Source organism: Coffea arabica, chromosome 8e, assembly GCF_036785885.1.
Source record: "Coffea arabica cultivar ET-39 chromosome 8e, Coffea Arabica ET-39 HiFi, whole genome shotgun sequence".
NCBI lineage: Eukaryota > Viridiplantae > Streptophyta > Magnoliopsida > Gentianales > Rubiaceae > Coffea > Coffea arabica.
The window spans coordinates 3439916-3506788 of NC_092324.1; the positions used below are offsets into that span (position 1 = coordinate 3439916).

Below are 66873 nucleotides of genomic sequence, written 5' to 3' on the forward strand. Positions count from 1 at the left end.
TTTTCTTTGGGATGCTTTAATATGATTTTTGGACAGATTATTTATAAGTTTTAGGATGAAATTTGAGGTTTAATAATTTTGATAGATTTATAATTTTGATTTGGGTTTGATAGATTTCTCTTTAATTTTTGACCCCAAAAATTTTGTAATAATAATAGTTCGACCCCCAAAATTTCCTCAATAGTTAATTCAAGTTTTATCAATAAAATTTCAAATGAACTCGTCAAATGTAAATTTTGGATGCTTCATGAGTAGTGAATTAAGGTGATGGCTTTCAAATCATTAATTTGCATTTTGTTTGATAAAGTTGAATTGTTTGAGTACTTGCTTAGTTTAAATGGCGTTTAATTTGTAAACTTTAGGAACCTTGAGTTGATTTCAAGTAATTGGTTGTGTGTTTATTAAATAAATTGGTGCCTTGACCAATTTCTTTGTTTTGGAGGGTAAATAAGATCATTAGGTTACCAATTCAAGGGAGATACACTCTACTCCTTTATTTTTTATTTTACTTGATCCTATGTAAATTTATGTGTGTAATTGCATGCTTTTTTTTAATCTTTTTTACTTTATTTTGTTTTGTTTATTTATTCACTTTATTTTTTTTTAATTTTGTATATGTATTTTAATTTAATTTTTGATTATTTGAGAGGCATTTAAATGCCAAATTGTAATAGTTAGGGGGTTTAAAACATGTATTTAGATAGAATATGTAATAGTTAGATAGTTATTTTATTATTTTATTCTTTCCCCCCTTAGATTGTAGTTAGGGCCCCCAAATGTAATAGTTAGGTCTCTATTGGCTCTTATTTACTTTGTGTGCTTGCATGTTTGTATGTTTACGTGTTTACTCGCTTTCTTAGGGTCATTGTATCTAGATATCATGCTTATGTGCTATATACTCTATGTGATTTATGTGTTTACTTGCTTTTATTATGTTTTATATGATTTATTTGATTATAATAAATGTATGACGTCACCACACTAATCCAACACTAGTTGTGGCCTTTTTTCCCGTTTTTTCGCTAGTCCAATGCTAGTGAAAACTTATATACATTGGCTAGTCCAACACTAGATCCTTAGGGACTATCCACGCGCTAGATCATATTTATGTGACAAATCACTACATTTCATGTATATTTTCTACTTTCAGGATCCTTACCATTTTGCATGATATTTCCTCTATATGTATATCTCTTATCCCTATATATGAAACATGACATTTATATTTGCATTCCATTTAAGAAAAATTGGATTTAGATTAGATCATTTGCTTGATTAAATAGGATTACCCTTTAAATATGGGATATAGACGAGTATGGCTTCGTAACCTTAGCACGCTCGTATTCCCTCTATAAAAAGAAAAATTGAGTCACGAATCTTAGTACCCCTATACCCGTTATGTTGCATTCCTCTTTTTAGGTCACGTATACCTATATATTATAATTTTTCTATTTTTTCAAGTCTCATTGTTACATATTCGTGACCTCTTCAAAGAATCACTTTTGGGCATCGCAATTAATGCAATTTGCGCCAACTAAAATTCGAAGAAACATATTGACCATTTCGATAACCATTAGATCTAGGTTTGCATTCATATAATAACATCCAAGTGTGATAAATTTTTAGGTTAAATTAAGAAAATTTTTTGACTAAATCACACAACTAGCCTTGGTTAGGTTGAAAGGGTGCCTTGAATTTTATCCTTGCCTTCCCTTTCTTCAACCGTGACTCCCGAGTCCTTTTCTCTTGATTTTTCGAAGACTTGGAGTCGTTTAAAAAGGGTTTCCTCTACTTTTTATTTAAAATTCATTTTAGGTGACATGGTACATCTTAACTCAATACCAAGTGGCGATTCCTATTTTTCATTAAAATTAAACTATTATTTTGGGCCAAAATCGTCGCACTTTTTGAGTTCCATTTTAGGCCCCTTTTTCTTTATTTATTCTCTAAAAATGAAAAACTCATTTTCACTCAAAATAAATCAAAATTCATTTTATAAACCCGTAAATCTTATTTTTCATTAAAAATGGGGCGCGACAGATGGTGCTTGAACCAATAAGAGCATCTTGTGAGGCATCTTGTTCTAGGTTGTTATCCAAAGAGCAATTCCAAGTCCCATCTTACTTCATCTGTCCCATCTTTCAGCTACGAAGTAAGCATGCAGATTCAGTTTATGAGCATCGGTTTGCTTCTTGATTTGTAAATGTGTCTGTCAACCATTTTGTATATCAAAGGAAGATGCACCATACATCTGATTCCTCTACCATAGATAATTGCAAAGAACTTTTTATGTATCCTCCACATGACAGAAATGACAGACTTAGGAAGGATCAGATCCCTTTAGAGAAAATTAAGAAAATATATATTCCTCTCATTCTCGAATATGAGTCTAGATCGAAAGTTACCACAAAAAAAGATGTGACTTGGATGGATTTTGCTAGGCTATTAATCAATATAGAGGTTGAGAAGCACATTTGGATATTTGAAGAGATCCACAAAAGGAACTTGCATATCGTGAAAGGACCTTTCAGTAAATATCCACCGATTGCATGTACTTGGGATTTGCCCAAGGAAAGCCATACTATAGTTTTAGTTGACGCCGGTTTTGACTCTAGTTCGGGCACAATATTGTGTCCAATCGTGATACGAGATGAACATGGTGAAATATTGTTGATACAATGTTTGACTGCATGCATTCAATTTTGGAAAAGATTTGAACCACATGAGGCTGAGGCTGAACCTATTCGTAAAGACATTCAGTTGACAAATGAGAATAAGGCAAAGTTAGGATATGACAAGTTCCTAGTTGAGTCTGATAGCAAAGAAGGCATTCGACAGGTTTCAAACTGGGTAGAGAAAAATTATCCAATTTTGAATTGAGACATACACATTGGGAATTAATGGGATTAACACAACTCCTCATCAACTTTGTGAAAACTGCACCAGATGTTAAAAATCCTTATTTCGAGTATATTAAGGAGAAGTTAAAACCCATTGCAAAAAAATTCAAGACTGGCATGTTGTAACTTATTTTTCCAGAGTCCAGGAAAAGCAAGAAGACAAAGAAGGACCAGAAGAACAAGGGTCAATTTTGAATGATGTTTTCTGCTACAATTAATGAATCCTATATATTATTCCCTTTTGCATTTATATATCATTAAAATAGTGGGATGTGCTTTGATGCTGCAATTTGTAGAAGTCTTGAAAGGTAGTCTTTGATTTTTTATTTTGAGGCACAACATTATTTGACACGTGGTAGCCATCTAGGAGGTGAATGCAGTGACAAGTCTCCTTGGAAGACAGGAGCACTATCAGTCATCAATACTATTAGCAACTTTAGAAGTTTTTAATACAATTTAAAACTTTTAATACGATCATTGCAAGTCTTTTTGTGCAAAAAAATGTAGACATTGATTTTTTTTACTATTATTATTTTTCTTTAAAAATAAAGGGTAAGTTAGTATTTTTATTCATTGAATTGAAAATTGTTCTTTAATATTTTTTCAAAAATTTTGGACACTAAGTTTGGGGAAGTTTCAAGAAGCTTTCCTAGACTTATCCACTACCATCAACTCACACACTTACGCACTAGTACCACTACTCCACCGACCCAAAAAAGGAAGTTAGGGGAAGTTCCATCATTGGTCATCTTCATCTCATGATCAGAAGAAAAATAATCAGAAAAAAATTCTCCAAAGGTCTCAATGTTATGAAATAATAAGTAATTGTAAATGTTTATCACATTTATCTCATTTTCTAGATGATGACAAGTCTTTTATCATCTTTGAGATGATAAAGTTATCATGACTTTTGAGGTACTAGAATTACCATGATTTTTAATAAAAACTATCACGACTTTTAAGTTGATAAAACTAGCATGACTTACGAGAAGATCTTATCGTTATCTTGAAGTAATTAATTGATGTACTTTGTGTGAGAACCCTTACTTAAAAATATAAATTCTCCTAAATCAGTTGCATTGCCCTAAAACTAAATAAATTGTAACATTTCCTTGCATTGCATTGCCTTTCTACATGAATTGTAACATCTCCTTGAATTGGTATCATTTTATTTCACTATATACACTAGGACCAAATACCTTTTAATTGTGTTTGAGATTTTATGTGAAAGTTTAAGGGTGCCAATTAGACATTTGAAACACTTGGAGGGAAGAAACATTATTTGGCAAACTTTAAGGGAAGGATTGGCCAAGATAGGGCCAAGTGTCAATGTCCCAACTACTCAAACAAATTGACCAAAGAAATTAGCAAAATTTAAACCTTTTTGGCTCCACCTCTTGAGCTCTAAAGAGAGAAGGAAAAAAATTCCATTTTCTTACTTGAAACCCTAGATTGGACTTTGAGGAAAACCAAAAGAGAAGGAACCTTAGTTAGTTTGAGTAAACTATCTTCAAGGTTTGCTTGTGATTCAGCTTGGAACTCTTGCTTTGGTGGACTTTTGGGTGGTTCAAACGTCATTTAAGAGAGGTAATTGATCCTTAAACCCTAGCTTTATTGTTTAATATCAAGTGTTTAAGGTATTGATGACAAACTAGAAGTTGGGTTGATGTTGTTTGTGGTTAAATTCTTTGAGCTAAGTGGAAATAAGGTTGAATGTATGGCATGCCATGTGTATGATTCTTTGCCTAAAATTTGTTTGTCATTTTCCTTGATGTATTAGCATGTTGATGAACCCTCTTAAAGTTAGAAATAACTCTTGGAATGTTGGTTAAGTTAAAAATAATGAAAGGATGGAGTTTGGTGGTGAATGTGAACTTGGGACTGTTCTCTTTTCTCCTTGCTGGCCGGCCATGGATTGGAGGCTTTTCCTTGATCTTTGTGACTTATTGAACCTTAATTGAGCTTAAGAAACTTGGCTAAACATTGGTTTAAGCTTGTGTGTGAATTGAGGTGAAACGGAGCAAGTAAATTGGGTGATTTTGTCAAAGTCCTGAGCTGATCAGAACAGGAAAATTAGTCAATTTCCCCAGACTTCTGGTATTGATAGGAGAGGAACTAGAGTTTACATTTTATACCGTTGGAAAGCCCTTCGAGTCTAGTTTCCAACACCACCAACAGGCGCATGATTCCAACTTTTCTACAGTGAGATATGGCCATTTTCCCGAGACTACGCGCGCGCCTGTTATACCCGAGAAAACCCTTTTATCTTGAATGAGAATTTTCTTTTACTCAACTTTCTTGCACTTGTCAAACTCATTTTCTTTTGACCTTTTCCTATATTTTTGGTCTAACTTGCATGGTAAATTGAGTCGATTAACGACCCATTTGATCACTTAATGAACTTAAGTTTGGGTTGGAAAATAAATCTAGGATATTAACGATTTTTACTCGTTGCCCTAGGACTACGAAACGAAGGTGAGGGTAACCACGAGAATTGACGGACAAACTCTGCATTTCTTAACAGGTGAGTGTTCCACTGCCTGTTACCTGTCTATGTGAGATATTTGAATACTTGGTTTGTGATTGTTTGATCTAAACATTTGATTTGATAAACTTGAGGTGAGCATGTAATTTATCACACTCGAATTCCTTCGATTCTATTAAGGCTCTGTATACTGATAATTTAATATATGATTTCTCTATATTTGACAATACATCGTTTGGATGATATCCCATCGACTACTGTGACTGTTTGGGTACCCAACCTTGTAAGTGAGTTGGCTGTATTGAGCCAACAAGAGCTCGGTCGAGAAAGCCGATGAACCCTGGGGACTATTTACTGAAATCCGAAAATTGGTATACTCGAGTTTTACCTAATTATACTGTTTGAGGTGTTCGGGTCTGGTAAGGGGGTGACTGGTGGACGGAATTTGGAGAAAGTAGTGTTCTATGGACATTAAATTCTTTACATGCAAACGTTGACGGAGAGTCAACGGATTCTCAATACGATCAAGCTTAAGTGGATTTGCTTTTGGAAGCCACCTATATCCTTAAATTGAATTGTGATTAAATTGTTCCAGTATTATACTGTGTTTACTTGTGATAAGTGACTAATTTACGTAATAATTGTATGACATTTTATATTATTTTTAGTCACTTTGGTTATATTATTGGAAGAATATGAATCATTTTGGCTATAATTGGTGAAAAATGCTTTTAAGTGATTAAATGAGGTTTTTATCACTTTTTACTTGGATTTTGTGTATTTTGACAGTTTTGACACATTTTCGTATTTCGGCTATAACTTGAGTTACAATGATCGGATTGGGATGATTCTTGAACCCATTTGAAGATAAGAGATAGATCTACAACTTTGGTGAAGACATCTAAATCCAGTTTGAAGGTTTTCCAGGTCAAAATGCCGAATTACAATAGCAAATTTCTACTGGTCGAAACTGGAACAGGGCAATGAGCAGGCAAGGGTATTTCAGTCATATCTCAGCCTACACAGATCCAAATGAGGTGATTCTTGATGCATTAGAAAGATAACTCAAAAGGCTACAACTTTCGTGTTTTAGACATGAGCTGGTTCAGCCTCTAACATCAAGAAAAGATTGGTTGAAGTTGGGCCAAAAACAGAGCAAGTGATCCACACTCGGATCCACTATTCATCCGAACCCTCGGTTGTTTCTGGGTTAGTGGATCCGAGCTCGGATCCATACGGATCCGAGGTACTGTAGCAGCTCGGATCACTGGTCAGAAAAGGCTGCTCTGTACGCGTAAAACTCAATTTCACCTCCACCAACTCACATTGGATGCTAGACATGTGAGAAACATTCCCAGCTGTAAAAGGGAGATGTAATCCTCATTTCTTGACCACCTTTCATCATTAAATAGCCAAATGCATTGCAAAAATAGGGATGGGGAGTTCATAGCAGAAAAATAGAGAGACATACGGGAGAAGCTTGAAGTTGCAGAAATGTAGCTCTTTCATCTCCCTAGTGTTAGTTTAGCTTAGTATAGAGTAGTGTAGCTTTTCCATTCTTGTTTATTATCTAGATTAGGATGAAGATGGAGGATGAAGAAGACAAGGAAGAAAGCTCATGTGACAAGGGTTGTATTCCTTCCAAACTCTTTATCTTTTGTATTTGATTCCAAATTTAGTTAATATACAAGTTCTGGATTTTGTGTTCAATATGTGTTTCTAAAGTTTATACCTTGGGTTTGGTTGAACTTTCTATAATTGTTAGTGTTTATTATTTGGTTATTTGACTGCTATGATTTGAGCAAGTTATTTAGCACTTTAGCTCTTGAAATCATGATTAATCTGGTACCATTAATTGTGATTATCTAAGGTGTTGTTTCTGCAATGAAAATTGAGATTTAACACTAGTTCAAGAAGTGCTAAACATAGGGAGTACACTCACGAAAGTAGAGGTGAACTTATGTGATTTTTAGTGATTCATTTCATGTAATTTCATTGAAGAAATGAACTTGTAGCTAATTTCATAACCATGAAAATAGGTATGGATTAGTTATGAGTATAATTGATTCACTACGAAAGTAGGATTCAAATGCATAAGGAAATTACACCATAATTAGCCTAGATGTAGTATTCAATGATCCAAATATAACACTTGCATGAGTAGTTAGGGATACCACAACCCAAGGAGCTTTCATCTGTTATTTTGTATAATTTCAGTAGGTTTAATTTGTTATAATTCATTGATAGTCTAAATAATAGAGAAGCTTTAGTAGTACCGGTAATTGCAATCTTCCTTGTGGGATCGACCCTTAATACCCTATACTCGCTCACGATTCGTATACTTGCGATAAATCGCGTGTGGGGTATTTAGGAGTTTATAAATGTAAAACTTGATTAGAATGAGGCAAAATTGATATGTATACCCTGCGCCCGTCAAGTTTTTGGCGCCGTTGCCGGGGAAGATTTGGCAATATCGGTGTGAAGAGTAACTTTATTAGTTTAGACATTTTATTAGTTATTGTGTGAATGTTATTTTCTGTCATTTTAGAATTTTTTATGTGTATGTGTTTTATCACCTATTCTTCTTACTAATTTTGCTCTTAAGTTGTTTAAAAGCAATTTTAGGTGATGAGAAGGGTAGGACAATTTGGAGGACAATGCTTGAGAAGTGGAAGATTGGTAATGGATGGTTACCAAGTGCAAAGCTCCTTTAATAGAGGTAACCAAGAATTTACTGAATGTATGTCTTTTGAAGATGGTTTAAGGTGCTTAAAGGCTAAATTTGATGTATGATGTTACAAGTTCAAATGGACACCATGATGCATGAAATTGAGCAGAGGAGGAATGTTAATGTTTTTAATTCTTATCATGTGATTTGTGACTTGTGTAGAGGTTATCATGCTACTAATACATGTATGCAAGCACAAAATATGGATTATTATGATGAATTAGAGCATTACAATCCTTGTTTTGATCGATATAGTGCTAATTTGAGCAATTCTCCTGCTTATGGTTGGAATAATCAATGTACTTATAGTAATTCTTCATATTTTTATGATTACCAACCTGAATGTGTCCAATATGAATCAAAACCATCTTGGGAGTTGGCAATTGAAATGGTAGCTAATGATTCTAAGCCATCTTGGGAGTTAGCTTTAGAAAAATTAGCTAATGCAACTTCCAACCGTTTTGATAGGATTGAGGAAAGGTTAGATGAATTAGCTTCTCACTTTGGTAATATACATGAGCAATTGAATGTATTGTGTGAAGTTATTTCTTCTAATAATTTGCAAAATGATCCTAGCATGAATGGTAGGAATGTTGTATGTGAAAATGGATTGCATTTGGATGAAAATGATGAATTTCAATTGTGTTTTAATGAGCAAATATCCATTTCACATGATAATATCTTTGGAACTAACTTTGAGCCTCAAGAGGTGAGTTTTAATGACTCATTTTTCACCCCTCTTGAGGAGTGCAGTGAAAGTATAGGTTCTAAAGGTATTCCTGCTCAAGATACTCTCATGACATTTCTTTTGGTAAGTTCTCAAGTGATGCATATTCAAGATAATATCTATGAAACACTTGGAATAGGTAAGTCACTTCCATTTCTCACATCATTAGTTCATGTGGCTTTTTCTATTAAGTCACCTTACAATGATCCACCAAGGCCTAAAATGGTGGATTATTCGTTAACTAAGCCTCCTTGAAAAATGAGGTGATATAGTCAAGCTATTGACTTTAAAGAAGCGCTTATTGGGAGGCAACCCAATGCTTGTTTAAGTTGGTGTTACTTTGGAGTGATTTTATGTTTAAAGTATAAGTTTGAGTTATTTTGTTATTTTTCATTTGTAGGTTTTGGAAAAAGATGCAAAAGTGACCAAATGAGGTGAAAAAGGCGAAGTTTGATCAAAGATCTCAATACCTCAAATTCAGTAATTGTGAATTTTGATGCATTAAAGAGGTTTAGAATGCATGTTTAGATCATTTTACATGTGCGTGAATGATTTATTTTGACATAGAAATGATCTAGGGTGTATTTTGAAGAATTGAGGTCAAACTGAAAATTGCAAAAATTCTGCAATAAGTGCAGATTCAATGGATCCAAGGCCTCGGATCCATATGGATCCAAGGCCTCGGATCCACTTCTGCAATCAGAGAAAAACTTCGAGCTTCTTGATCCGAGCTCGGATCCATATGGATCCGAGGCCTCGGATCCACTTCTGCAATCAGAAAAAATTTGAGCTTCTTGATCCGAGCTCACTTATCATGATCCGACCTCGGATCCTTTCAAAAACGACCTCGGATCCTTTCCAAACGAAGCCTCGGACCACTTTTCTTCATTCTTCCCTCTTTTTCCTCCTTCAACTCCACTTTTCTTCTTGTTGGTTGCAAGCTTTTATTCTTAAGAATTGTATTTTTGTTTTTTTTTCAAGGTGCATTAATTGAAGTCTCCATTCTTTCAAGTAAAGTTGGAAATTCATCACTTGGACATGGATTCGGATTGCGCAAGTCATAAGGGGAGTATTTTCTTTTACTCTTTCTTTATTTTCCTTTTCTCACATTGAGGACAATGTGAAGTTTAAGTGTGGGGGAGGAAAGTATTGAACTTGCATTTACTTGCCATGTGATGATATTTTGTGGATTTAAATGCTTAGAAATGTTGGAATTATGTTTGAACTATTTGCCATGTGAATAATTTGCTTGAAATTGGATTTGTTGGCACAGAGTTTTCATCCATTTATAAGGAGAAACTCTGTAAAAAAATTTTTCTAAAATCTTTTCCAATATTTCACTATGGCCCAAAAGTTCTTCAAATTTTTGTATTTTCATTCAAAAAGGGCTAATTTGTTCCAACTTTAAATGTTTATATTCTTCCAAATGTTGAAACTTTATATGTATGTTGGAAGGTTTAGTCCTCATTTAACTTGGAAATAGTATTATGCAATTAGAATTTTTACATTTTAGAAAGTATATTTGGTAAAGTGAGGAAAATTATGCCTATAATTTTACATGTTTAATGAGATTTCTTCTCTTTACTTAATTTTGCAAGTAAGTGATTGATATAGTCGATAAAGGTTATATTCCTCCTTTGATTATTCTTATATATTTTCTAAGAGGGGTTATCTATTTATTGTCCTTTATTTCTGAAAAAGAAAAAAAAGAAAAAAAAAAGAAAAAAAAAGAAAAAAAAAAGAGAAAGTAAATAAAAATTGTTCTACTCCAATGATTCATGTACCGAGTAACCGGGGGTTGGCATCAACAAATGTCGACATTCGCGTAAAAAGGTACTTGAATTAAGAGTATGCATAGCAACTTGAATAAGTGAAATGTTGAGTAACCGGCGATCTTCACCTAAAAGTGTCGATTTTCGCGTAAAAAGGCATTCTCACTATTTAAGTAAAATTTGTGTGAATAAATCCCTCTTAGTTATAGAATTTTGAGAAAAAGATGATTATAGGAGGAGGAAAGCTATAAATTGACTATGTGATTTGCTTATTTGTAAAATTAAGTTAGGGTAAGAGATTAAGTTTAACTTGTTGAATTTAGGGTATAATTATCTTTCCTTTACTTGATATTATAAGTATTTAGTGTAAATTGAATAATTGTATAATGATTATTTTCCAAGTCTTGAGGAATTAAATTGGACAAAGTGCATATATTGTTTCACCTCTTGAATCATTGCATTTGATTATGTGTGAATTGCTTGAGGACAAGCAATGATTTAAGTGTGGAGGAGTTTGATAAGTGACTAATTTACGTAATAATTGTTTGACATTTTATATTATTTTTAGTCACTTTGGTTATATTATTGGAAGAATATGAATCATTTTGGCTATAATTGGTGAAAAATGCTTTTAAGTGATTAAATGAGGTTTTTATCACTTTTTACTTGGATTTTGTGTATTTTGACAGTTTTGACACATTTTCGTATTTCGGCTATAACTTGAGTTACAATGATCGGATTGGGATGATTCTTGAACCCATTTGAAGATAAGAGATAGATCTACAACTTTGGTGAAGACATCTAAATCCAGTTTGAAGGTTTTCCAGGTCAAAATGCCGAATTACAATAGCAAATTTCTACTGGTCGAAACTGGAACAGGGCAATGAGCAGGCAAGGGTATTTCAGTCATATCTCAGCCTACACAGATCCAAATGAGGTGATTCTTGATGCATTAGAAAGATAACTCAAAAGGCTACAACTTTCGTGTTTTAGACATGAGCTGGTTCAGCCTCTAACATCAAGAAAAGATTGGTTGAAGTTGGGCCAAAAACAGAGCAAGTGATCCACACTCGGATCCACTATTCATCCGAACCCTCGGTTGTTTCTGGGTTAGTGGATCCGAGCTCGGATCCATACGGATCCGAGGTACTGTAGCAGCTCGGATCACTGGTCAGAAAAGGCTGCTCTGTACGCGTAAAACTCAATTTCACCTCCACCAACTCACATTGGATGCTAGACATGTGAGAAACATTCCCAGCTGTAAAAGGGAGATGTAATCCTCATTTCTTGACCACCTTTCATCATTAAATAGCCAAATGCATTGCAAAAATAGGGATGGGGAGTTCATAGCAGAAAAATAGAGAGACATACGGGAGAAGCTTGAAGTTGCAGAAATGTAGCTCTTTCATCTCCCTAGTGTTAGTTTAGCTTAGTATAGAGTAGTGTAGCTTTTCCATTCTTGTTTATTATCTAGATTAGGATGAAGATGGAGGATGAAGAAGACAAGGAAGAAAGCTCATGTGACAAGGGTTGTATTCCTTCCAAACTCTTTATCTTTTGTATTTGATTCCAAATTTAGTTAATATACAAGTTCTGGATTTTGTGTTCAATATGTGTTTCTAAAGTTTATACCTTGGGTTTGGTTGAACTTTCTATAATTGTTAGTGTTTATTATTTGGTTATTTGACTGCTATGATTTGAGCAAGTTATTTAGCACTTTAGCTCTTGAAATCATGATTAATCTGGTACCATTAATTGTGATTATCTAAGGTGTTGTTTCTGCAATGAAAATTGAGATTTAACACTAGTTCAAGAAGTGCTAAACATAGGGAGTACACTCACGAAAGTAGAGGTGCACTTATGTGGTTTTTAGTGATTCATTTCATGTAATTTCATTGAAGAAATGAACTTGTAGCTAATTTCATAACCATGAAAATAGGTATGGATTAGTTATGAGTATAATTGATTCACTACGAAAGTAGGATTCAAATGCATAAGGAAATTACACCATAATTAGCCTAGATGTAGTATTCAATGATCCAAATATAGCACTTGCATGAGTAGTTAGGGATACCACAACCCAAGGAGCTTTCATTTGTTATTTTGTATAATTTCAGTAGGTTTAATTTGTTATAATTCATTGATAGTCTAAATAATAGAGAAGCTTTAGTAGTACCGGTAATTGCAATCTTCCTTGTGGGATTGACCCTTAATACCCTATACTCGCTCACGATTCGTATACTTGCGATAAATCGCGTGTGGGGTATTTAGGAGTTTATAAATGTAAAACTTGATTAGAATGAGGCAAAATTGATATGTATACCCTGCGCCCGTCAACTTGTTTAAATTACGCCTCTAATTGGGTATGTGCCTACATGTTTATTTGGAACCTTACTGAGTTTTACCTCACCCCACTCCCTTTTGTTTTCCCTAACAGATCTGTGTTGGGGCTGTTGTCAAACAATAAATTTTAAAATTATCTTCTAATGGATAAATCGCTACAACTCCCTTTTCTGCATATTGCAATTGTCAAATTTGTTGATCAATAGTTTTAAATTTCAATAATGATAATGAGATTCATCAAAATAGATCAAAGATCCAAAAGAATTTCAAATCTGACTACTAGAACTGAAATAAATTCAGATCTAACAATAAAATAAGGGAAAAACACAAAAAAAAATGTCTATAGGAATCCCTAAGAGAACAAAAAAAAAATTCACTAGGATCCCCAAGAGAAACAAAAAAACTCTCAATAAAAAAATTAGGAGAAACTTTATTAGAAAAATAAAATAAAATAAATTTCATGGGAGGGAGACCATGGTGTAGTCTCCTTCTGTAAGGAAAAGCTTTTGAAAAAAGAAGAAAAAATAGAGAAAATTTGGAGAAGAAGAGAGGTAGAGAGAAAATTTGAGGTACTGAAAATAGTTGGCTACTCACAGAAGTTTTAATAACTGCTACTAACTGCCGTTAACTTCCTATATTTTCTTAATTGTTTCTAATAACTAAACATGAATGGAAAACTCATTTTTATTTTCCTTTACTTCACTTTCCATCACAATACTTTCCTATATAGCATTCCTTCTGTACAAACGGAATGCTTGGGCTCACAAAGATTGCATGACTTCTTTTTAAGGATGCAAAACAAAGTTTAGAGACAACGTGTAAGGCAATGTTACTAATTTCAATCGAAACTAGCTGTAGATAAAGGGATAAAAACATCTTGGCACAATTTTGCATTCTGTACACTTGGATGCTAGCTTTATCTACGGACACTTTCGAAGAAATGATTAGATGCATTTGATCCATTTTTAAGCTTTTGCTATAAATTTTCAACTGGCTAAGAGTTGTGGTTGGGATATAGCCCAGAATAAGCTCACAATCCTGTGTCAGTGGTAGAAGCTTAATTACTTCATCCTTAGTTTGATGAACGACAGAGAGAAATGGAAATTGAAATGGAAATGACAATACCTACCAAAAAAAATATGGAAATTAGCTAACCGCTTACATGAAAAAAAAACTCCGAAAACCCTCCAGTGACTAATAGAGATACAAAAGTAAATGTATGAGAAATCTTCTTGTTTCATTAACCACAAAAAATATAATAAAATAAATAAATAAAAAGTCACAAGCCACCTAAGCTGCACGCCATCTAGTTGCATGTCGTGATGGGTTCCTGCAGAAAAGACCAAAAAACGACAATGCGTCATAGGCAAACATGGGAAACTATTGTGAGGACTTAGCCTATGATTTGTGAATTCTTGATCTGGAATTTGATGAATTGTCGACTAGAGATTCAAGAAAGTCTCCAAACACACTGAATTTCAAGTGGGACTTTGACGACTTCGCTGTCAATTTAAGAAACTCTAGTTCTTCATAATTGATATTAACTAATACAATGATGTAAAAGCATTCAATTAGAACATTAATCCAAATTCACTTGATTCCTCTCTTCAACTGTCACAATTGTTTGGAAGCATACAAATCTGGTTCATAAATTTGTCGATCACATTTTTTGCATCCCAACACCACTTCATTGACCTAAGAGAAAAACGTCTTTTGGTATATCCTACAAAACATGTACTATATCTTTATCATTCTCATTCAACAAAATGGACGTGAGGCCTAAGCCATAACCTTAGAAAGAAAAAATCTTTTTTTCGCGCTTCCCTCGAGGCGGTATGGAAATGGGGGGATCGGTGTTTAAAGCTCTGAAATTTTTGGTGATCGACACCGGGTGGGAACGTAAGGAATCTATTGCAGTCGTGGGATGGGAGAATGAAGGCCATTAAGGAGAATCCCATCCTTTCTTTCAATACAGCCTCTAACTACCCCATCGATTGTGTTGAGTTTGATGTTCAGACAGAGATTTATTATGAGAGGAATTCGTTGGTAGAGAGGCCGTGAAGCAATGCTTGGAAGGGAGATTGCAAGGTATATATTGTTTCCGAAGTGAAAGTCATTAACTAATACAGATTGCAAAAACTGTGTATTGAACACTGTGAATCTCTGAAATTTGCAAGATCCTTTTCTTAGATGCCAATGGACTTAATTATGAACTTTGACCATGTGCTTCAGAGGGTAAAGCAACTGAACATAAGAATAACAATGGAAAGATTAGAGCGGTTGGCTTTTGTAGACCAAATTAGGTTTAAATTGAAGAAAATGTCATAAATTGGCATTTGATTCTTTTGGAAGGAATGCTTATGTTCATTCCCAGTTTTTACCTTCAAAGTATGGGCATGTGAATAAGGAGCATACTTTTTAAGTGGAAAATTTTGCTAGAAATAGTTTTTGGGAACAAAATAATAAGGTTGATATATATGAGGAATCATTTTACATCGTTTTAAATGTAACAGATAAAAGATAGATTATTTCAAAATGTGAAGGCAATTTTGGTTATTTCGCCATAATACGTACAATCTGTACATTTTTAAATTGTCAGGTATTCCTAAAATTCTGTGGATATTTTTTGTCCAAGATATATGCCTAATTAGTTAGCTTTTCTTTAATTTGCAACATATGATTTTTTTTTTTTTACAGACTTTTGCATGAAAGATCCACAAAATAGATCAAAATATGACTAATCCTAGTGTCATTCTTAGGAGAAGATCATTCGCTGAAAGAGGAGCCACAAGAGGAGCGGTGGAAAGTTTCATAAAATCAAATCAAGAATGTCAGGTTTCTTTGGCTTTTTCTTGCGTGCAAAGAACGTGCAAATACAAAACTAAAAACAACAACTAAAATATGTTTTACTTTGGAAATTTTGATGACATTTTTTGAACTAGGAGTAAAAACGTAAACCTTTTGCTGTTTAATGTATGGAAGTGGTCATCTTTTTATCTAAGAAAAAATGGACGCAAGGCATAAGACAACCTTTTCTATGCTTCACGAATTAAGCGAATTATAAAGGGAAAAGAAATACAAAGAAATAAAAGATTGAAATTACACCATAATCTGGAATTAAAAAATTCATGCAAATGTACTAACAACTTAAATAATACTAACTGAATATCAAATTCAATATACTCCAAAAACAGAACCAATAATTTAATGATTGCAGCAGAATTTTTGAATAATTCTCAATCAATCCATCTAAACCACAATGCTTCAAATCATTGAAAAAGAATTAAAGAAACTAAAAAAACTATAATGCTTCTTTTATGCGTTTATAACGCATGATAAATGTTATACTAAACTCATACCCCTGCCATTCTTGAATTTGGGTCTCTCTATGCTTTTCCCTAAATGCCACCATCTGCCTCGTAAAAGAAATTAATTTTTCTTTAATCACCCAAAAGTGCTGCAGTCAAAAACAGAAAAGTGCAAAAATCTGTAGTGGGAGGGGAAAGCTCCAAAACAAGTTCCTCAATTTTTCTTTTCATAATTTCACTTATATCTGACCAAAATTTTGATTTAGAATAAATTTAATCCAGAGAACCCAATAGATAATCAAGATTATGACAACAATCCAAAATTTTCAGGGTATATTAAAGCAATGTGAAAGTGAAGGGGTGTACATTTTTTTTTCACCCTACCCCTTGCTATACCCTTCCTACCTTCAACTCCCAACTCTAGGATTTGAATCCCAAAACTTGACGGTGAAGAGAATTCTAAGAGCCATTCTCTGACCACTAGCCAATTCTAGTGATTGATGTATAGTTTATTAATTCCTTAGATGCATAATTGTAAATAGATTTTTAATAACATAATCTCTCTTTGCACTTGTGTTGCACATCAAAATTCACCCTTTGTATTACAACCTCTATTTTATAAGGTCAAGTTTTGCTAAAAGTCATTACACTTGCATCATGATAATCGAGATATATAGCTAGGAGTTTATAAGGTCAAATTCAAAATAGAAATCCATATGTTACAATCACATGTCTACATTAGCACAATAGATATGAGTGTGTAAATTTAGATAGTAATTAAAAGAGGACGTTGGGTAACAATTAGGAAGATGTTATAATATTCATACTCAAACATTAATCTCCTAGATTTAGGGGGCGCTTGGTTCAAAACTAGGAATCAGAATTGTAATTGGAATCACGTTCAAAAAATTCAATATAGGGTTTGATCAAAAGTATCATTACAATGACTAGTGTTTGATATATATTTATAAGGTTTTGGAATCAACTTATTTTTCATTTTCTTTTTTTTATTTTTTTCTTCTTTCCCTTTTCTTGCTTCCTTCTTCCAAGCCCTTAAGTACTCATACTTCACCAAATTCTCTTGAACCAAGACCTAACCATCACCAATCAACCTTGCAATCTGTGGAACATGGGAGAGCGACTGACAAGAGATAAGAGAAAGGCTTACACAAAAAGAAAAAAAAAGAGAGGAGAGAGAACTACATGGAGAGAAGCAGCTACCATGGAGTATTGAAGGAGAGAGAGAGAGAGAGTGAAAAGAGAAGAAGCGCAAAGTGAGAGAGTGATTGACAAGAAAGGAGAGAAAGAACTAGATGAGGTGGGGCTGCTGCCATGGAGTGTTGGAGGAGAGAGTGAAGAAAGAAGAAAGAGAGAAAAGGATGATAATAAAAGCCCGTTCTGAAAGATGGGATGAGAGAGAAAAGATGAAAGAAGAAATCTCATGATAAGCTGTTACCATGGAGGTTGGGTCGACGTGATATAGTGATGAAAACGATATGTTTTCTTTTCTTTTTTGAAGTTTTTGAGTCAAATTTGGGAATCCTCAAAACCCCCAATTTGTTAGGGATTAAGAATTCCTAAATTTTAATGTTTCACTCCAAGATTCTGAATCTAATACATGTAACCCCAACAGCAATAATTGGAATTATTTCAATTCTTGATTCTGATCCTTTTTACTAAACAGCACCTTAGTCATTCTAAGATATAGTATAGTATCCAAAACTTGCCAAAATAACACGACTACTAACAAATCGAAACAAATAAAAGAAGAATAGAACAAGGGTTTGTCTATCCTCCTCAATTAACATTTATTAAGAGAAGTCCAAAATTTTAGTACTATATCACATCAAGAAATCTTACAGCACTTTTAATTTAAATTCACTGTTAGATAGTGAAATCATATTGTTTTTTGATCATTAAATATAAGAATTTGAAAATTTTAAAGTTCAAAGTATTATCATAATTTAGATATACATATTGAAAGATTGGTACTCCACAGGGACTTGTATAATTGTCCTATCATATGAAAGGACATTCAGTGTGTTCATTTTTTATACAATAAAATCATGTATGCTAACCCAGCGTCATCGGTTTACAAAAAATTCCATAAACTAACTTAAGTCATGAAATCGAAGAATACAAGATTTTGTCATTTTTAAAAAGACCTATATCTAGCTTCACAAAAAAGAAGACATATATATATATATATCTAAATTCTAGATGCATTTTTTTATATATCTCTCATTCTGCCTAAACTAAATCATAGCCTTCTTTTTTTATTTATTTTTTCTTGAAAAGAAAATTATAACAAAACCTTAACTCAAGCCGCACCCTAATTATTCTGGTCAGCAAATGAACAGAAATTACAAAGATGGGTATCTTTTACCCTGTGACCTAGAAGGCTAGGACCAAAGCTACTCCTTCTATGTGACTATGTGAGTTCATAGTTAGCTAGGATATGTTTAAGAATAATACTTATGAAATTTCTTCTAATTTTTTGTCCAATTGCAATCGGCTTAAGAATAAAGGAGATAAATATCATTCAAAAATAACCCAAGTATATATTTTTTTTATCTTTTCTGAAATCAGTAGTTGATTTTCACGTGCAATTCACGTGGCTTCTCTTAAGTGTGTGTACAATGTAGGCATTAATTTTTGCCATTTCCCTTGAATGTTTACAATAATAATAATAATAATAATAATCATCATCATCATCATCATCCTAATTAATTAACCAAATTACTTCGGAAATTTGACTTCCGCAGTTCAATTACCTGCTGCTATTCTTTTTCTTACTGGAATTTACAATCATACTTTGCAGCTTGATTGCTTTTATCATATTGCACTGTAACGTTATCAATTTTTGTCACATTGCACCCCAAACTTTTCTTTTGGATAATTTGCACCCATAAATTATTGTGACATCCCAAATTATTAGAAGTTTGCACACTATTGATAAGATTATACATATAATATGTCGCTTTACACCATATTGTTTCTCCATAAGGTTTTCGAAAAATTTTGGGTGAAAACATATATGTTTTTTTATCTACTTTCTTGAACAATAAAAGCCTGTGGAGTGATCAATTCGAACTTTTCAATAGGTTTAAAATGTAACATGTGTGAAATTAACTGAGAATGCAAAATTAAGTGGGATTCACTGCAAATATTAGTGTGCAAAGTGTAATTAGTCTTCGTTTGCTCTTCGCGAAATCATACCGTTAAGTTTTCCCTATAATGAAGTGTTCGTTTTGGGTTAAAACCTAAGAAAACTTAATTAAACTGCACTGAATCTTAAAACGTCAAACAACTCTCATCTCTTCCATTTTCAACCTCAAAATCGATTCAAACATTAGAGAAGTTTCCTTTATCACTAATTTTTGACCAAATGCGTGAGTGGTTGGGAAAAAAACACCAACACATTGTAAAATGTTTTACGATTCTTGAAGCTGTAACATGCAAAGTATACATAGATAGATACCTTTGTTTTTTTTTTTTTTTACCTAGAAAATTAAGAAATTAGATGAGCTATTTCAATTTCATCATAAGCAGTACGGCCCAGAACTCAAGTTTGGGAAATTTTCAACAAGTTGTTCGAATGCTGAATTGGGTTTTTCCAACACAGGCGGGGGTAATACTAAGTTGATCCAGTCAGTCGTCTTTTGCAATCCAATTCGGCCCTTTTTAGGATCACGTGAGGCCACAATCCAGTTCAATTAATGAAGTTCAGGCCAGCCAAACCAAAATGTCATAATTTAGCACGGCCCATATATATACATAAACATTCATACATAGACACACACATATATATATAATTAATAATTATACATATTATGAAATAAAATTGATAATAATTGATATATAAATTTATAGTAATTCATAATCATAAAATACATATTATATATAATTATTATTTCATTATGAGTTTAGACTGAGTCCGATTTGAGTTTGAATCTCATATAATAGTATGAATTGAATTTGAGCATTTTAATTTGAGTCCAAAACCCGAAAGCCTAGAACTCGAAAACTCATATAGTTTGTGAGCCAAACTTGAACTTGTTAAAGTTGGGATCAGAAAATCCAATCGACACCCCTGTCCATTCGAAATTCCTCCTTAGTTTTAGAAACGAAAATGAAGATATGAATTTACCAGTTAACTCGTGGGCCTAATAATTGTGGAACCAATATTGGTTCACGCTTTATCCACATTACTTGAGCCTAATGTTAAAATCACTTAAAATTTGTGGGTACTTTGTCAAGGTCAGTCTTCGGCATGAGGTGCGGGATTTCAACTTGTTTAAAGTTGAGTCGGATGGTCAAGTAGGCTTTCAACTTGTCAGTCATGCAGATGTCAATCATTAGTTTTCAACTTGGGCGTGAAAAATTAGAAGACTTCTTAATCGAAACTGGCAATGTTCCCTATCTCACTTCTAGCGATGAAGGAAATTAAATCAAACTATTTTAGTATTAGTTTCTTAATACGTTTTGGTATCTTATTTATTTAGTTTCCATATTAGATTAGAAAATCTCAAGTTAGTTTCCAAATAAATTTTGGTTTACAGCCATGTTTATTTTAGAAAGTTTTAGAGTCTATAAATACTACTAGTCTAGCAAGTTATTAGGCGAAGAGAAGTGAAGTGAAGTGTGGAGAGTTGAGTTGAGTCTAAATATTAGATTTGAGAGAAAATCTCATAATTGATATTTGTGAGTTGTCGTGAGCAAAAAGTTACGACTTAGTATTTGTTTTGAGTTAAATAAATTATTAAGTATTTGTTCTCCTTCTCTTCCCACGTATTTTATATGTGTTAGAATTGCTTCCAGTGTGTGCACAGGGATTTTTCGTGTCAACAAGTGGTATCAAAGTTCTAGGTTTTAATCCTGGGGCTTGTTCGCAAAATTGGGGCTTGGAGCTTGTTTTTTTGAAATTAAAATATGGATCCGTATTATTTATCACGTTGTGGTGTTTTTATCTTTGATGATAAAAACGATTTTGAGATTTAGAGGTCGATGATGAAGAATTTTTTCAAAAATATTGGAGTTTTGAATATTATCCAAAAGGGGTTCACGGAACCTATAGCAGGCACAAAATTATCAAGGGATGCAGTTGAACAATTAGAGAGAAATAGACAGTTGAATTATAAGGCATTATACTATCTCCATACACAAGTCTAGTTACATGTAGTCAAAAATTCATACATGTAAAGACAGCAAAGGAGGCTTGGAAATTTTTAACAAATTCCTATGGTCATGGTGGAGAAGAAATTTGTGACGAGGAAGAAGAAAAAAAGTTTTTGATGAGGCAAAGAAAGAAGATGAAGCAATTGTGGATACATATAAAGATGAAGAAATTGTGATTGAAGAAGAAATTTCGCAAGTAGTTGAGAAAGAAAGTGAAATCATTGATCAAATTAAAGCTGTAGTTAAAGAGCATGATGATAGAGAAATTGTTGACTTTATCGAGGTTGATGAATTTTTCGAAGAGAAAATCAAGTGATGCACTTGATTGAAATCAATTGTGAGGTGGACAAATAAATTGAAGGTTGTGATATTGCTAAAGTTAATGCAGTTGTTAGTGTTGAAAAAATAAAGGAAAAACATGGCGATGTTAAAAACATTGGTAGAGTCAACTATGATTTTTTGGTTTTGGGAGATTTTCTTGGTGACATGGATGAATTAAATTATGAAGTATCTAATGGAGTATGGGTGAATATGTTTAAATTTTTTGACAAGAGTGATCAAGCCAAGAAACTGTTTGAGAAGTACAAGTTTCGTCCACCATCGCGCGTAAAGATGAAATTAGAGATCAATTACAAGTTGGAATTCCATATCATCTATACAACAACTGAATTTTTCATAGAGATTCAAGCTAGGGATGGCATTGGAGATAACAACATCAAGAGTTTGGTTTAAGGGAAGCAATGAAAGAAATTAAACCAAGCTATTTTAGTATTAGTTTCCTAATACGTTTTGGTATCTTATTTATTTAGTTTCCATATTAGATTAGGAAATCTCAAGTCAATTTCCAAATAAATTTTGGTTTACAATTATATTTGTTTTAGGAAGTTTTAGAGTCTATAAATACTACTAGTCTAGCAGGTTATTATGTGAAGAGAAGAGAAGAGAAGAGAAGTGAAGTGTGGAGAGTTGAGTTGAATCTAAATATTAAACTTGAGAGAAAATCTCATAATTGAGATTTGTGAGTTGTCGTGAGCGAAAGGCTACGACTTAGTATTTGTTTTGAGTTAAATAAATTATTAAGTATTGGTTCTCCTCCTATTCCCATATATTTTATATGTGTTAGAATTGCTTCCGCTGTGTGCACGGGGATTTTTCATGCCAACAAGTGAGAAGGCAATTCCTACACTAATATCCTAGCAAAGATTTAAACCTGCAGTCGGGGTTGCGTTTTCACCGGTAATTTTTTTTAGAATTTATATTGTATATTACCCTTGGATACATGCTACAATGTAAAAATAATATTCAAATTTAAATTTGGATTAAGTGTTGTATATCCAAAAATGAAAATGTATATGCTGTCAGTATATTCAAATATTAATCCTTATTTTTAACCATACTTATCTAAACACATTATTTGATACAAAAAAAGCATCATTTAGTAACCATCATTTGGTAAAAAAAAAAGAGGTTAAAATTCACAATTTCATTTAGTAATGAAAATTTTATATAAAATTAATTCATAAAAAAACATTTTAGAATTACATGTATCACATTTGCCTTAAGCATTAATTTAAATAAATCTCCAAAACTAGTAGTTTTTTTCCTTTGAGCTTTTGCGTTGAGGTATAAGTATATTTGATAAAACTGAAGCTTAAAAATTAAAATCTGAAACTTGAATCTATTAATTTATTGAATTGTTAAATACTAAATCTGATACATTTAAGTATATATCACATTAATTGATAAGTAAATATAACTCAACACTTAACTTTTGGAAGTAAATTTTGCTTAAGAAATTCACTGTTACTTACTTAATTAATTCAGATGTTCAATTTTTTGTTATCAAACATGTTAATATCTGAATTCATTAAATTTAAGTGTTGGACGATTTCTAGCAATGCATTAATGAAATATGTTTGGTTGTAAAAAAAAAGGGATAATTTCAGAAACCTCCCCTGAGATTTCTGACAATTGCAGAGACCTCCCCTCAAGTATATTAAATTACACCTATATTCCTTGCTTTTACTATTTATGTAACAATATAGGCCACAAACCTATATTTTTTTCTCAAAAATCTTAAAATACCCTTTTTATACAAAAATAAAAAAAAATTATTTTGCCAATTGCTTTGTTTCATATTTCAACCAAACCCACTGTACTAATAAATTAGTCTAACAAATAGTCTAATTTCAAATTCTAAACTCAAGCAATTCCATCATCATATTCATAAAATTGCTTCTCCTAAAGCATGCATTCAATTATGAAGATTTGTTCCATTCTTCAAAAATATTCTCACCATATGATTACATGAAATTGTCAAACTCACAATCAACTACCCTTATGTTTGCATAATTTTCAACATTGGATGTCATGATTTGATTTCATATAAGTAGCTTAACTCCTACTACATTACCATATTATGGCCTTGAAGAAAATCCTTAGAGGAGATTTAGACATGGATGGGATTAATCAAATTTTAAAAAAAAGGAAAGGCATCATTATGACTATAGAGATCGTCAAGAAATTCATTTTTCCAAAAATCAAAATTCTATTTACAACTAATCACACCCCAAACTTCAAACCCAATACCCACACTTTCTCAAAACAAAATAATCTAGCCTACCATTAAATCTTCAAGCATGTTAACATCTTAAATACAGAGAATAAACTCTATCTTCATCGCGAAACCACAACCAATAGTTGTCAAGCATAAAAAGAAATATAAATGCACTTACTAACATCTTAAAAAGTTTTTTGGATGGATCATAAACAAATTAGCAAATTTACCAATTTCAATCCCTCTTTCTCTTTTGGCCAATGATTTTATTATTTGTTCCATTATTATTGTGTGCCTCTTCATCTCCTTTTAATTTGATTATGAAATCGAATTCTACTTCAATCATCAAATCCAATCCGTCGATTAAACTTGTGATTTGGCAATTTCAAAGAGAAGAAAAGGAGCAATAGGAATATATATTAGAGTTTGAATGATCACTTGTAGTGTGATTGGCTGCAATTATAGGCAATGGTTGGTGGTAATTTGAGAGCGAGTTATTGGAGAAAACGGTTGATAAATAAGAACGGAGTGATAGTAAGTGAGAGAGAATCGTCGTTAGCTGTAACTTATAAATAAGATAGTTAAAGAGGTCAAGTTTCTTTTTTACTTTTTAATTTCATTTAATTATACTATGAATTATTTATTAAGTGAAGGTCATTGTAGTCATTTTATGGTGACAGGGGAGGCCAGTGTAATTTATAAAAATTGAGGGGAGCCGAGTGAAATTGTCATAAACCTCAGGGGAGGTTTGTGAAATTATCCCAAAAAAATGTTATCAAATGAGGCGTAAGTTCGTTAACTTAGATCTAATCAGAATAATTTATGCTGTCTTAATCATACAGCAGCTATATTAATTCTTCCAGCAAAAGCAATCAATCAGCCGTCAAATCAAGTCAGATACAGCCACTAATCATTTAATTATTAGGTGGTGCATCAATTACACGTCTAGCTAATCAAGCAAAAAGGGGCAAATTAGCCATAAGCAGAAAAATCGTAACGTGAGACGCAACCGATTCAGAATAATCACGTGGAGAAGAGCACTAAAATTAGTACAAAAGCATGTGGGCTTAGTTTTCAACGAGGTAATGATTAGCATAATCCCTTTCCTGTGCCCCTAACGGCGCTCCGACGTCACGTGGCCATCGTGGTTGACGTGTCCCGTTGGGTGCCTCCTCCTTTCCCACTTCACCGTTGTAATCCAGGATTTTGACATCATGAGCATTGTTTTTTTTTGGGGGGGGGGGGGGGGGGGGGGGAATATAACAAATAATTCTTTTTTTAAAAAAAAAGCATAGCAATTGCCTGATGTGATATATATATATATATGTAACAAAATAGCAATTGCCTGAACAGTGGAGTTTAATGAGTCCCCCTTTAGATGTGATATATATATATATATGTAACAAAATAGCAATTGCCTGAACAGTGGAGTTTAGTGAGTCCCCCTTTAGATGGTTGATTTTTATAGCATTGTTGAAAAGATATATATATAACAAAAAGATGATTAAAAAAAATATATTTATGATACAAGTAAATAAATTTATATAAATAATGCATTATCTAAGCAAATTCTATGATTGAAAAATGTGTTTATAATATAAGTAATTAATGTGTTTATTAATGCTGCTCCGGTTGTTCTTTGGCAAAACTGCTATTGTAAATTGTGTTGTGACTTCTTCCATACGGGTAGAGGTGGCAAATCAACCCACTTAACTAAATTTATCCATACCCGCCCATGAATAGATGGGTATGGGTATCTTAAATTTTTGTATATGGGTATAAATGGATTACCCAATAATACCCATTTATTAAATGGGTATTATTGGGTAACCCATCAAACCCAATTAACCCATTTAGAATTCTCTTCCCCCAAAGTCTCTTCTTTTCCCCCACCTTTTTTTTTTCAAATTTTTATTTTGTCATGATGTTAATTACTTTTGTTTCATTATTATTATTATTATTATTTGTTGGTTTTATCTTATTATTTTATTTTCTCTTAGTTTGTTAACTTGCTCATTTTTTAGCATTACCAATTTATGATAAATTTTAGCCTATTTTCTTATCTTTATTAAATAAAATTTTAAATTTATATATGAAAAAAATGTTAGGGGTTCAAAATTTTTGGATTAAGTTTTTATATTAATTTTTATAGTACTTAGTTCAAATTTTTATATTCTTATTATTCAATTATTAAATAATAGGTAATTTTGTGACATAGAGTATAAATGAAAAAAAATTGGTAATTAAGTTTATTGAACATTATAAGTAAATATTTAAAACTAATGATGGGTACAAAGAGTGGTATAAATTGATAACTTAGTTTGCAAAAATGAATTTAAATGAGTTTACAAAAGGTTAAAATAAATGGGTTGTAAATGGGTAATTGGGTTACCCAATTCATTTTTTGATTTACCCATTTATACCCATCTAATTAAATGGGTATAAATGAGTTGACTCACTTATATCCATTACCCATTTTACCCAACCCAAACCCGCCCAAGTCACCCATTTTGACACCTCTACATACGGGCAAGGATGTGATCTGAGCAATTCATGCATGTAAAATGTCAAATTTAACCTTTTGGACAGGCTTGCGAAATAGAGTAATTTAACTTTTTCTACACTTGCCATATTCCTAAAGGTGAATTTGAGATAAAAAAGATGATAAAGAAAATAAAAATATGTATTACAAAATATTTTTATGATGCAAACAAATAATTTTTGTGCAAATAATACCTATCTAAAAGCACTTACAAATGATTGTTAAGTACTCTACGTCAATGGTTGACTTAGAAAAATGTGCATTAGCGTGTTGTTTGCTATCAAGAATTGTATAATAGTTTAGGGATAATTTCAGAAACCTCTCCTGAGGTTTCTGACACTTTCACTGACATCCCCTGAGGTTCTCAAAATTTCACTTACCTCCCTTGCTTTTGATTTTGTGGTAACAATCCAGTCCAAATCAGATTAAAATATTATTTTCATGTGTGAGAAGGTATTTTTATTCCATAGCTACCCTTTGCAGAAGTTGTATTAGTAGAAGATTCAAAGAAGAATAAATGATTTGGACTAATTAGTAAAGTTGAGGGGGGGTAAGTGCAATACAAAAAATTGCATGCACCAGATGTGCCATGCAACAGTTATTTGGCAGATTTTGCAACGGCTAGCTGCAAATTGCAACGGCCAGAAGGTTTGCTGTTTCAGTAGCAATAGCATATAAAGCAAAGCAACTTACTCGCATTCTCAGAATGCGAGCTCGTACTAAGCTCCACCGCCAACCCTCCATTTCGAAAAAAAAAGACAAAAGCAAAACAAAAGCAAACACACGAAGCGCAGAATAACGTTGAAACCCGCAAGCGGGATTCTGTGTTTTTTCTATTTCAAGGTTAGCTCGCATGCGGGTTAATGTTATATTTGAGCGCGAGAAGAAAAAATTGGTAATTAGGCTCTTTGGGCATTATAAGTAAATATTTAAATTAATGGCAGTTTTATTACACCAATATTATTGTATTATCATTATTATGATTATTGTATTATTTCTTATGCAAATATAACATTTAATTATCCAAGCAGTTTGATTTTATTTTTAAAAATTTTATAAATTGTAAAAATAAAATCAAACTGCTTGGATAATTAAATGTTATATTTGCATAAGAAATAATACAATAATCATAATAATGATAATACAATAATATTGGTGTAATAAAACTGCCATTAATTTAAATATTTACTTATAATGCCCAAAGAGCCTAATTACCAATTTTTTCTTCTCGCGCTCAAATATAACATTAACCCGCATGCGAGCTAACCTTGAAATAGAAAAAACACAGAATCCCGCTTGCGGGTTTCAGGAGTATTCGGATATTCTCATATGCACCTATGCAAATCGAATATTGCAGCTCAATTGGCGCCTTACTCCCAAAATGACTGGATTAATTCATGTATCAGGAATCAAGTTTATATTATTGTTGTTAAGCTTAATTAATCATATCAGATGCCATTATGTAACTAAACGGTAGTAATTAACCCCAACTACTTGGGATATATCTGTAATTTTGGCCCTGATGACGTCAGAAAAGGGGCCCAATTTTTTATCAAGGGAGGTAAGTGAAATTTTGAGAACCTTAGGGGATGTCAGTGAAAGTGTCAGAAACCTCATGGGAGGTTTCTGAAATTATCCCAATAGTTTAACTGACTCATGATTGATTGACACAAAAATTTTGTAGTACTAGTTGACTTTCGACATTATATGATTCTATGTTTGATAATAAAATTGTGAAACAATGGATTATGAATGTTCTTTGAGGGTAATTTATCAGTTAGCCAGAATCTGAGGAATGTTTATCATCTTTGATGTTTCTACAATTGTTAAGGAAAAGAATGCCACATAGGAGAGGCAATTTCTCAAGTCTACAAATGGAGGAAATTGAAAAAAAAAACCATAAAAGTAGGGTTCACAAAACATTCAAACAATGGAGGATTAGTGCTAATAAATTAATTTGGAGGCACAAAGTTGAAAGCATTTAAACATGTGGTATGGTAATTATCGTCAAATTTGTTATTCCGTGGTACGCATTTAGTCGATCATATTATAAAACATAGGATGTTTTAAACGGATGATGAATTGGTACTCATTAGTCATTAGCAATTTAGTACACTTAGCATTCGTTAGTAAACTTAATTTATATTGATTTATTATTTGAATGCACGCACTCGCATTTAATGTATCATTTATATTAAGATACTTTCTCTAATTAATTACATTTTAATAAAAATATAAACGCTATTGGACTTCCATTAATCAAACTCATAAAACTATTATAGAAGAAGACTATAACCAATGCTAAATTCGTCGACAAAAATAACTTTACACAATTGACTTACATGAACCAACTACTTTAGGAGTAGTTGGCTATGAAAAGAGTTTTAAAACTTTGTTTGAGTATAAGTTAAGGGATCAAATTCCTTGACCTATATTCTAATATTCGGATTTTTCTTGGAAATGTTTCGCCAGCGGGTGCTAATATCCAGACTTTTTTTAAAAATGTTTCGCTCGCGGGTGCACCCGCCTGGATCGGCGGTATTTCACCAGATTCCTTTGGTCTCTTTAGATTCCCCTCCCCTTCAGCAGCAAGTGCGTTGGCACCCGTTTTAATAGTATAATATCCAAATTTTTCTGAAAATGTTTTGCTAGCGTGTGAACCCGTTGGTGTTTCACCGAATACTCCTAACCTCTTTAGATCCCCCTCCCCTTCGCCAGCAGGTGCGTAGGCACCCGTTTGAATATTTTAATATCCCAACTTTCCTAATAATATTTCACCAACGGGTGCACCCCTTTGGATTGGTGGTGTTTTATAGGATTTTCCTGATTTCATATTTCCTCCTCCCTTAATGTAGAGTAAAAATCGTTATAGCATAAAATCAATCGTGCCAAAAAAAAAGACTCACGTGACTTGTCCTCATTAAAGACAAATAGTGACAGAATTGATGTATTTTGTCATGTATTTCCTTCTACCCGTACTAAAATAACAGAGTACTTTGTTAACCATTTCAGTGTCCTACTACATTATCACTACGATACAAGACAAATCAATTCTTTATTTCGGACCTAGACACTTTTTTTGCCACTAGCTTTGCATCACGTGAATTCAATATTCACAGCTCTCTCCATTGTCTATCACACAAATTCTTATAGTAACTCCTTCCACCCCACATTGCATTCTCTGTCCAGAATAGCAGTTCCCCAATACGCACGAGCACGAGCACGAGCACGAGCACGAGCACGAGCACCAGCCTTTGGGCTAATGGCCACTACTAAACTATTTAAGGTTTGGTGGGGGGGGCGCAAGGGTTGGTGGGGTAGGAGACTCTTGCCTCTCACCAATTGTCACGCTACGTGGTTTTTTAAAAAAATTCAATGGATGCGTAGTGCATCCGTCTGATTCGGTGGTGATTCAATCTCAATCGGCCCCTTAGACCTAGTTGGATCTTCCTCTTAGATTAGAATAGTGTAGAATATTATAAATAAAAAGTGACGATTGAAAACAAAAATGCATGAGCATAAATGTATTTTCTACTCATTGACCTAATTGTTTCATGAACTGTTCCAATTCATCACACGCTGCAGCATGAACGGCACCTTTAGATCCGTAACTTGGAGCTTTATAATGTAATTTTATTATTCTTCAAATTTATAGTATTTTTTCTTTAGATTTATTTTTTAATATCTGTGTATGTTTGATGATGTAATTTTTGTTATTAGTACAGATTTTAATAAAATTATGATATTTTATAAAAAAAACTCCACCGCACCGCTAAGTGTTTAAATTGGAACCTGAGGAACGGTGGCAACTCATGAACATAAAATGCTTGTGAAATGACTAAAGAATCCACACAGTAAAGGTGTTAATGTGGGACCAAAATCACTGTTCATCCAACCCATTCACACACTTATATTCTTGTTTGGATATCAAATTTTTTTAAATAATATTTCACTTGCATTATAAACATATTTTTCAATTCATCTTTATATCTTTTATACATTACATTACAAAAAGCGTTAAGTAATTATTTCAAAAAATATTTCAAATAATAATCTATCCAAACAATATTGTTAGGAAGTAGTAAGATTTTCTCTTACAAAATTAATTACAAGGACATGAGAATTTAAAATTTTGGGTATTTTTTTTTGTTTCATAATGTTTTACTATAATGTTCTATAAGAAAAATAATTTAATTATGGATGAATCAGTAAAATATGGCACATTTTTTCGTTTGACTATGTACACCTTTAAACTTCAAATGTAAACGAATTTGATCCTTAATCCTTATCATATTTTTCCTTTGCTTAAATATGTCTTCTAAACCCTTTTTTCTATATAGAATATAATACAAACTTTGTATACCTCAAAGCAAAATTAGGAACTACATAGGGGCAATGTGAAATAACTTTAAACTTAATCCAAAAATTTAAAAAAGAAAAACTGAAGATGAAAAATAACCTTAAAAAATGTAAAAAGCCACGCAGACTTTCCTTGACCTTTTTGGACATATAAGCAGAACAAACGAATATACTTTTCTCCCTCTTCCCCTCTCTCTTTCGTCTCTTTCGTCCCTCTCTCCAATCTTCACTAGTACGACTAAGACAGGGAGGGAGCGAGAAGGAGAGAGACAAAGAGAAAGCAAGAAACAAAAGAGTGTCCCTAAAGCAAAGAAGAAGAATTACTACAAGAAAAAAGGGGCACTCGGAAAATTGAATCTGCACACAAGTGGATATTAATTTCTAACCTTAAACTTGAATCAAACGTTAAATTCTTTAAATTTTTTGTTAATTAAATCGAACCCAGAATTTTTTTTTTGGATAACAATTATGGAAGGAAAAGGAGCTGCAGTGGCGGCGAAGGGGGATGCGGGTGTTGTAAATGTGGTCAAGTATCCATTGAAGTTTTGGGAGGTGTTGGGAGCATCCGGAGTCGTATTGGGATTCCTGATGGGACTTGTGGGCGTGTATATGACGATGCCTGCTTCTGATTACAGCTTCCTGAAGCTGCCCCGTACTCTTGAAGACCTCCAAATTCTCAGGTAGGCACTGGTTTTCAATCAATTTTTGTCTTTAGTCTCTCTTTTTTTTTCAATGTTTGGAGATTAAATTTTGAATTTCTGCAGGTGTTTTTCTGAATTATGGATGATATATATTGTGGCCCAGGTGGGCTCATTTCAGGGATCTCTTGCTTTCAACTTTGTGAATGCTTTTAGCTCTTGATTGACCTTGATTTAATTTCTGATTTCACTTTTTGGGTAAAAAAGTGGTTTTGTAGCGGGACGTGATTTTGTCATGGAGTGGTTGATTTGGATTCTTACCGATGCAAAAATGGTGGAATGGCCCTCTTTATTTGCCACCATGTCAGAAATTGTTGAAAGAATTATAGATTTTTATTTGACTATAAGATGATTAGCAGCCTTGGCATTGCAAAAGGTAGATGAAATAAATGAGATCTGCTGGAAAAAGCTTGATGCTTTGCTAGATTGTGCAGCTTGGTATTCAGCTTTTGGATGAGTGGGAAAGTGTTAAATTTTCTATGAAATACCTAGTTTAATCAAATCTAGAAACTGAAATAAGCAAGATAAGGCGTGTCTATAGAAACCTTGTTTTTAATTTACACCCTCCATTGATTTATTGCGAAATTTGCTCTCTATGAGGCTTTCTGTCTGTCACTTAATCAGCTTTAGTTATTTAGCGAGTAAGTGACGTTTTTCATGGTATAGTATGATACTGGGGAGCAGAGTCTGCAGAAAAAACTTGATACAATATGGTTTATCAGTCTACTAATTCAACTGGCAAGCTTTTATTAAATTGTGTTTGACGGCATTTTAGCTTTTACCTGATTCCATTCCAAATCCATTAGCTTTCTTGTAAAGACTGAAACAAGGTTCAGGAGAAATATGTGATATCTAGTTGCTGCAGTTTTGTTCATCACTGCATTGATGGGAATCGAGACTTTAGTAATTTAAATTTGAAGCCAAATGCGGATAGAAGTGTGGGGCTTCTTTGGTGATGGTTAGAGGCTGACTGGTGATTGGCTTATATCAAGGTTGTGCTGGTTTACTGTTTTGCCACCATGCTATTTGCTTGGAGACAAGTGTTTTTAGCATCAGTTTCATTCGTTGAAAAAATGATTTGAAAAATAGAGGCGAAGCTCGGTATGGGATTGTTTGTGGCCAGACAACTGTTTGTCATGTTTATTTGCAGTGCTGTTTGAATTTGAAAACCTTTTTACTTCCCAGAACACAGTGATTGCTAACCCTGTTGCATTCATCTTTTCTTACATCAAGATGTTAAGAAAACAAGCATACTATCTTTTCTGGTAATACAGCATTAACAAGTCCGTTTCAGATTCTGGTAAATATTGTACATCATAATCTTCTTGGCCCTTTTTCTCAAGTCCACATGGCATGTGCTAAGAAATCATCACTTTTGTAATCATATTCTCGCATGGGTGTGCCAGGATATAATTGGTAAGTATTATAGGTGGTGCCTTTTAGGTGAATAACTGCAGGTCTACTGTCTCAGGTGGTATAGATAGATAGTGCTTCAGTTTTCAGTGAAAAGAGTTGTCCCAAAGAACTTGACATGTCTAAATTCTTCATGTTGAAGAGGAAGGCTGCAAAGTTCCATTAACTGGAATTCCTTTTTGTGTAAGTTGTTTGCCTTAGACAAGACCTTTGCACGCTGATTTGGGACATAAACACTGTCAGGAAGATGTGCAAGTAACTTCATCTGTGCTTTTTTAAATTGGTAGAAAATAGCATAGTCAGTCTTGTGAATGTCCTTTTATGTTATTATTGTCTCTCTTTCAATGTTCCCTTTACATTCTTTCATTGTAGTCCTCTTCTATGTTCTTACTTCTATTCAAGTGGCTTTTAGCAATTCTAGTTCTTTGACAGTTATAAACTATAAGTACATGAAAGTTTATCCATTCTGGTTTTCCATACTTCTTGTAGGGATCACTTGGAGAGCTATACTAGTGACTACACTGCACAAGTGCTTATTGGATACTGCATGGTCTACATTTTCATGCAGACTTTCATGATTCCGGGAACTGTTTTTATGTCTTTGCTTGCGGGGGCTCTGTTTGGGATATTCAAAGGTGTAGCTCTTGTTGTGTTCGCTGCTACTGCTGGTGCATCTTCTTGCTACTTCCTGTCTAAATTGATAGGGCGGCCGCTTGTCTTCTCTCTTTGGCCTGACAAGTTATCATTTTTCCAGGCTGAGGTGATTATTGCTCTCCGTTATTGTCTCTTATATATGGACTGAACTAATTGGATACTAACTCTCTGTTCACTCAGGTGGCTAAAAGGAAAAAACGGCTGCTCAACTACATGCTTTTCTTAAGAGTAACACCAACATTACCAAATACATTCATAAATGTTGCTTCGCCAATAGTAGATGTGCCTTACCATATTTTCTTTCTGGCAACTGCCATTGGGATCACACCTGCTGCTTTCGTCACTGTCAGGGTATTTATTTACTCTTGAAACTGTTATCTTCTTTCTTGTGCTTGAATGAAGGAATGATACTCTTAGTCTTACATTTGTACATGTATGAATGTACCTAATGGATCTTTTGAACACCTAACAAGAAAGTTTGGAACTTAAATTTAACTATGACTTCATGTCCACATGTATGAAAATATGAACCGTTTTAAGATTTTCAGAACCAAACCAGCCTAAGATGGTAAAGAAAAAAAAAATGCATTCTTGCTTCAGCATAGACCTACCAATAGGCTAATCTTCCTCTTTCTGGGACTTCTATGCAGGCTGGAATAGCTCTAGGTGAGCTGAAATCAGTGGGTGATCTCTATGATTTCCAATCTATAGCAACATTGTTTCTTATTGGGGCTATAACCGTTACTCCTACATTGATCGGTAGCAAGGGCGAATAGGAGCATGAATCAGCTCATTGTGCCAGTGTTTGTTCCTTGTTATGTAACCAATTGTTAGGCATTTTCTTGTTCTTGTACATATATGTATGAAATAAACTTTCATCTTCAGAGTAGTTTCAGCCTTGGAGGATATACCATTGTAGATGGGTTCGAATGAAAATGGTCATTGATCGCGCATCAGTTGAAATCCCTGCAATCTGTCGATATTTGCCCTTATATTGGCTTGCAGCTAAGGGCAGGAGCCACGGCTGAGCATTGATTAAAACCAACTTTATGTAGCCTAAAACCAGTTTTAAGGCTCAGACTTATTCATGTGTATTATGCAGTTAATCTCTCCAGATTCTCGATGATTGATGCATGGCTATCGTACTTTCTTCACTTTTAGGTGAAGAAAACTATGGCTGAGACAGGAGCAAGATGACAAAGAAATGAATCTTCAAACTATTCACTGGTCTGTCAGATTGGATGGTTTGCAAGTGATCTAAACAGGAGCAATATGACTCGCATTGAGTTCATCACCTTTCAGTTTGTGCACATTTCAAAAGAAACTTATGCAAATCCACATCAAAATTCAGTTCAAATTGAATATATATGCTCTCTCTAAGAAAAATGTCAAGAATAGCAATTAAAGGCCATGTCCTCATAGTTTAGTTGCTTGCTGATTGGTACTATCAAACCAGTCGATCATTCTCTTCCTTACAAGAAAGTGACATTGCAAAGTTAATTGTTATCTATAATGGAGTTCCATACTAAGGTGGAGGCCTTAGAATGAATAGTATATCATGTACTATACTAAAAACCAACATTTGGATTCCAAAGTATAAGAACACAATAATTTCATCTTGCTTCCATGGTTGAGATGGAACACTCATTCACAGACATCCGCAAATCATACCTTAAATTTCCAATTGATTTGATTCCAATGGAAGCAGTCAAGTGGCCTTCTTCCGGTGAAAAATGCAGGCTCTTTGGCAGCTAGCAAAGCCATAATTTCATTGTTTCATGGAACAATTCATAACATGGTTGACCTGTCAATTGCACTTTCTAACGCACATAAAAGGCTTACATGAATTGATCTCAACAACAGGTTCATGTCAAAGAATCTCCAACTGCGGGTCGTTTAATTGAAGACTTCCCCATCTTTCCATTTCTCCCAAGACTGAAAGTATAGGTGTCAAACATACCCATTTAGTTAAATTTACCCGTATCGCCTATGAATAGATGGGTATGGGTATCTTAAGTATTTGCATACGAGTATAAATGAGTATTATTGGGTAACCCATCAAAGTTAATTAACTCATTTAGAATTGTCTTGCCCCAAACGGCCAAACCTCCTCTCTTCCCTCACCCATTTCTTTTCAAATTTTTCATTTTATCATGATGTTAACTACTTCTGTTTCATTGTTATTATTATTTGTTGATTTTATCTTATCATTTATTTTCTCTTAATTTGTTAACTTGCTCATTTTCAGCATTATCAATTTATAACAAGTTTTAGTCTCTTTTTCTACCTTTTCAAAATAAAATTTTAAATTTACACACGAAAAAAATGTTTGGGGTTCAAAAGTTTTGGATTAAGTATTTATATTAATTTTTATAGTACTTAGTTCAAATTTTTATATTCTTATTGTTTAATTATTATATAGTATGTAATTTTGCAACATAAAGTACAGATGGAAAAAAAATTTGATAATTAGGCTTATTGAGCATTATAAGTTAATATTTAAATCTAATGATGGGTGCAAAGGGTAGTATAAATTGATATTTTAGTTTGCAAAAATGAATTTAAATGAGTTTACAAAAAGTTAAAATAAATGAATTATAAATGGGTAATTGAGTTATCCAATTCATTTTTTGACTTACCCATTTATACCCATCTAATAAAATGGATAGAAATGGATTGACTCACTTATACCCATTACCCATTTTAACCAACTCAAACTCCCCCACGTCACCCATTTTGACACCTCTACCTGAAAGCATGGTTTTACACCCACAGCAGTGATAGCAATTCTCTGGTTAAGAATCAAGGAGCTGGAATTATTGGTATGCAATGGAAGACAAACTTACAAATCCCACAGGGTTCAATTGACAGTCATCAATTTCGTAGTTGCTGAAATTTCTTCAACCAGCAACAATTTCAAGGATCAGCATCCCAAAACTGAAGACATCAGGCTTGACCAAGAACGTTCCTTCCATTGCATACACAGATGATAAATAACCACTTTATAAACATGCATGATTAAATATTTAGGATGTTGTGTCAACAGTTCTAGGAGGAATAACATTTGCTTTCAAGGCATTTGATATTAAAAAAAAAATTACATGTATACTTACTACGTTCTGACAACCCTGTTGGTAATTGCCTGTGTCTTGTCTTGTTTGAAAATTCTTGCCATACCAAAATCAGCAATCTTTGGATTCATATTTTCATCTAATAGCACATTACTGGCCTTCAGATCTCTATGTATTCACTTCCATCGTTTAGCCCGTCCGGGAACTTTCGTTCTATATAGGGCAAATTATATTTTACGCCCATATGGTTTAGCGTTTTTTTACATAACCTCCTTATGATTTCAAAAGTTATACATAACCCCCTCATAGTTTAGATTAAAGTGTCAAAATGACGGAAATAGTCATTCGTAACGGAACTTCTAAAATTGTCGAAATTATCCTTATAAATACATGACACATTAATCCCGTATAATTTTTATATTTTACCATATAACCCCCTTATAATTTTTAAAATATACACATAACCCCCTTTGGTTAATAAATAATTTTCAACTTTACATAAGGGTATTTTTGACATTTTAGGTGACTCCATTAAGAATGATCACTTCCGTCACTTTGACACTTTAATTCAAACCATGTGGAGGTTATGTATAATTTTTGAAATCATAGGAGGATTATGTAAAAAATACTAAACCACAGGAGGTAAAGTGGAATTGCCTTTCTATATATAAGCCTTCGCGATAATAAATTGATTGGCAAAATTCCATTAGAATGGGAAGGCCTCAAGAATCTCACCTTTCTTGACCTGTGCAACAATTTACTTAGTGGAGAACTTCCAGCATTCCTGTTTTCTCTGCCATCGCTAGAGAACTTACTACTTTCAAACAACCATTTTTCTGGTCAGATCAGTGAATTAGAAAGCGCATCTCCATCTCCACTAGGAAAACTTGACTTGAGTGGCAACAATCTTGAAGGGTTTACACCCCAGTTTGTTTTTAAAATCATTGGTTTCTCAAGTCTCTCTATTGCTTCTAATAAATTTACAGGCACAGTAGAACTGGCCGAATTTATAGAGCTGAAGAATCTTTTCAGTCTTGATCTTTGGTACATACAACTAGTAATAACTCACGTACTTTGCACGTGAATATATTTTCTCAAGATATAAAACCTTTAATATATTAAATTTGTGTGCGAAATTTTGATTATTGGCATAATGGAAACTTAGAAACTATATTATCATATTATTGGCATAATGTAAACTCTCAAAATGGAAGATTATCATATTTAGCCTAAGTTGATGGTAGAATATTGACTAAGAAACCATATAATAAACAAAATTAAGCAACTGTTAGTTGTAAAAAATATTTATTATATACAAAGCAATTAAAAGTTTATTGAACTCTGAAGATAAAAGATTATCATATCTAAAATGAAGTTGTTGCATATTTTACGTAAGAGGAGGAAATTTTTTATGTTGTGTCAAACCAGTGTTTACAACAAACCTAAGCAAAATACATGCTAAAACATTAGGATTTGGATATAACAAATTTTATTAATTGCAATAGTTGTAAACCTTTGCTGTTATATTTTTTTATAATTATCGATAATTTTTTGAAGTTTTCTTAGTCAATATGGCATAATATAGTGAATTTAATCATCAATTCAACCTTTTCTTTTCTCATTAACTATTTATAACCTTTTGTCTTCTTGTTAATCGTGATTTTCTTCTAAAGCAACATGTATATAAAATATAGTTAGTTTTAATTATCACACATAAGGATATAATAATTGGAGATAATTTTAACACGTATAATAATTGGAGATGAAGAAAATGATTGGTGAATATAGTTGTAAATGGGCATTTTTTTAATTTTAATTACCAATATTTTTGAGATGTAATTTCTTGAAACTTTTCATTTTTCTTATTAGTGCCATGATTGAAATGCAATAACTCTAACTAAAAGACTTGAGAGTAATTTAGACGTAACAAAAGCTAAGATCAAAATATGTTTACACTTACATTCCCTATTGCCAAGACTCATCGTACTTTTTATATAGTAATGATAATGATAAACCATCATGGTACAAGTGACTCTGCCTTTTCTTTGCTCCCCCGGTTTTGTAGTTTGATGTTAGCGTCTTGCAAGCTGCAAAAGTTCCCCTTTCTGAAGAACCAATCAAGATTGAATATGCTAGATCTTTCAGAAAACCAAACAACTGGTGAGATACCAAACTGGATATGAGAAGTTCGTGATGGCTATCTCCCATATGTGAATCTGTCTTATAGCCATTTCACGGGCCTTCAAGTGCCTTGCCATTTTCATATTCATCAATATCTTGACTTCCACTCGAATCTGTTTACTGGAGGTACCCCTTTGCCACTGCGATCAGCCATCTATGTGGACTTCTCAAGCAGTAAATTTACCTCTTCCCTCCCAGCTGATATCGGTAATCATCTCTCATCTGCCATTTACTTGGACATCGCGAATAACAGCATTGTTGGCAACATTCCTCTTTCAATACGCAATGCAAGTCTTCTGGAAGTACTTGACCTGTTGGACATAATAGTTTAAGCAGCTCCATACCTGCATGTTTGATAGAAAAGTCCAGATCTCTCGTGGTACTGGATTTACATGGAAACAAGCTAAGTAGAAATATACCCAATATGTTGCCAAGGGACTGCAAGTTAGAGACATTGGACCTGAGTTTTGATCAATTAGAAGGCACAGTTCCAGGATCTTTGGTCAACTGCCCGAAGCTAAAGGTATTAAACCTCGGCCACAACAGGATTTGCAGCTTGTTTCCTTGGAGTTCGGACAAATTGTACAGCATGCGAGTCCTTGTTTTACTCCTCAACGGATTCAGAGGACAAATTAGTTGCCCGTGCTCCAACTACAGCTGGCCTGATCTTCAAATTATTAACCTGGCATCCAACAAATTCAGAGGTGTATTTTCACCCAAGTTTCTCAAGCTTAGGTGCGATGATGGTGGACGGTGATCAAACAGATTTGCAGCTTGAGAACCTGCATTAACGAGGACGTCGAGGAGCAGCTATCAAAGTATACTATCAAGACACGGAGACCATGAATTATAAAGGAATGCCAACAAAGCTGCAGAAAGTCCTTACACATCCTGACTTCCATTGATCTTTCAAGCAATAATTGCCAAGGGGTAATACCAGAAAGACTTGGAGATTTCAGATCGCTGTATTTTCTCAATCTGTCAAACAATGCCTTCGCAGGCCAAATCCCATCATCAGTTGGGAATTTAAAGAAACTTGAATTATTACACTTCTCCTCCAACAAACTGACTGGGGAAATACCAGACGAGATGACAAGCCTCACATTTCTTTCATTCTTAAATTTGTCACACATTCAACTGGTTGGAAGGATTCCAGGAGGAAGGCAAATACAGACATTTCCAGACAGTTCTTTTGAAGGTATATGTGGATTCCCCTTGAACCGAACCTGTAATGATAATAGAGGTCCTTTACATCCACAGTCTACAGTTGAAGAGAAACAGTTGTATTCCAAGAAAGAGAGCTACACAAGTGTGGCACTTGGACTATTGGTAGGTCTAGCTGTCAGTTTTGGGCCACTTTGGCTTTCCAAGAGGTGGAGAAGATGCTAAAACAAAAATGTTGATCAACTTTCAAGGATTTTCCATAAGAAAGAAAAACAATTAGGGAAGGACTTGAATGAAGATTGGTGAGAAATCTTTGAAGTTGCCACATCAAGGTAAATTTGTAAGGAATATACAGTGAAATATTACTAGCTTTTATCTATATATATATCATGAGCTAAACTAAAGGAAATTGATCCTATCTGGAACCACCTACAAAAGAGAAAGCATTTCTTCCTGGAAAGTATGCCATTTCACTAGCTGACCCAATGAAATTCGCTGGACGCAACACCCAACCATTTTCCTTCAATTTTGCATATGATAACAGCACAGAATATGCACAAAAGCAACACCCAACTAGTTTTCTTGAATTTTGCATCAGAACAACGCAGAATGTGCCCACAAGTTTCTATTGGACCTGGTTCCGATAGCATACACAACAAAATATTTCTAGTACTCACCCAATTGCTTGTCGAACAAAGGATGGAAAATACAGCGCAGCGGTAGTAGTTATGTTATACTATGATGGATGATTACTTTTTCAATTCATGGAAACGAAAAAAATAAATTGTCATCATCAAAGTTATTCTTATTGACGAAAATGTGGGTTAAGTAACCTATAGTGTACAACTTGCATATATGGCAATATCACATACCCACCTACAAAAAAAAAAAGAACAACCAATCCGTGCTATGCATGGGTTTATATCTTCAAAGAAATAATAAAAATTTATATAATAAGTAAAAGGTAAAAAGTTCAAGAGAGTATCAATGTAATATCAATTTATACTGAAATGTATTATTGTTAATAAAAAGCAAAGAAAAAAATTGAATAGAGTATGTTACTTTAAATTAAAAAAAAAAAGCATGAGAGAAACTTATTGTATTATTATTATGGATAATTTCAAGTCTATATATATCCATATACGGTAAATATCTGGTACTTATGATAGTAAAATATTGTTATTATGGCAATATTATTAAGCAAATTTAATTAGTAAAATAGAAATACGAAACTAATATTGTTAAGTAAATTTAATATCATAAAATGATAATGAAATGTAAATTTAATATTTCTCTGAAGTGAATTTAATATTGATAAGTAAATGTAGTCCTGTCCAACTCTTCCCAACCACCACCCTTCCTCACCACCTAGGGATGGCAATTCACAAGCACCCGCCCTACGAGGGGAGTGATGGGGTGAGAGGTGAGACAAGGGAGATTTCCCTCCACCCGCTCTTAAATGGGGCGAAGGAGTATACCTCCGTCCCATCCCCTGTATTAATTAATTAAGTATAAATAATATTGTTAATACATCTATGTTTTTCCATGTTATGTTCGTTTAAATTATTAGCAATAGTGGTGGTGGTAATATTAATCTTTTCTAATGATAAAGGCACCAAGAGAGAAGGAAAAAAAAAAAAAAAAAAAGGGAAGTGCCCACACTGGAAGAATGGGATAGGGCCGAGGGTGGGGCAGGAGCGAGGACAGGGGATGATATATGGCAATGGGGTAGACGGCGGAAGTGCATTCCCCTCCCCATTGCCATCCCTACCTCACCTTCGTACTTCCCTCTATCACTTCCATTTGTATTTTCCTATCCTTATAGTATAACAGTATGTATTGGATTTTCCATATTACTATATACTACTATTCTTTTTTTTCCCCCGATAAAGATACAATCTCATCTATACTTGTAATTAAAAAATAAAATAAATTAGCTGATACAACTTTGTCATTATACTAAAAATACCCCATAACTAAAACTTATTCAAAGTTCTAGTTGAACCGAACCATTAATCCCTTGGGGTCATTTTTAATTAAGGTAGTAGATATCAGAACAGTGATTACTAGTTTAGTAATTACGATTACTACTACAATTACTAGGTCATGCTGCCCCCCCATCACGTCTGATGAATCTGTCTCATTGGGGAGAGACCTATTTGCTCTGCCTTTGTAATCTGAAAGATGTTTAACTAACCAAATCACTGAGAGGAGTCCATTAGTGTACATGAATTATGTGAAGAGTAGCAAGTCATTGCGGGGTCTAAACGTCATGCTAATGGATCTCTCACCTTCCCCAGTCATTGCGGGGCGAAACGCGTTGAACGACCTCAATCTGTACAAATCCGTAGACTCAGAAAAAGCACAAAACGCCCATCGACCTCCCAGGTTTACTTTGACCGCTTTCTCATGGATAAAGAAAACCCAACCAACCAATCCTCTGCTTTCTTTCTTTTACCAATTTCTGGTAACGAAACGGTACAAGGCTGAAATGTCTAGTTGATGGGGTTATAATCTCTTTACTTGTCCCATTTTCGAGCTCCTGGGATTCTCAAACAATTGTATCCAATGAGGATTCTTCTCTTTCCTTGGCTTTTCTTGATACCCTTACTCCAAATTTTATCAGTCAGACACTTTCTCTTGGCCTCTGGCCAATGTCTTGAAGATCAGAGGTCCCTGTTGCTGGAATTGAAGAACACTCTCACGTTTAGCTCCACCAGTTCAACCAAACTGGTGCTCTGGAACAGTAGCAGCGACTGTTGCCTTTGGGATAGGGTAGGATGTGATACCACGGGTCATGTGATCAGGCTGGAGCTTGAGAACCAAGCAATTTCCGGTCAACTAGAGAATTCGAGTGGTCTGTTCAATCTTCAGTATCTTGAGAGATTGAATTTGGCTTTCAACAGCTTCAGCTCTACTATTCCCACGGGATTATCTAAACTTGCAAATCTGACGTACCTGAACTTGTCTGATGCTGGTTTTGTCGGGCAAATTCCGAGGGATTTGGCACGTATGAGCAGGTTGGTTACTCTTGATCTCTCAACCCGTTTTCCTGGAGTTCAGCCACTGGAAATGGAGAATCCAAATCTACAAACACTAATTCAGAACCTCATGGAGCTCCAAGAACTTTACCTTGATGGTGTCAATATTTCAGCTCAGGGGGGTGAGTGGTGCAACGCTTTATCATTTTTACCCAATTTAAGAGAAGTCAGCTTGTCCAGCTGCTATCTTTCAGGTCCTATCAGTTCATCCCTTTCAGAGCTCCATTCGCTCTCGGTCATCAATCTTAACGACAACAACCTCTTAACTACAGTCCCAGACTTCTTTGCAAATTTCTCAAATTTGACATCATTGAGTCTCAGCAGTTGTAATCTGCTGGGAGAATTTCCAGAGAAGATACTCCAGTTGCCAATGTTGCAGAATATAGATTTGTCAAACAATAACTTCGTTACAGGCACTTTGCCGCAGTTTCCAGAGAATGGATCTTTCAAGACACTAGTGATTAGTTCTACCAATTTTACGGGTTCATTACCAGATTCCATTGGTTTCCTTGGAGGTTTGTCGTGGATAGATCTGTCAAATTGCAATTTCACGGGGCCGATTCCATCAACAATGGCAAATCTCACGGAACTGGTTTATGTGGATGTCTCAAGTAACATGTTCAATGGCTCGATCCCGTCATTTGGGATGTCCCAGAACCTCAATCACTTGGACCTCTCTCATAATGATCTAACAGGCAACATTCCTTCCACTCACTTTGAAGGCCTTGTACATCTTTCCTTGATTAACTTGGGATATAATTCCTTCAGGGGAAGAATTCCGCCATCTCTGTTTGCTCTTCCATCCTTGCGGAAACTCCAACTCTCCAGTAATAATTTCATAGGCCAAGTCGATGAATTTCCCAGTGCATCTGCCTCTCTCTTAAATACACTTGATTTGAGTGGCAACCAACTTGATGGTTCAATTCCAATGTCCATTTTTGAACTCCAAAGGCTCAATGTACTCTCACTTTCTTCCAACAGATTTACTGGCAGGTTGCAAATTCGAATCATAAACAAGCTCCGAAACCTTGCAACACTTGATCTTTCTCACAACAACTTATCAATTGATGCAAGCAGTGGCAATTCAACAACATCCGCCTTCCCTCAGCTCAGTGTACTGAGATTAGCTTCTTGCAACTTGCAAAAGTTTCCAGAGCTAAGACACCAGTCCAATATGATCGATCTAGACCTTTCAAACAACCAAATTGATGGAGAAATACCTAGATGGATATGGGAAGTTGATGACGGAAGTCTTCGACATCTGAACCTTTCCTTCAATCACCTATCGGATCTCCCCATGAATGCCACTATGCCCAATCTGTCTGTGCTTGACTTGCATTCTAACCAACTTCAAGGTGAGTTTCCAAAACCACCGCCAACAGCTATATATGTGGACTACTCAAGCAATAAGTTCAGCAATTCCATCCCGCAAGATATTGGGAACTCTCTTATTTTTGCTGTTTTCTTTTCTATTTCAAATAACAGCATTTCCGGAGTTATCCCTCAGTCCATATGCAATGCAAGTTACCTCCAAGTTCTTGATTTGTCTAACAATGTTTTGAGAGGCAGCATACCGGACTGTCTATTCTACAAAATGGAGAATCTCGAGGTTCTGCAGCTAGGGAGAAACAAACTGGGTGGCATCATTCCAGATAAATTTCCAATTAGTTGTGTTCTTAAAAGTTTAGACCTTAGTAAAAATGCTTTAGAAGGACGGGTTCCAAGATCCCTGGTCAATTGTACGTCGTTGGAAGTCCTCAATATTGGCAGCAATAGGGTTGAAGATACTTTCTCCTGCATGTTAAAGAACTTGACTAGTTTGCGGGTACTAGTTTTTCGATCCAACAGGTTCTACGGAAACCTTGGTTGTTCACTGGCCGATGGCAGCTGGCAAAACCTTCAAATCATTGACCTAGCTTTCAACAACTTCAGTGGTGCTCTGTGCCCAAAATGCTTCTCTAATTGGAAAGGAATGATTAGCCATGGAGAAAATGGGCAATCAGCACAGGGCCGTCTGCATTTTACCGTCTTGCATCTTAGTAGCCTATACTATCAGGATACTTTGACAGTAACGTTCAAAGGGAGCGAGCTGGAGTTTGTGCTTGTGAAAATTCTGAATGTCTTCGCATCTATTGATCTTTCAGGCAATAGTTTTGAAGGATACATCCCAGAGACAATAGGAGAACTCAACGCACTTTATCTTCTCAACTTATCACATAATGCTTTCACTGGCACAATCCCTGAATCAATTGGGAACTTGACACAGCTTGAAGCACTGGACCTCTCAATGAACCGGCTAAGTGGAATGATACCACCAGAGCTTGCAAATTTGGGATTCCTCTCAGTCTTGAACCTATCCTTTAATCAACTCCTTGGAACTATCCCCGGGGGCAACCAGCTTCAAACGTTTACAGAATCTTCTTATGAGGGAAACAAAGATCTGTGCGGCCCCCCTTTGAACATAAGCTGCAAGGGCAATAACGACGCTCTGGTGCCTTCCTCTGTAGATGCAAATGCAGTCATTGATTGGCAGTTCGCATTCGCCAGTCTTGGTTTTAGTTTAGGAGCAGGAGTTACTGTTGCGATACTAATTGTCAGCGAGAAAGGGAGGGACTGGTCTGATAAGCATTTAGAAAGAATTTTCCTGCTGATTTTTCCAAGAAACAGGTATGATGCAGGAAAGGTTAATGCTGTACGTAATGCCCAAATCCCAATTGCCCAAAAGTTTTCTAGCCAATTGAGTATTATCTATAAGTGAGGGGTTATTTTATAAGTATGATATATTTGAGGGCCAAAGTGTGAATCCCCTTAATGTATATCTTTTTTCACCGCCTGGCGCTCTTACGTGCATCGGTTTTGTTGTCTTGCTTTGTAGAAGAAACAGAAGGAAGAAGGGGCGGCTTCAGAGGAGGAGGAGGAACTAGGGATCAAAACTCGCCAGATTTCACTTGATTTGAGGTAATCAATTAATAGATTTGAATCTTACGAGTTTGATAACTACTAATTGAAATATTGAAGTTGGACAGCTATAACCCAGTTTTATTAGTATGATTTCTTGCATATGTTGCTATTAAATTGTAGTCAAGTCTATGATATGGATGTACAGACGAAAGTGAAAAGATTTTAAATGTTAATAGCCAAAAAACCCATGAGTTCTAACCAATTTCGTGGCCAACAGTCACCTCTGCACAGCCTTAGAAAACTGATAGTTACTTGACGTAGAAAAATCAAAATTGAGTGCTATCAATCACATTTGAAACTCAACCATCGTTTGCGTAGTTGACTACTACATGTCTTTGTGGGGCGAGAGGTCAAGAGTTCAAATCTTGTCTCTCATTACGTTGCCACTAATGTGATTTTTCTTAGATTCATATGGGTGCGGTGCGTAATATACTCGTATGATCCGATGGTGGTTTAATCTCTGCTAGTTCTTCTTGAGCTAGTTGGATCACTCCCTTAGAATAGGTTATAGTAGGAGTAAAAGTAGAAGTAGATGGTGACGACTGACAAAAAAAATTGACTTTGAAACTAGATTCCAATAATATATTAAAAAAAAAAAATCTTTCCAATGATATAAAATTACAACTCTGTTTCGTTGTCTACCGACACCGGAAACATAACAAAATTAGCAGAAAATCAGAATCTGCACAACTGAAGGACTGAAAATTTGCACCGACTTAGTGGTCCAACTTAAGGCCCTCTATTGATTGATTCACTACAAGATTCCAACAGGAGATATTTAATACTTCAATAGTAGTTTCTACTGCCATCAATTTTTGTAGTGATTCGACATATATAACCTAAGTTATGTGTGTTTAACGGAGGACTGCGTTGCTGATTCCTAAGGTGCACAACGTGAGAGTTGGAAAGTGTACTGACTTTTGATTGAATTTAGACTAGCATATCATCCAAATCTCTGAGAGGTGTCTCTTAAAGATTATTATCACTTTGAGTCTAGTTTGTAGCGGCATAATTTTTACAATTTTTTGACATGTATAGCTTTAGTTATGTCCATTCAATTTAGTACTGCCGCTGCTGAATTTCCCAAGCAAGCAGCCCTAATTTTAGGCATTTGGAGCAAATAGTTAATTCTCTAAGTTTTACTGTTTTAGGGGAAGATTAAAGAAGGATTTGGGTGACTTTATAATAGAATTTCGGTTTATTCTAACTAATGGATAAGTGGCTCTCTTATATCCTTATAGATTTTGAAATGTTACTTATAAAAGATTTTATTTGCTAATTGTTATGAAAAATGTATTTTATTACATTAAATTGGATTGAGCATATATAATTGTTTGATAACTATGTGTCTATAAATGATTATACTATTTGCTTAAAGGTGATCATTATGTGTTGTTTGGACACACTGGACTTGTCAAAATAAGTAAAGGGTGGGAAAAAACTCTAGATTTGCTACATTTGAAAATCGGTACAACGCTTTTACGGGATATAATAGTGGATAAATGACCTTGTCATGGAAAAAAATAGTGATAGTACTACTGATGGGGGGAGCATTGGGTTGGGTGGTACGGGGGGAGGGAGTGTAAGTGAGAGGTCTCGGGTTCGAATCCTCCTGCTTACACTAAAAAAAGAAAAAGAAAAAAGGTGATAGTACTACTGATTTAGAGTTAGGTATTTAACCAGTATATAGCCCTACCATGGAAAAAAATTGTGAAATTTAATGGTCCTATCATAGAATATAATAGTGACCATAGCATATTCTTTAACTGAAAACAAAGTGAAAAGTGAAAAGATTCCACAAATCATAATTAAAAATACTAAAATACGAATCCATGAATAGTTATGCGTATATATAATACGCATGTAATATACTAATTGTCGTTAAATTTTGTGAAATAATTTTATTAAATGTTACGTGCAATATTAATATACTGATCCAATAGAGGTATGGTAAGACTATTTATTGAGCAAGTTGATGCTCACTCCACTTAATTTCACTACCTGCAGGCGACAATGCTCACCCCACTACCTGCAGGCGACAATGCAGGTGATGATCAAGTCTAGGCAAACTTGAAGGATGTTTTTGTGATAGGTTGTGCTCTTAGAGTTAAATTGCTAAATTGTAACTTTTATAGCTTTTGTATTATAGTAACATATATATATATATATATGTTGTGAGTTTAGTATAATGTATTGTACGAGTGATTTTTTAGGTGTGAAATTTTTGTAAGCATAGACTATGATTTATGCAATCATTTGGTTTGTATTAATAAGTTTAATAGAGGACTTTATATTCTCTTATAAAAAATATTGTTGGTGTCGCGCTCCAAATTATAAGTTAAATAATTTTAAAATTTTGGAGTGTAACAAAAGCAGTGGAGAACTCGGAGGCTGAGTTCCCGGACAACATAGAAGGTTCTGACGGAGATGAATTCGAGGTAAGAGCTCGAGGCATTTGGAGGTCAATATTGTGTATTCTGCAGCAAACTTGGCGTTCACAGGAAGAAAGCCGTGCACAATCTGCACCTCTCATGCTTCACCGCCCATATATTTTACTTCTCCAACATCTTCTTCCTCTTTGTCGGTTCTGTATCATCAACATTTTTACTCTTTTTTCAATGCTATTGTACATAAAACACAAAGCACATTTGAACCCTTGAACGGGGATAATGACTGGTAAGAAAAATAAAAACTCTGAACATTAATTAAATCCAGCAAATTATCATGTTTGGTTTATGTTCTCTCTCTCTCTCTCTCTCTCTCTCTCTCTCTCTCTCTCTTTTATTTTTTGAGTAATTTCGTCGAACATTTTGGACTCGCGTACATGTTTCATCCCGCACGGTGGTAAAGGCAAAGGTTAATGAGGAATTAATTTCTTTAAAGGTTGAAAAATATGAGATAACAAAGGAAACAAGAACCGCTAAAAGTACTTTCTCTACTTAATCGAGGTACCGAGAGAGATTGAGACGGTACCGTTTGTGAAACGGATTAATCTTTCAGCAGTCGGGCATAGAGAGAGTGCATAGATCAGCAAATAAATTTCTGTGCTTTCTTCTTCTGGTATCGTCGTGCTTAGAAAAGTGGAAAGCGTCAAGTGGTAATACTTCCGGTTCAACATTTCTGATTAGCCAAGGAAGACGTGGTTTAACAATAGTTGAAGTCGTGGCTGGAGGAATATTAGAGAACTCTAAAAACTAATACCCATAAATAAATGAGTAAATCTTATATACACTGACGATGTATATACTATCACGGTTAGATATATGACGCATATGCAAAATTTGAACTTCAAATTTAAATTCGGATTATGTGTCATGTATCTAATGGTGAAAGTGCATACAGTGTATAGAAGATTAATTCTAAATTATATATATATATATATATATAGTAAATCTCATATACACTGATAGTGTATACACTATCACCGTTTAATTCATAACATGTGTGCAAAAATTCAATTTTAAATTCAAATTTTACATAGTTGTCATTCATCCAACACTGACATTGTATATACTATCAGTATAGGAAAGATTAACTTATATATATATATATATGTGTGTGTGTGTGTGTGTGTGTGTGATATAGAGGAGGGGCAGGAACACCATGCAACCGTTTCAGAAAGTTCATGGCCAAGATTTAGCCAAAAAAATATAAGGTTCAGATTACAACTTGTACATCGTTTTTCACATCATGTATGGGGCAGCCTACAAAATTTTATTCTATAATTACACGTTGTTAAAAGTAAATTACACCGTATACATACAAAATTACATTTTATGCATTTTACACAAATTCGACCCGAACGATTTTTCTAGCAGCCGTTCAGCCCCGTGTCCTACATACATACATACTTTGGTAGCTTCTCGGAATAAAATCATTTTTCCAAGTCAATACTCAATGCTACTAATGCAGTCATAATTTAGACTTGAACCTAGTGCAAGTTGGGCTTTTCTTTCTATTGGCAGATAAACAAAGGTAAGCCTTGAGGAATTTAGAGCCTGTCCTCTGGGCCATGATCCTTGGGCTAAAACTCGCTTCCAACACATCTTCCTACTAATTAGTTCCCAAGACGTTTGAGTATTTTCCAAGACGTTGGCTTTGAAACTAGTATTGGCAAATTGCAACCTTTAAGTACTTCGAACTGTCCTAGTACTGCTGTCTAGGTATTCGATTTTCAAGGAAACTGAGAAGTGCTATAATTTTACAGTATCAGAATTGGAAGTACTTGATGATGGAAGCTTGAGAAATGAAGTACTCGTTCTTTCCAACCACAATAAAAAAAGAAGAAGAAGACATTAGCTTCATGAAGAAACTAATTTTCTGTCTCTTTCTTTTCTTCACAATCCCGATGGAGATAATACAATTAAGGAGACAAAATATTTCATGATCTATATTGACTATTGAATATGCTGTTCTGTCTATTCTGTGTCTGTACGATACTTGTAGGATATGGGTTGATCCTCCTACGTATGTCTTCAACCAAAGAAAAAGGATGAGCCAAAGAAATGATTTAACAATTTTACCCATTCCTGATCACGAAAGAACTTCGGGACCAGAAGGAATTTCTGGGAAACCAATGAGTCCAGTTGAAGGACAGACTTTCGGCAAAGAGGACATATGGAACGAGTCCTGAGCCATTTATCCACGCATTTGGAGTGAAAACCATGGTGGCACCTAAGCAAAACTTTCACCTTGTCTTCGTCCTGAAAAAGACTCAGACAGATAGAGCACTCGGATTCTGGGCAAGTCTCATTATTCAACCTCGACCATACGAAAAGCTTGGCAAGCCCCTGATGGTAGCAGGGTCTAAGTTCTAACCCAGTGAGCTGGGGTGGTCCACCATCCAGCTGGTTCTGGCTGGTGGAGGAGGAGCTAGCTCTGCGATGGATGCATAGAGAAAATAAAGAAACAAGAAACTGAACGAGAAGAGGAAGAACAGAAACAGGGCACTAAAAAGAGGACTCTTTTCTTCAATTTTGTCCTTGAGAAGATCAATGAAATGGATCGGCTAAATATCTTGAGAGCCATGCAATAACTTTTGGGAAAATGTTCAGTTGCATCATGTGCATATTGCGTTCGTCTATATTCTAGAGACAATGCATGGGATATCAGTTTTAGCATTTCGGATAACTACATAATACTGCTCCTACCAGTTAGGTTATAAAGAGGTGGAGTCCGAGCACATGAGGTTGAAAGTTGAGACAAAAAATGTGTTGCTCTTTCTCGTAATGCAAGTTGGTGGATCCTTATCAACTCCGAAAGATATATCCTGATCTACTCCGAAAGCTTATATATATCCCAGACTTCCTTACTGGCATTTTCTCGGTTTGGCTCAGAAAAAGGAGCATGAACCCTTTTTATTTTTAATATTCGCTTGACAATCTAGCTAGTGTAATGTTGGATATGTACAATCCTCTAGTTGAGAGTGTGTATGTCCTAAGGTCATTCAATTTCTAAGGTCTAATATGCACTCAAACTATTTATGCTATAATAAATGATATCTTTTTTTAATGACATCTTTATCATATTAATTACTTACATATTTATATTTATATGATAAAACCTTTAGAGTAAACCTAGCCAATGAAATCATAAAAGTTATGATGGTGAGATTCATTCGATTATATATAAAGATTTATTCTTAAATATATAGTCAAAGTATTACAAGATAGGGCATTGTATTGTTAATACGGTTAGACTGACATATACTTATGTCGCTTCTATATAAGAAGTAGTAGGCATTATCTATTATGATGTGTGATATCTAAACTAATATATGGATGCTTGATAAGATGATCAAATTCACTAGAGTGATTCGCATAAAGATATCCTTAAAATGCCAAAGGATTAGTCTTTAAATTATGTTTGTGTAAGTGATCCTTAGATTTAAAATTATCATAATAGATTTAAAATTATCATAATATCTTGAGTATAAATTATTATGGTTTGATTCTATTTGATTGCTTCTCGTAACTAAGCAGCTCAAATTGTTAGTGATTGGATATAATATGAATAATTTATAAGAATTTACCACCTCTTATGTTAAAGAAGTTATCTCATGATTAGCTACTGATATAATTCAAAATTTTTAGCACTAAATGGAAAGGTTTTAAAAAGTGTTTCTGAGTACTTTTTTATTAGAGTCATGTTTTGGTATAAGAAAATAATGTTAGTGTATATAGAATAGACATATACTCTCAGACTAATATACGATAAGTATGGTGAAAAGATATTAATTACACAGTAAATATTCATTGAGAGGTGAAGTTATCTACTTGATTTTTCTCATTACTTTGAGTGGTCATGATACATTGCTAGATGTCAAACTTGATTGAATCAATGATAAATTAAAAGTGTTTAATTTATCTAGTTCTTATTTAGTAAGAATTATAACTTATGCTTATTGCCAACGTATATGAGAACCTAATGGGCCACACACATTAAGATTTTCTTTAATTAGATTAAGAGAATTTTAAATAAGGACTTGATATATAAGTTTTTATAATTTATAGTTTTATTTGTCTTACAAATCAAACTTGAGGGATTTATGATGCAAATAAAGTTGTCTCCCAATGTAAGAGTTATATTTAAATAAGGAAACTAAGTCTTATTGAAAACTAGTTTTAAGTTTTTTTTTATAAGGATTTGAACAATCTCTATGTCTATAAATACTCTCTAAAATTTTGTTAACAAGACTAATCAATACACATATTGTCTTGTGTGAGATTTTCAATAAAATCTTGAGAGAAAAATACCTAAAATTCATCCAAAAGAAGAAGGGATCTCTCTTGGAAGGGTTTTTCCTAGTGAAAAAACTATAAATTTTTCTCAACCAAATTGTGTGACTATTCTAAGAACACCAAATTTAAGCTTTTACTAAAAGTGCTCTTAGCATCAAAAGTTCTACTCCTAATTTTATAGAATGATGTTCACCAAATACTTTAAAAGTACTTTTAGCACCTAAAAGTACTCTTTTACTAAAAACACCGCAACCCCAAACGGGCCTTTAGTATTGGAATCCTATACTAAGGAGGCCTTACTCTAGTCATTACTAACATTGACGCAGTTAGGAATTAGAGGTCCTGGATTCTAGTCTTTCTTCTCTCTTCATGTTTCTTTAGTCCCACCCATAGGATCTCATATTTGACTTGTAGGATTTAAAAAAAAAAAAAAAGATTGGGATCCCATATTTGACTTGTAGGTATGCAACATTTATGTGAATATATTATTTTTGCTATAAATTTCTATTTCTTTAAGAAAAATAATGTATGTACATTTTTATGAATATATTATGTTTGCTAAAAATTTCTATTTGCTTAAGAAAAATAATGTAAGACATTGCAATTAAGATTGACGTCATGAGACCTACCTAACTGATTTGAGATGCAAGAAGGTATAACATTAAGGACATATGTAGTAGCTTTTTTTTTAATAAATATCTAAGTAGTATACTAAACTCAATGCTTTATAAACTAGTCCACCTTTTTTTATTTTACATTTTTTTTCTTAGAGTAAAGAGTAGAGAACATAAAAAAAAAAAAAAAAAAACTTTGTTGAGAAGGACGGTGGAGAAGATCCATGCAATTTCATCCGCAAATATGGAAGGGGAAGGGACACTCTTTTTTAATGATAGAATTGAGAGAAAAAGGACTGAAAGAGAAATTCTTAAGTCATTTTTATTCAATGATGTCTTTTCTCTTCTTGACATAGTGCTTTGAGTGAAGGAAAAGGAACGAGTAGGTTAATTATCAATGGCAACAACATGAGATGGACCTGATGGTAGTCTTAGTTATTTGTTCTTTATGGAAATAAAAGACAAAATAAAAGACCTTTCAATTTATCTTTTATGCAAAAAATGGTTTCTTGATTGGACTGAAAAATTATTATTGGTTTCCCTTTATATCAAAAAATGCGTGGCTATATCTAAAGTTGGTTGCCCTTTATATGTGCACAGAGTAGAAAATTTAAAAAAAAAGAAAAGAAAAATTGAAAGAATTAAAATTAATGCAGATTTGTCACCTTCGTTTCTTCAACTGACTCATTTCCTAAAAGGATGTTTGCAGACTTTGCTGCAATAAGGACAAAAAGTCAAGGAATAACAATAGGGGAAATGTACTTTTCATTCACATTGTTTGGAGTTTGGACCAATTTTGGTCCCTATTGTTTTAGCAAAAACACATTTAGCCTCTTAAATTTTAATCTTTGACCAATTAGAGACAATTGACGTTTAATCATTCAATTTAAGCTAAAGCTGAAGTTTAATCACTCAATTTGGACAGAATGAAATGTATGAGGGGCAAGCATATATCGTTAGGAAAAAGTCATTAGTGCCTCAAAATTCATCACCTAAAATTCATCAAATTTTGAAAATAATATGGATAAATTTACTGAATAGTGAGTGTAAAGAATCATAGGGAAGGCAAAGTGGGTCCAATCTAATGAATTTTGCTTCCCCTTACGCATTTTAATTCCGTCCAACTTGAGTGATTAAACATTAATTTCTGCCCAAATTGAATGATTATTAACTCATACCTAATTAGTCAAAAATCAAAAGTTATGGGATGAAAATTACAAGGGAACTTACATCTAAGAAGGGAAATTACAAGGTACACGTAAGTAGAAAAATTAGGGATTGTACCAAACTTGTCTAGCTATTTAAGTGAGACGATTATTGCATCAAAATTAGTAAAACTTAAAATTAGATTGTCATGCTTCAATAAATAAAATTGAATTTAATTTGATCATTTTTTGGTGCAACAACAGCCAAATTAGGTTTTTTTTTTTTTAGGTCTTCTTTCCCTCGGCGTTGCTCTGTTTTTTTCCCCTCCTGTTCATGCGTATTTGTGTGTTTTGTCATATGGTGCTTTTGGTCTGTGCGCTGTTGCGTTTTTTCCCCCTTCTGCTCCCCCACCCTTTGCTATATAGCTTGCACTCCGAAAAAAAATAGAAAGGAACTGCCCCTTCCCCAAAAAAATAAGCTCTTCTGTTCTTTGTTCTTGGTATGTTGCCGTTGCCTATCTCTATATGATTTGGCTTTTTTTTCGTTCAGACAGATTTTGCTTCTTTCGCTGTTGCTTGATAAAGTTCCTGTCTTTTTGGGTTATGGTTTACTTTATGAATTGGAAGGAAATCTGTTTTCCTTTTGGAGGGAAGTCGGAGGGGGAGCATTCTAATTTCTAAGGGTTACTTCGGTGAGGATTGATTACCTTTACTTGTTTTTGGTTTATGTAGTTCTTTTTTGCAGCTACAGTTTGTTGTTTTTAGTTTTAATTTGGTCCTATGGAATGTACACTAATATTGTTTTTGGGGCTGACTTTGCTTTTTCAGCTACTTTTGACTTATAATTTCGATTTCGTTCCTTAGTTGTTCTTGAGTTAGTATAGTTCTATTACTAATACGTGACGTTAATGAAACAGAATAAACAAAGTTGATCCAGAGTTTTCCTTTTTTGTTTTTTTTTTTTGGTAGAGCTAATTCTTAACTCCAAAAAAAAAGGTGTTAAAATGACTTCAGCTTTCTCATGAATTCTGTTTGAAACAAGAGTAGCTATGGTTAGCAATGTGATTAATTACAAGAGGTTAGGAGTTTATTGCATTTAATTCCTTTTCCTATCCCAGGATGTCTTTTTGAATATTCCTTTTATTCGTGAATTGTAGGGAAATCTGCTTCCCTTTTTGACCCTTTTGCTATCATGCTCTGTAATATTTTTTGGGACTTTTTTTGGCCTACCTATTGATACTCTGTTTCTTTTTCTGGTTGAAGAAATTTTGCTGGTTTTGGTTGTTGCTTGATGTTGCTGAAATTTTCACGGTCTTCGACACTTTACTGGTTTTTTTTTCCCCTACCTCTGGATCTTTTTTCCCCATTCAAACAGTCTTTGTGTTTTTAGTTGCTGTTTGATAAAGTTTCTTCCTTCTTTTGTAATCTGGTTTAGTCCCTGAATTGGATGAAAGTCATCTTTTCTTTTGCGCTTTAGCTATCGTGTCTCTTATACTTTATTCGGCTTTTTTTTTTGGGGTTAAAAGCTCGTTTGTTGCGATGTCGTCGACCATTGGATGATTAGGAACTATCTTTTTTGAGATTGTTTGCTAATGTGCCTATAGCATCACAAATATATGAACTCTGCATTGGTAAAACTTTGTGCATTGTTTTTTTCATTCCTCCTCTTTTGTTTATTCCAGAGCATTCCCCTTTTCTTTTGATCATGTTATGCATTCGGCCCCTGCTGCTCTTAAGCACGCTTGTACAATTGACTTCTCCCACGGTCTGAACCTGTTTTCCTTTTTTTGTTTTGCTAGCTGACCATGGAGCCTTTGCCTGTGTCTGAGATCCATAGTTCCCTTCCTCAGTGGACGTCTGTGATCCAGGTCATAGAGGCGTCTCATACTAAAACTACCCATGCAGCCCGTGCATCGAGAGTTTATCGCCGCTTTGTTTTTGCTGATTCGCACGTGCGCATTTTTCCTTCCTTCTCTTCTTTTATTTGTTCCTTTCTTTTCCTCTGCTGTTTTTTTATTTACCCCTCCCCCTCTACTGTTGATAGGGTGTAAAGGTCTCCGCTGTTGCCTTTGATGGTAATGTTGCTCGTATTGAAGGTTTACTTGTTCCTTTCAAGAAATACTGCATTGGTGGTGCTTCTGTTGAGGAAATTCCCAAACCTACTCTTCCAGATTTGTACCGCTTTTTTTGGATTATAAATAAAGATACTTTGATCAGAGAGGTTTTTGAGCCTGATATGCCGAGCCTTCCGCCTTATTTTCATCTTACGCCTTTCACCTCTTTCCAACATTTGGCTGACAGCCAAGCCTCTATAAGTGAGCTTTCGTTTTGTTCTTTCTTTTGTGCTACCCTTCCCCCCTCCCCCCCCTTTAGTTCCTTTTGATTGTGGAGTTCTACTCGTTACCTTTTGTTGCCTTGATTTCCAGCAGACATGATGGGAGTTGTTTTATATGCTTTGCCAAAAAGGGAGTCCCATTTAGATGCTCCTTTAGTTGCTACCAGAGACTACGTTGTTGTTGATCAGAGGTTGTTTTCGCTACTACTTTTCCTCGCTTTTTTTTTCCTTTTCTCCCTCTACTGATTGTCTTTTTTTGTGTTTGTTTAACCTCCAGTAATATGCCTATTCTTTTGACGCTAAACGGTGATCTCGAGTCTGGAGCGGGAGATGCTATTTCAGATTCAATTGCCTCCATTGAATCGAAGCCAGTTATTATTGCTGTTAGAGTCAGGGTTAAGACCGACAATTGTTCGTTCTGTATCTTTTGCCTAGGCTCATGTTCAATTCTGTTTCCTTTTTTAATTTACCTACTTCCTTCTACGTGTTCTGTTCCCTGTCGTTCAGATTTGTCCCTTTGTACTAAGGCTACTTCAACCATTTTGGTTTCTCCGAGAATTCAGGAAGCCGCCCGTCTTGAACACTGGTTGTCTATTCCTCCTTTCTACAGTTGTGCAGGGGAATTATTTCCCCTCTCTATACCCATGCCAAACTTGGGTTATCGTTACTGTCTTACAATTGTCTCCATGCAGGTATCGCAGCAATCGTTCTGCACTAATGTCTTCGGTTTTGGAAAAACATTACTGCGACCCCCTTCTACTACTTCCTCCTGTTAGCGACGCCATGCTGTCTTCTATTTCCGACGTTGTCGCACCAACTCAATTTGTTAGTCATCTTCTTTGTTCTGCTCTTTTCCTTTTTGCATTTTTTCCCCACCTTCAGTTTCTGTATTACCCTCTTTGCCGTCCTTATGGAAACGCTTCTTCTTTTCCTTACAGCCTATGGGTGCTTCGTGGATTAAGGGCCGAGTTTCTGTTGATCGCTTGCATCGGCTCTGGCATTTGGCTTGCCCCTACTGCTTCACACCCAATAACTTTATTGAGACTCTGGGGATTTCTTGTGTTGCCTGTCTTAAGGATCTTTATGTTTTTCCTAGGTACGGCCATGTTACTCGTTGTCTACGTTTTGCTGCTGTTTTTTTTCTGCTGTTTGCTTTTACTTTCTGAGTGCATTTTCGCCTGTTGTTCCTTTAATACTAATTGACTTATATTCTACTCTCAGAGCAAGTGTTAAGTTAGTTGTTACTTATGGTACTGCTTCCATCAATGTCATTGCCTTGGGTTATGAGGCTGAGAAGCTGATAGGCTTCACTGCATACCAGCTTAGTCAAGCTGAACATGAGGTTTTCATCAGTTTACTTCTCTGTGAATGCTTGCTCCTTGCATATTCTGTGCGCTGCATTTGTTTTGCTAAAATATGCTATTTTATGTAGGGTGTTACCCTAAACCTCCGGGTTGCCGATGCGCTCGATGGAAGGGTCTTGTGCTGCTATGTTAGCCGTTCTCCTGAATCCGTTCAATTGGCCGGAGTCAGCTTTACTATTGTTACATCTTATTGGGTTGGAGATGCTATACCTGTAAATGATTAGCGTGTACCTTAGCTCATAACAGTTTTATACTTTTAGTCTACTTTGTCCAATTATTAGTTGTTGCAGGCTTTTGTAATGTGATGGTTTCTACCTTTCGTAAGCACCATTTTGTCCCGGCATCTCCCCCCCTCCCTTTTTGAAACCCCATCGGAATGTTTTCGTCAGCAAAATATAATTTCCCCTGGTTGCTATAATAAAACACGACTCTTTCAGAACATTCACTCTTAGTAGGAATTGCTATGCTTCCTATCAAACGCGCGGAATGTAATTTCCAGCTAATCAAATCCATTCACCCAGTTGCGAACTTGTGCCGCATAAGCTCGGGGTTTCTTCTTTTTTTATTTCCTTCGTGCTGCGTGTACGTTTTTTATTCGCCAAGAAAATAAATCCATACTTCCCAGCACCTCCAGATGCATCAAACCGGGGGGTGGGGGGAACGTCTTCCCTCAGACAGGAACAAATCCAGCTACCTAATTGGGGGAGGGGCCTGTTGCCCTGTACCAAAGCCACGTGCCCGGATTCAATCTTTCCATAGAGAGCGCTGACTTGTTTTTTTTTCAACTTCTTACATGCGCCTCAGATATACTTTAGGGCTCCCTCAAAAAAAGAAAGAGCAGCTCATACTTTCTTTTCCCGACTGCAAGTAAGCAGTTTCAGCTATATAGCCGTCTTACAAAGAACTGTCTTGTTAAGTGCATTTCAAAAAAATTGCTATTTTTCCGTATCTGCCCGGTTGCCAACTTGCTGCAACAAAAAAAGAACCTCTGCACTTTGGAACTCTGCTATCGATGGGTTCTATATTTGTGCTTGCCTGGATTGTCTGCTTCGAGATACGTAAGCCTGTCCGTTGCCCAATACTGGTAAGCTTTATTCATATCTTTTACATTAGCTTCTTCCTTCTTCTTTATCTCTTATTAGTGCCGTCGGTCTCACTGTCTTTGTTCTATGTGCTGCATTTGTTCTGTCCACCGAGAAGCTCTTCCATGAATTCTTGAGCTGCGCCTTCCTGTGGTAACTACTCTCCTCCTCCTTTTTTTTTTTTACATGGCTGCATGCCATCACTCTTTCTCTCTTTTTTCTTCTTTCCTTCTGTTTCTGGATGTGTCTAACTTTCTATTCCATTTGTTTCTCCTCTTTTGTTCCTTCTCAGGTGTCCCTTTAGAACTCTCAGACTTGGTTCCTTCACGTTCTACTCATTTTCGGACTCCTGTTTTAAGTTGAGGTACTTTCTTATAAGTTCTTTCTCCCATTTCGTACTTGCCATGCAGAACCCCTTGTTTCGTTCCTTTTTTTTCATTTACTTTTTTTAAGCTCCAATGTTTCGTTTCTCTGCATTCCCCCCCCCCAAACACTATAGAATCTCGCTTATGTTCCCAGCGGTCATAGGAGCCTGCAGCTCTTTTACTGATTTTATTCTTTCTTTCTTTATACCTTGTTTAAAAAATCCAGTATGTCACTTGCTTGCTTTTAGTATGTCTCTTGCTTGCTTTCTAGCTCATAGTTATTTGTTGACTCTAGCTTCTTTGCTTATTCGTTTTCTCTTGTTTTTTCCCGCTGCCTTTAGTTTTTTCTTGTCGTTAGCATTTTAAGTGCATTGAGTTCATATTGCTTCTTGATTATTTACTTGTTATTAGCGTTCTTTTCCTTTTCCTTTGGCTTGTTTGGGTGATAGCTTGTTAGTTTTTTCCCTCCTTCTCATTTAATACTCCTGCTGCTTTTATCCTCTTTGCTATTATTATATCAGACGTGCAACTGTTGTATAGAACTTCTTGTGAACCTTTATCTTTCTTCTATACCTTTAGTTCAGTTATTTTTTCATGCTTCTTTTTTCCCCTCCTGCCGCTAGCCTTTTAAGGACCAATCCGCCTGTTTCCGTTCCTCCTGCCCTTATGGATCGTAATGCAGCTCGCCGTAAGCGCTATGCAGATATGCCGCAACATTTAAAAGATGCAATGTTGCATAGAAGGAGAGAAAAATATGCTGCGCATAAAACGCAACCCTCTTCTGTTCATGCTACTCCCTCGATTGTGTGTCCTCATAGGCAGTCCGAACAAGCCAATAAGAGGTCTCCTTCTAGGTCTAGACTGGATTCTAGCTGTTCTGCCTTATCAAGTTCGAGTGACCAGCCGCTCCATCCTACAGATATTCAAACACCTATTGCTATACATATTTCGTCTCAGCAATCACCTCCTCCTACTTCTTACCCTCACGACTCGTTACTACCTCATGGAGGTATAATCTTCTCTCCAACAGCTATTCACTTGTGCAGTCCAGCCACATTGAAACTCTTCTTCCTCCTTTTTTTACTGTCTCATTTATTGATCCTCCTGCTACTCAACCCTGTTTTACCACGCTTAACTTAAGTTTTTCCCCGCTTTTCCACTATTTTATCCTTTTCTTTCGTTCTTATCAGCTCATGAAACTATCAACTCTGAAGAAGTGTCTCCCTTCCCATCTCCTGCTCCCCCTAGCTCTTCGTTGGCCAGACCTGCTAAATGTAGCTTGGTTAGTTCGCAACCAGCAGGTGCCGTTCAATCTGACAAGCGGTTAAAGCCTAACACCACGCGACTGTCTCGTTTAGAAAAGATTCCATCTAAACCCCTGACCCTTCCTGATGTCCCTTGTTGCCGTCATTGTGGTGCAAAGAGGTTCTACCTTGAACCTCCAGGCTTTTGCTGTTCAAACGGGGCCGTTTCGATTGTGCAGCATGCAATGCCGTATGATCTCATTCGACTTTTCACTGGAACGGACGAAGAAAGTATGGACTTTCGCAGGAATATTCGTACGATTAACAACAATCTTGCTTTCACTACCTTTGCTGCAAAATATGATAGAAACCTCACAAAAAATAGCCATGGGGTTTACACTTTCCGTGTACAGGGTCAGGTCTATCACTTCCTTAACAGCGTCGTGCCTTCGTCCCCCTCTCCTACGGGTATTCAGTTGCTATTCTATGACTACGATGATGAAGTGACAATGAGACTTCGAGACTCGCCCCGTTTGCGAGCCGACACTCTTAAATTTTTAATACATACACTTCAGAGGAATCCTTATACCAAGTTCTTTAGGAGTCTTCGTGAAGTTCCTCACCTTGAAAGACATCGGATTATACTGAATTCTGATCCAGGATTGGATCAGCGGGTATACAATCTTCCAGCTACTTCTCAAGTAGTTGGAATTTGGACAGAAAGCGATGACAAAACCCTCGAGAAAAATGTTCACATTCAGGTGTACAGCCATTCGAGTTCCAGCCATAGGATACAGCATTATTTTGCTTGTTACGACCCCTTGCAGTATCCGCTCTTGTTCCCTCGTGGGGAATCTGGCTGGCATCATGGTATTCCAAAAAAAATTGTTTCCTGTCCTAAAAAGAGAAGCATTGATGAAGATGATATGTTGAGCGATGTTTCCCTGATAGAAGGAGCTTTTGAATTGATTGATCTCAAAAAAACAGGTATTTTCCTGCTCATAAAAACAAGTTTAAAACAGGCTTTCTCCTGCCTAACTATTGATCCTCTTATTAAAAGAGATTGCCGTACCTTTTATGTTTTTTCCCAGCTGCCGAGAAAGGGAAAACAAAACGCGACACTGTGTCTGCCAGAGAGTATTACTGTTATAAATTTCAGATGCGAGATAATGGCATGTCGATGCTGTTGCACGCAAGACGTTTGTTACAGCAATTCACGGTTGATGTATATGTTAAGATCGAGACGTCGAGGCTTAATTTTCATAGGAAAAAACAGAACGAAATTAGATCCGAGGTGCTTAAGGGAGTCATTGATAGCATGTCTGTTGGTTGTACTACTGGGAACCAGGTTGGTCGTAGGATATATCTACCAGCTTCTTTCATTGGTGGTCCAAGGGATATGAGGCGTAGGTACCTAGATGCTATGTCTTTGGTGCAGAAATTTGGTAAACCCGACCTGTTCTTGACTATGACCTGTAACACAATGTGGAAGGAGATACGTGATAACTTGAAATATGATGAGGAAGCTCAGGATAGGCCAGATTTGGTTGCGAGGGTGTTTCGGGCAAAGTTTGAGGTGCTTAAAACTGAGATAATTAAAAAGAAACTATTTGGTGAAGTGGCGGCTTTTGTTTATGTAATTGAATACCAGAAAAGAGGCCTTCCTCATGCCCACATACTTGTGATTTTAAAACCAGAAGCTAAACCATTGAACCCAGAGACATATGATAGAATGGTTTCTGCTGAGCTGCCCGACCCAAATGAACAGAGTTACTTGTACTCTCTTGTCATAAAACACATGATGCACGGTCCTTGTGGATCACTGAACAAAGAAAATGTCTGTATGCAGAATGGAACGTGTAAAAATCATTATCCGAAGGAGTATATTGAGCATACTACGCATTCTGAAGATGGTTACCCGCATTATAGACTACGGAACAATGGCAGATCTATTAGGGTCAGGAACCATTCTTTGGACAATAGATGGGTTGTCCCCTACACTCCATACCTTCTTGCTCTTATAGATTGTTACTTAAATGTCGAAATCTGTTCCACTGTTAAACTGGTCAAGTACTTGTATAAATATGTCTACAAGGGACACGATCGGGTGAGTTTTCATATACATTTCGAGAATGATCCAGTAGACATAGATGAGATCCATGAATTTCAGTCTGCTAGATGGGTATCAGCGGCTGAAGCAATGTGGCGCATTTATAGGTTCCCGTTGAATGAAATGACGCCTTCCGTTTACACGCTTCAGCTGCATCTTCCAGGAGAACAAGTTGTTTCTTTCCACAAGAATACGAATTTGTCAGATCTGGTTGATAGTTCGGATTTTACTAAAACGATGCTGACTGAATTTTTTACCATGAATAGGCGCAATAAACAGGCGCGCAAGCTTAAATGCCTATATCGAGAGTTTCCAGAGCACTTTGTTTGGCATCCTGATAAGAAAAATTGGACTCGCAGAAAGCGTAGAAAAGTAATTGGCCGAGTGGTTACTGTCCGTCCGAATGAGGGTGAGCGATATTTTCTAAGATTGCTTTTATCTCATGTTCGGGTGCCAAAATCATTCAACCATCTTCTCAAAGTCGATGGACAGCTTGTATCTTCATATCGAGAAGCTGCCTTTCGAATGGGCCTACTCCAGTCTGATACCTATATAGAGGACACTCTTGATGAAGCCGCTGCATTCCACATGCCTTGTTCACTTAGAGCCTTGTTTGCAATGTTACTTATTTTTTGCACTCCTTCCAATCCCATTAATTTATGGGAGAAGTACGAAGCTGACTTATCCAGTGATTTAGAAAGAACGGGCTCTATCACCGGCTGTGATTCTACTTATATTAAGAGGTGCGTGCTACACGACATAAATAGATCATTGGAGCAGATGGGTAAGCACATAAGTGATTACCGTCTTGTCCCTGATAATCTTTTATTTACTGAGCATGAACGCATAACCAAGGAAATCGAAAGTGAGCAAACCGTGCGCTGTTCAGAGAACGATTTGCTGACTGTTTCTCAGCTGAACGCCGGTCAGCAAGCTGCATATAATGCCATTATGGCTAAAATCTTTTCACCTAATGGCAATAGTTTCTTTGTTGATGGTCCCGGAGGAACCGGTAAAACCTTTCTATATCGTGCTTTGCTTGCTACTCTGCGGACGCATGGTCATATAGCCTTAGCAGTTGCATCATCCGGTGTTGCAGCCTCTATTCTTCTTGGGGGAAGAACTGCACATTCGCGCTTCAAAATCCCTCTTGATGCATCAGCTGCTAAGACTTGCCAAATTAGTAAGCAAAGCTCAACTGCTAGACTGATTGTTATGGCTAAGTTAATCCTATGGGATGAGGCATCGATGGCAAAGCGAGACACCATTGAAGCGTTCGATCTGCTCCTCAAAGATATCATGGATAGTGATAAACCCTTTGGCGGTAAGGTCGTGGTTTTTGGCGGCGACTTTCGTCAGACTCTCCCGGTTATTCAAAAAGCAACAAGAGATATTCAGGTTCAGGCCAGCTTTGTTAACTCTGCTTTGTGGAGCAGTTTACAGAAAGTCACTCTAACAAAAAACATGCGAGCTCTTTTAGACAAGCCGTTTTCAGATTTTCTCCTAAGAGTGGGAAATGGAACTGAACCAGAGGATTCCGATGGAAAAATATCTCTGAACAATGATGTTTTGATACCATATGATAAAAAGGACACCTCTCTTGACAGGTTATGTTCTGACCTGCGCCTTCTATATATATATATTATAGTTTGGTGCTGCTTTATAGTCAGTACATGAGCGTTAATACACCATATCATGGGTTATGGTGCATAAAATAATATGTTTTGTGCTTCGAACCTTGATCGCACAGGTTATTAGACTCAGTGTTTTCAGACTTGCGAATCTATTCCTACGACCCCTATCTAATGATAAATAGGTGCATTCTCTCCGCGATGAATAGTGCGGTTGATGATGTAAATCAGATGATAATTGATCGCTTCCCCAGTCAGCCTTATACATATACAAGCACTGATAGAACGCTTAACGAACGAGATCAAGGAGATTACGAAGATTTTCTTAACTCTTTGAATCCAAAGGGCCTCCCGCCTCATAAATTAATCCTAAAGAAAAATTGTCCTGTCATTTTGATGCGTAATCTGAACCCAGCTGAAGGCCTCTGCAATGGAACTCGCCTCATCTGTAGAGAACTCAAGCAAAATACAATTTGTGCTGAAATTGCTGTTGGACAGCACCGAGGAAAAACAATGTTGCTGCCAAGGATTCCGCTTCAGTCAGCTGATAACGAAAAGAATGGAATCCCTTTTAAGAGGACTCAGTTTCCAATTAAACTCTGTTTTGCAATGACTATTAACAAGTCACAGGGACAAACATTGGATTACGTGGGAATTTATTTACGTGAACCCGTGTTTTCGCATGGACAGCTTTACGTTGCTCTTTCTCGTGCAAAAACTTCATCAGCTGTCAAAGTTCTCATTGTGCCAGCGACTTATAGTGATTCTGCTTCCTGTACCAAAACAAGAAACATTGTTTATCGTGAGGTCCTGCAATTAGCTAAACTGTGAATTTTTCCCCTTGGTGAGCTGTTTTGACTTGTCTCTTTAGTGGTCTACCCGTTGTTTCTTTTAATCTTCTGTTGTCTACGCACGCTAACACCTGCTTGTTATGGATTTGACACTTATAAGTGATTTATTTGCTCATTTCTAGGATGTCTGAGTTCCTGAAAATTGCTGATGTGAAGCCAAAAATGCAGAATTGGTCTGCCAAGGTTTTTGTAAAAGAAAAAATACATCCTGGTTCTGGCAAGACCAGCCCAACCAGATATCAAAAATTCGTGCTTTCTGATTCAGAGGTCTGTTTAATTCTTTTCTGTCTCGATCCACCTACGCCAAAGGGGCCAAACTAACCTGATCTACTGTACTGTATTTTTGACAGGGTTCTAGAGTCCAAGGAATCCTTTTTAACAATGCTATTGAGAAAATGGGCCCAAAGTTACAGCTGTATAAAAAATATCGCATCTCCAATGCTGAGGTAAGGAAGATAGAGAAAAAATATTAGTTTGATGGAATAAGCATCCAGTGGGTTATAAGCACTCGTACTGTTGTTGAAGAGGACGATGATGAAGATGGCTCCGTCTTGCCCTTTCATTTTGATTACATCCCTTTCAGAGATTTCCCGCTCTTTGTAGATTCAAAGAGCGAAACTGTTGGTAATCTTCTAACCTTAGATTGCATGACTGCTACATTTGTTGAAATCATCAAATGCTCCTTTTAAATAGCTGACTCTTCTAAGTCCTCGATATTAGATGTGCTCGGAGTGGTCATTGATGTACAGTCCACTGAACCAATCAGAATTCAATCGCAGGATTCATGTGTTCAGCGGTTTGTAATCGTTAACGAAGAGTGAGTTTCTAAAAAAAAGTGGTTTTCCTGCAGTTGATACCTTCTCTTCTAAATGTCTCTTAAGAATACAGGCTGATGTGTTGTGCTTTATTACAAAGCTGACCACATACTTTGAAAAACAGAATGCGAGCTTGCTGTAATTTATTATACAACTGAACATATGCTTTTAAAAACAGAATGCAGCCAATTGTTCTGTCTCTCTGGAACAAGTTTGTTGAGTCCGAAGGCAAAATTCTTATGCAACTGCTAAAAAGGAGGCCAGTTCTTATTTGTCGCAGGCTCAAAGTTGTCTCTTATAATGGTATCCTTACGTCAATTGCTTGTCAAACTGTATACATGCTACCATATTTCTTTGTTTTTCCTTATTTTTAAGTACCTTACGTTCTTCTTTCTGGCAGGAATTGTGCTCTCCACTAGAAATGATTCGGTGCTTCTCATTGATCCGCCTATTGGAGATGCAAGCCAGTTGAAAAATTGGTTCGTTCGGCGCGTA

The 66873-nt window shown here is 35.3% G+C and overlaps 3 protein-coding genes across 7 annotated transcripts; all 3 read left to right on the forward strand.

Moving 5' to 3' along the window:
• Positions 1-31068: 31068 nt before the first annotated feature.
• LOC113704274 (uncharacterized membrane protein At4g09580) lies at positions 31069-34790 on the forward strand. Its single transcript, XM_027226066.2, has 4 exons — positions 31069-31579; positions 33500-33770; positions 33845-34015; positions 34315-34790. The coding sequence occupies exons 1-4, from the start codon at positions 31368-31370 to the stop codon at positions 34438-34440; spliced, it is 780 nt and encodes a 259-aa protein (XP_027081867.1). The 5' UTR covers positions 31069-31367; the 3' UTR covers positions 34441-34790.
• Positions 34791-42408: 7618 nt separating this feature from the next.
• Positions 42409-48373, forward strand: LOC113704299 (uncharacterized). Of its 2 annotated transcripts, none has more exons than XM_027226106.2 (3): positions 42409-45788; positions 45997-46079; positions 48090-48373. In XM_027226106.2, exons 1-2 carry the CDS (start codon positions 42649-42651, stop codon positions 46043-46045), a joined length of 3189 nt encoding a protein of 1062 aa, XP_027081907.1. In that variant the 5' UTR covers positions 42409-42648; the 3' UTR covers positions 46046-46079; positions 48090-48373. The 2 variants fall into 2 exon arrangements, with proteins under 2 accessions (XP_027081907.1, XP_027081908.1); XM_027226107.2 differs by having other exon boundaries at positions 46000-46079.
• Positions 48374-54786: 6413 nt separating this feature from the next.
• Positions 54787-58604, forward strand: LOC113702709 (replication protein A 70 kDa DNA-binding subunit B). 4 transcript variants are annotated; one of them, XM_072060749.1, is made up of 11 exons: positions 54787-55081; positions 55209-55273; positions 56381-56533; positions 56626-56896; positions 57008-57107; positions 57194-57327; positions 57424-57502; positions 57609-57741; positions 57855-58012; positions 58138-58258; positions 58349-58604. In XM_072060749.1, the coding sequence occupies exons 3-11, from the start codon at positions 56387-56389 to the stop codon at positions 58502-58504; spliced, it is 1299 nt and encodes a 432-aa protein (XP_071916850.1). In that variant the 5' UTR covers positions 54787-55081; positions 55209-55273; positions 56381-56386; the 3' UTR covers positions 58505-58604. The 4 variants fall into 4 exon arrangements, with proteins under 4 accessions (XP_071916850.1, XP_071916849.1, XP_071916851.1 ...); XM_072060748.1 differs by having other exon boundaries at positions 54787-55273; XM_072060750.1 differs by lacking the exon at positions 55209-55273.
• Positions 58605-66873: the final 8269 nt, after the last annotated feature.

Coding starts and splice junctions, on each gene's coding strand:
- LOC113704274 (XM_027226066.2), top strand. CDS start 31,368: ATGGAAGGAAAAGGAGCTGCAGTGGCGGCGAAGGGGGATGCGGGTGTT. Junction 31,580..33,499: donor GAAGACCTCCAAATTCTCAG/GTAGGCACTGGT, acceptor TACTTCTTGTAG/GGATCACTTGGAGAGCTATA. Junction 33,771..33,844: donor TATCATTTTTCCAGGCTGAG/GTGATTATTGCT, acceptor CTGTTCACTCAG/GTGGCTAAAAGGAAAAAACG.
- LOC113704299 (XM_027226106.2), top strand. CDS start 42,649: ATGAGGATTCTTCTCTTTCCTTGGCTTTTCTTGATACCCTTACTCCAA. Junction 45,789..45,996: donor CTGATTTTTCCAAGAAACAG/GTATGATGCAGG, acceptor CTTGCTTTGTAG/AAGAAACAGAAGGAAGAAGG.
- LOC113702709 (XM_072060748.1), top strand. CDS start 56,387: ATGGAGCCTTTGCCTGTGTCTGAGATCCATAGTTCCCTTCCTCAGTGG. Junction 57,108..57,193: donor TACGTTGTTGTTGATCAGAG/GTTGTTTTCGCT, acceptor TTTAACCTCCAG/TAATATGCCTATTCTTTTGA. Junction 57,503..57,608: donor GCCGCCCGTCTTGAACACTG/GTTGTCTATTCC, acceptor GTCTCCATGCAG/GTATCGCAGCAATCGTTCTG.